Here is a 72,089-nt window from a genome sequence, read left to right on the forward strand (position 1 = left end):
AAATAAAATATAATAAAAAAAGATGAATAGAAAAAGTTAATGTGGAAAATAAGTGAAAGAAATAATATAAAAAGTTGGTGGAAAAATTAGGTGAAATAAAATATAGTGAATAGTAAAAGTTAATGTGGAAAATAAGTGAAAGAAATAATATAAAAAGTTGGTGGAGAAAGTAGGTAAAATAAAATATAGTGAATAGTAAAAGTTAATATGGAAAATAAGTGAAAGAAATAATATAAAAAGTTGGTGGAGAAATTAGGTGTGGAAATTAAGTGGAAGAAATAATATAAAAAGTTGGTGGAAAAATTAGGTGAAATAAAATATAGTGAATAGTAAAAGTTAATGTGGAAAATAAGTGAAAGAAATAATATAAAAAGTGGGTGGAAAAATAAGGTGGAGAAAAATGGATAATAAAAAATGTTGATGGAGAAGATATAATTAAAAAATGTAAGTTGAATAATTAGAAAAGTTGATATATAAAATTAATATGGAAATGATGTGGAAAAAGTAAATGAAAAAGGTAGATGATGTGGAATGAGATGTGGAGGGTGATGTGGATGGTGACGTGGAGAGTGGGGTGTGATAAGAGAAAAGAGGTGATGAGAAAGTAAAAAAGTAAGAGATTATTTTGGGCCATTGGATTAAGTGTTTAAAAGAAAATTTGGGGGTGCAAAAAGTAAAATAAATAGTATTTTTCATTTTGTTTTTTTTTTGTTTTTTTTTATTTATTTTTGTGATGAATTATATTTACCCGGGCGAAATTGGGTATTGACACCCTAACTTCAAGGTCAGTTTTACATAAGCATAAATCTTTTTCTATTTATTTGGGTTTTCATGAAGGAGTGTGTGTTCTTGTTGAACAGGGTGGGAGTGAAGAATTGGTTGGCTGCAACTTCTTTTAGTGGTGCATTGAAGAAGGAAATGAAGGAAATGGGCTGAATGTAGAAGAAAGGAGTAGTAGTGTAAGAAATGAAGAAGTGGGTGTGATGAGCATGGAACACAGTGTGCTGCAGATGGAAGAAATATATGGTGAAAAGATTAGAATTTTAACTGAGAAAAGTTTAGTTAAGTTGGAAAAGTGGTTGAAATTCTTAGTGGGGTTGATCTTTGTGATATTTGTTTTGAATGTAATTGTATTAGCAATGTTGCTGAAACTTGGTTGATACTGTCTCATTTGATTTCATTGATGAAACTTGGCTTTTATGTAATGTGTCTTTTATTTATGAAGGCGAGTGATTACAGTGATAATGTGTCTGATTTAATTTCTTTTAATTATATTGGTAATTTAAGTGGAAAACAAACATCATAAAGCAATGAGCAATAAAGATCATGACTGATAACGAAATTGGACAATAATCACTTTGTCATAACCAAAATCATTGTCTTACATCATAACAAAATGTGTTCAAAATGATAAGATCATTGTCTTACATATCCAAAATACATCAACTTTCATATCCAAAATACATGAAGATTACATCATAACAAAGTGTGTTCAAAATGATAGAGCAAACATTTGCTACAAAATATAAATAAGTCAATACATTAGATCATTCATCAGATCATTCATCAGATACATGCGTAGTTGTTTCGTGAGTAATAGAAACTTGTGTTGCTGAAGGTTGGCTGGGTTCTGGTTGTTCAGGACATTGGTCAGTACCAAGCATAGTAGATTCTTGAGTTATTGGAACATCTGTTGGTGGAGGTTGGGTGACTTCTGTTTGTTCAGCAGATTGGGCAGTATGAACCTCTACTGTTGGAGGTCTTTATGGACAACCTTTTTTGTTGTCCAAGTTCTTTGCAGATGTCATATTTTTTTTTTGTGCCCACCCTTTCTTAATTCACTGTCATTCTTCTTCAACTCTCAATCCTCTAGTCTTCATTTCTTCTTGGGCCTTCCTGGCATTGTCCTCTTCTTTGGTGGTAATATATCTGAATAGGGTGTAACCTCCCAGACATGTTGACCATTGATAGGGTTAATAATTGTGTTGTAAGTCTCTTCATAGGTAGACTTCCTAAACCAGTGCCCAATGTATTCTTCTGCATTTATATTCAAAAATTTCATTGCATTTATGGCATGACTACAAGGAATGCCAGTAATTGCCCATTTTCTACATGTGCAGTCCATGTTGTCAACATTCACAACAAATTGCTGCCTAAATTGTGAAATATGTTTCACTTCAAATAATTTTTCTCTTTACCACCTGTATTTAATACATAATTGACAACACAGTTAGCTGGATCAATACAAATGCCTAAAATGAATGGAAACAGACTTAACATGAATGGAAACAGACTTTATAAAAGTTACCTTGGTAACCAATATCTACTTAACCATGACTTATTCTGAAATATGTTCAAAACCTTAGGGCAGATTGAACCTTGATATGATGTCATCTTTGTCCTGTTGGCAACCCATCTCTTCATAATGTAAACCCTAATGTCTTCTAACATGCTAATAATAGGCTTAGACCTACTATCAACTAGCACACTATTAAAGGCCTCACACATGTTGTTCACAAGAGTGTCACATTGTGATCTAGAGGTGAATCTAGATCTTGACAAAAACTTGGGATAAGTAAATATAACTTGTCAAGTATTTAAATGTCAACTGTGAGTATATCAAATAATTATAAGACTTAATACATACATAGGTGGAATGACAAGCAAGTATTTAAATGCGTCTAAATTTATGTCTTTAATATTCCTCATTTCAGCCTCCCATTGTTGTGGATGTGTGGTTGTTGCTGCCCTCCACATGAGACATTTAAGGTTTTTTCCAGGAAATTTTTTTTAGAAGTTTGAATATAAATGCCTAACACAAAATATTTGTTCTATCACAGGTAGAAGATCTTGAATAGTTGGCAAAAGACCCTGACATATTCAAGATATTGAGTTACATATACAATATATTGTAATTAACATTTGTGTAATGAAGATATTCAGTTATATGTAGAAGATATTGAACATTGACTGGTCTTTTGTTGGTCTGAAATAAATGTGCATCCTGCACAGACAGCTTTCCCACCAAGGTCCTCAATTAGATGCTCCAAGAACCAAGTCCACGACTCTTTGTTTTCTACCTCAACAACAACATATGCTATGGGCAACATTTGGTCGTTTCCATCTCTTCCCATTGTTGTTAGTAACTCCCCTCCATACTTGCCTTTCAAAAAACATCCATCCAACCAAATAATAGGTCTACAACAAATGAAGCTATCCTTGCATGCCTTCAAGAATGCATAAAATCTTTGGAATATTACTTCACCATTACTGTTATCAACTTTTATTTGTACTATTGTACCTGGATTTGTTTTCAGCAGCTCATGACCATAATCATAAAGTCTTCTAAATTGTTCCTTAAATGACCCTTCAACACTATCTTTTGCCATGGCTCTTGCCCTAAAAGTCATATTTCTTGAAATTCCTACATTCCATTTCCTAGTGACTTTCTCCCTAATGTCCATGACCTTCATAGTAGGGTTTTCTCTCACAATTTTCTCCATCCTTTGACTCAACCACTTTGAAGTTATCAACTTTACATTGAAATCTCTATTACAGCTGTGAGCATCAAACACTTTTCTTAGTTGTCATGCACTGACATCACTCCTAAAGGAACAATAGGCATACCATTTACAATTTCCTTTTCCACCCAAGCACTTCACAGAAATCCTTTTCTTGTCATTCTTAATAAATTTTAAACTTCTCCCATTACTTAGTGCATAAGTCCTAATGGCATATGTGAATTCCTTTTTCTCAGTGAAATAGGTTCCTACTTCTCATTTATAAGCCTCCAAACTTTTAGGCATACTAAAAGTGGAAACCTTATCTTAGTGGACCCATCATTATCCTCACTATCTGATCCACTAATTAACTCCTCTGATAGCCACTCATTGTCAGACAACCCACGGACATCATGAATACAAACATTATTTGTTGACCGTGAAGACTCAAGTACTAGACTGCAAGGTTCTTGTCTCACATTTCCTTTAGAAGTCCCAATGTCACACTGGATGCTGACATCAATTAGACTTTCTTCACTAACATCAACTTCTTCATCATCTAAATCTTCGTCCTCAGTCTCTGCCTCATGTACATCCTCACCCTCACTGTCCTCTACGTCATCATCCTCTCCTAAATCCTCTAGCTCAAAATCATGTACCTCAGCTTCCTCTACATGATGGACCTTACCATCCTCAACCTGATGGACCTCAGCATCCTCACCATCACCCTCATGGGCACCTTCCACCATTTCTATTCCAACTTCAGTATGGCACTCAACATCACCCTCACCCTCCACCATCTTTGTTCCAAGTTCAGTATGGACCTCACCATCAGCCTCATGGGCATCCCCCTCACCCTCCACCATTTCTGTTCCAAGTTCACCATTACCAACAACCTCAGCCTCCTCCACTTGTGTTGCAACATCACCTTCATCATCAAGATAACCACCAACCCAATCAATCATTTCTATTATTTCTGGTTCCATCATATTATGAACCACATACAGATGAACTTCGTCATTTAACCTAGCAATGTTCAACATATGCATGACACCCCTATCATCAGTTAATAATTCTAACCTATCTAGGTCCACAAACTGACTTCCTAAACTGTACCATAATTCTTTGATGTCCATATGACCTAATTCTTTGACTGAAGCTAATATGCCAAAATAGCTCCACAGGTCTGGATCACAAGACCATTATGCTATCTCTCCATCAAATTTTAACTGCCCATTATCATCACTGACAAAATCTCCACAATGGTGGACCACAACTTTAATACGTTCCTCATCCATATCAACAAGTTGCTTTTATAACTTGTACATTATGGGGGTTAAAAAATCTTTGGAATATTACAGTCCTACCACTACGGGAACACTCACTCATTAACTAAACTCTCACACCGACACAGACAGGGGGACAGGGAACAAAGTAACATCCCCACTAATGAAACACTCACAGACAGGGGACCACTACAATTGATAAACAATTCAACAAATAAAATTTGGGACCATAATGTCTAAACTACAATGTAACAATTGAACATGCAAAATGGGGACCACAAATCATTATAAATAGTTACAGAGCAAAACAAAAACCCAATTATCGAAGACGCACATGTTCGTAAAAGCAAAAAAACATTTATACGTTCAAACAGAAAACCAAACACGAAACTAAATACCTTACCTTAGTTCGCGTCAATTATCGGCTAAATTCTCTTTGTCTTGTCCAAGATTGCAGTTGGTGATCGTCTTCCGCTTCGTCTCGCAACAAGGAAATGAAATCTCCAATTCCAAATTCAAATTCCTAATTCTGATATCCCTAAAGTGAATAAAGGGAAGTAAATAATGCCACATCACCACTGTTTATTTTATCAAAACACTCAACGTAAATGAGGAACACACATCAGCACATTCTCTCTGCACCACGTGGCCTTAATTTAACGCCAACTGAGACCAGTTAACGGTTAGGGTAAAATGTGTTCATTTTTACAAAAAATATGACTCAATTGAGACAGATGAATAAATGAGGAACGAATTGAGATTTCCATACAAAAATTAGGACCAAGGGAGGGTTTAAACCTAATCTTTTTGTTTGAATTTCAAGTGAATACTTTTCACATGTGATAAGAATTTTTGTAATTTCAAGTGAATACTTTTCATGAGTTAGTTCTCGTTTTGTTAGTATTTTAATCTTATGAATTTCTTTATATAAAATTTTTGGTTCTATGAACTATTAGTGCTGAAAAAGAAAAAGAAAGTGTAAATGTAAAATTTATATCATGCACTACAAAAATTTCCAATTTTTCCGGGCATTATTTTTCTCATTTTCGGCGGTTTTAACCCCCGTAAAATGCATTACCTACGGTTAGAAAAATCGTTGGGAAAAGTTGCGTCGTTAAGTAATTACCGGCAGTTTTTTGAAAAACTGCCGGTATTAGCGGGGGTTTTGGAAAACCGCCAGTATTAGCGGGGGTTTTGGAAAACCGCCGGTGTTAGCGGGGGTTTTGGAAAACCGCCGGTATTAGCGGGGGTTTTGGAAAACCGCCGGTATTAGCGGGGGTTTTGGGAAAACCGCAGGTATTAGCAGGGGTTTTGAGAAAACCGTCAGTCTTAGCGGGAGTTTGAAAAAATCGTCGGTATTAGCGAAAGTTTTGGGAAAATCGCCGGTATCAGCGGAGGTTTTTAAAATACCGCCGGAAATGTGTACAATTTTTTTTTTGTTTTTTATTGTAATAAAATGATATTATGATAAAATTATTTTATTAACCAAATAGATAATGAAATAATATACACTAAAACTGAATATCATATATAAAATAAACTATATTGTTCAATATATTAATATGTTCATACAACTAATTGTTCATACATTAAATAGAAAGATGTTCAATACTAAATTAAAATACTAAAAATATGACTAAGATGTTCGTTACATTACTAAAAATGAAACAATATCTAATTGATCTTCGTTACTTTCATTCTTTGACATGCTCGCTTGATCATATACCTATAATATAACATTATAGTTAGTCAATAATATATTTAATAAAAAGAATCATACAAATAAATTTAAAAGAGTGTCTAGATATTATGTTATTAAGTTAAAAGAGTGTGCAGTTTAGAAACCCAGGTTTATTTATATTAACAGAACAGGAATCAAAAAAATAAATAAAGGAGATTTCATATTCTCTAATGACAAAAATATGTTGTGGGAATAAATAAAAATGTTCCTAATATAATATATAGGTTCAGCTTCTTTTTTCTATAATTATAACAATAATACATATCCATGCACTTTTCCCTTTTATTTGGTTATCAAAATTCAAGTAATAATGGATTAACCATAATTTGAAAGAGAGATAGACCATTTGCCAAAAAATAACTAATTGCCAAAAAATAAACCAATTAAGTGCAAATTGTATAGAACAACACACAAGTATGAAGAAAAGCTACCTTCCACACCACATCTCTTTTTGCACTACCAATTACACATGGATGATGTGAGCAAAGTAATATTTTGACAAATGAATCTGGAGCATGTTTCAGAGTGGTGACATCATAAGCAGAGCCTTAACCAACACCTCAACAGATGGAACAGACGAAACTTGAGGGTTCAAAGAAATATCAGTATCACTGCAAAATCAAATATTAAGAGTTTAAAAGCAGAGTGGCAAATATGGAGATTGACGGGGGCATAAATACAAGACTATGATTGAAATGCTATACAACACTAGGACTATGTTTGATATCTTCTATAATACTATGCTTCCCTAAATACTATGTTGAGGTCAAATGCATTATCGTTAATGCTATTTAAGAAACTTTACTGATCAGGGTAGGGAAAGCCTTATATGGATGGGTAATGATATCATTTTAAAAAAATTGGCGTAAACATTGAGAAATAGTCAATAAGCATCATCATATCTATTTGAAAAAAACCAGATATCTTGGAAGATGCTAATCATGAATGAATATGCATAAGCTCCCAGCTCCAATGATCTCATTGTTAATATGAAGACATGTTGCGACAAGATAGAAAACCAAAGAGTAAGTGTAACTGTTGTAGCAGTTGAGTCTTCCAAAACATGTAACTGAAATCCTACCTGGATTCCTTCAACTAGAATGTTGAGGCCATACAGTTCTGCTGCCCTTGAACTTGCCATAGTTCCCATGTCCCTTCTTCCGTCTAAGGCCACAACCTATTCACAAAGTCCAAATCCTTATTAGGACATAAAACTCTACAACCTAATCAATGCTTGTTTTCAGTGGAATAGAGAAGATATGTAAAATACCCTAGCAGTTGTTAATGAAAGACTTTTTAAAGAGACATAAAATAAACAAAGATTTAGTTGGCATAATAGTTTAAAATAAAAACAATAAAGAAAATACCTTCTATTTATTTGCCAAATGACAAGTAGCTTGAAGAAAGACTATTGGAATAAAAAACCTTAAAATAATAAAAAATCTAGACAGAGAAAACTGCAATAAAATAATTATTAACCAAACCCAAGATTCCAATACTAAACTAAATTTGATATCTCCTATATTTGAACTGCAACAGAACTAAATTATAAATATAGTAGAAAAGTTACAGTTGTTCTTTTATTTTAAGAAGAGAAATGACATCAAATCCTGTTTGAACATAAATGACAACAAGGGTCATCTCAAGCTCAACTAAAGAACATGCAACATCATATATAAATATTTCTATATGAAAGAAAGAAATTAATAGTTTTATAAATCAAAATGACTTTATGTGTATTTTTTTTAATTTACAAATCTTTTTTACATATTGAAACATCTGAAATATACTTAACTGAAACATGAGTGAGTCAAGTTCATGCACAAGATAAATTGAGAAGCAATTATAACAAATCAAAGGAGGCAGAGAATGATAAATGTAATTAATACTTGTACATTCTTGGACTGCAGAGGAGGAAGAGAATGATATCATGGACTTTGAAGCCAATTCCAAAATGGACCACTGAATGAACAATTGAAAACATAACACAATTCATTTTGAGGTAAATTTGTTTCAATAAGATATACAAATTGGACCTATACAACAAGTTCATTTGGGAACTAGTCTTATACTCATGCGGTTCAAGACATCTATCATTATGATTTATGATTAACGTAAAATTATTTTATGCCCTGTTTATACATTAAAAGTGACATGATACATATCTTTTAAAATATAAACACATTTAAATCATTTTACTATCATCTTATTTTTGTCCTTATTTCTTCTGTGTATCTTTCAATACTATTATTATTCCTAATTTGCTAAACTTAAACTAAACGAATCCACCATTTCATTTTCCTGAATATAGTGTTGCTTACTAGCATTTTAATTAGCTGGCTTGTGGTAGATAGATTTGAGTCATTGGAATATAATAAAGAGGTAAACATTTGATTATACTTTATTATCACATGATGCATTACTTCACAACAAATGCTTGACAGGATATATTCGCTTATGCAGATTTTCTGCAAGTGGCAAAACATTTGAAAGGAAAACTTTACCTCTGTTTGGAACTTTGATTTCTCTCTTCTCAACATGGTACCAAAAACTTTGATTTTAGAAGTATACCATTATTTTGGAAAAGGTATAAAATCAACGAAATGTTGCTGAAAGAGGAATGCTAGCAACAAACATATAATTGACTAAAACTTATTTAAAATCACAAAATTGTGTGCATATCACATTGTATTTTACGAAACCCCACTTATAGTTTTATAGTTTCTAATAAATTTTCAACCAATACTAGTGAGTTAGAATGTACTGCTAACATTTCTATTGTTGAAATCCTAAGATATAATCTTTTGAATTTTGGACTAATATGTTTGATATTTCATTCTTAAATACTTATTTAACATGACAGTATAATACAAGTTTTTTAAAAACATTTTGTGATATGAAAAATGCATGTTCTTCTATGATCTCAGGTTTATATTATTGTCACTGCTCGTTCAAAGATTAAAACTGTTGGCACAAGCTTATATATCTATTTTAGAAAAAAGGATAATGATATTGAAAAAGATGAGAAACCTCTTATGAAGCGGATGAAGGTTTGAAACACTTATTGAGAGGAGCATGCACTTCTTACTACGGTTCCTCCACCTCCAACTTCAACGACACCGTTTCAAGGCAAGTCATGAAACTCGTTGGTAGAACCATGAAAAACTGAGTGAAGCAAGAAAAGGTGAGTCGCAAAAACCCTTAAAAAAGAAAAAGAAAACCCTTCCAACCTCTTTTCTTCAAGACAGAATTGCGTTTTCACAATTTGTGTGGCGCGATGCTACTCGTGATGAGGCTGTGAACAAACATGGTGGCGCGATTTTTGGGTTTTTGCAAGTCATGATTTGTGATTTGTGGTTGATTGGTTCGTAGATTGTGGTGACGATTTAGGGCTTTGCGTTTTGATTACGAGGGAATAAAAATGGCGTTGTTGTAGATTATGATGACTGACTACGTGGTTGACAGAAACTGGTGGAGGCTCACAATAATTGATACGGGCACGAGGTGGTGACTGAAGGTGAGAAGATGGAGATTGAACATGGCACGGTGACTGGAAGTGTGAAGGAGATGGTGGCCGAGAAAGATGAAAGATCGAAGTAGGGATGAAGAGATGAACTCAAAATGACAGTGAAGGAAAATAAAAACGTGGTCTTAAATTAGGTTAACCAAAATATGGAAATAGTTTTTTTTTTAAATATTTATAATTTAACTAGGGAAGAAAACCACCAAAACTACCAGAGGTTTCCCACTACAAGAAAATAGCTAGTTACCCGCGGATCATTATATACGGATTAGATCGGTATGTAATAAATATATTATATACGGATCTTATATACGGATATTGGGAAATCCATTATATACGGATTTATCCGTATATAATGATAAAAATATTTATATACGGAGGATCCGTATATAATTACCGTACGTAACGTTGGCGCCTTTGAACTTGAAGCTTTGTAGGGATAGTTCGTATTAATATTTGTGTATAAGCTGATTTTAGAAAAAAAACAAATAAAAATTAAACTGAAAGCTCCAAAATTTCCCCCCTCTATCACTCTCGAAAAAAACACATCTTCTCCCTCTTCTCGAACCTTCAGTCCACTTCTTCACTGCACTCTCTTCTCCGCTGTCAGTCCACCTCGTCGGCAGTGAGCCTCTGGTTTAGTGAAACCCGCACTCTACGTCACCGCTCGCGATTTGTGTGGATTCAGATTTGATTTGTCGAACACGGTGAGTAATCGAAGCCTTGAGGATTATTTTTGATTTCGTTTTCTCTTTTTGTTGTTTGGAGGTTTGAAATTGTGACTTTGGAAACCCTAGGTTGGTTTCTTCGAAGTGGTAGAGATAAGCTCGAGTTGTAGTTGCGTTTTGCTCCTGGTAAGTTTGAATCGTTTAGATTTGAGGTTTGTTTGAGTTATCTTTTCTCTGGGTGTTGTTACATTGTCCTATTTTTGGTCTTTGTTTTTTCAAGGTTTGAAATCGCGAATTTGAATACCCTAGGTTGGTTTCTTCGAAGTGGAAGAGATAAGATCGAGCTGCTATTGCCTTCTACATTTGGTAAGTTTGAATTGCTTATATTTTGGTTTCTTTTTATTGGCTGTTATTGAAAATGGGTCTTGACCAAAACTAGTCACTGAAAATGGTTTGCTTCGTTTTGGGTGCTTTTATTGCTTTCAGATATTAGTCATCATGGTTTTGACAATCATGTTAGTGGATCCTATGTTTTCAAAAAAGTGGTAACATGGTTTGAAGTTGTTTCCTGGTTTGAAGTTGTTTCCATTTGAAATGTATATATAACTATATATGGGGCATAATATGGCACGGGAAGGGCATAACAAAGAGTACATATATATTTGCAATAAGTTCAATAATAGTTGCAACATGCAGCTGGCTAGGTAGTTCCTCTAATCTGAAAACAGAGAACAATGTTGGAGGTAGTTCTTCTAATCCTTCCTTACCCCCTTCCAAAGATGGTGGAATATGTTGGAGGCAGTTCCTCCAATCCTAAACATAGTGGCATTAAGGAACAAGACCATTTATTGACAATAGCCAAAATTGGGAGGATCATGAAGCAGATTTTGCCTCCTAATGCAAAAAATACCTTTTTCTACACTCCTAGTTTATTTGCTAAAGCTCTTTGAACACACTGTGTTTTTTTAACACTGTCACAAAAACAATAATTGTTGCACACCAACCAATTCCATCCCAAAATCTACTTTTGTCTTCAAACATCTTAGTTGTCTCCCTCTTGCTGTCATAAAAGAACAACCATGCCTGTGAAATCAACAACCATACCAAAGAAACAAGATAGTTGGCTAAAACTCAATGAACCATGTTTAATGAGTCAAAACAAATGTTAACTTCAGTTTCCTGACTTTGGAACTGATCAATGCTCTCAAAGTGGTGCTCTTACGCTGATTAAAGATGGAACAATGATAAATTCTAGCAAAAGGAGAAATTTGTCAGTTAATTTCATTCATTTTGTTCCAGCTTTTAGAGTTTTCAAACTTAAGGGTGGTCTAATGTGTGTGTAGGGAAATTGACATATATGGGTGGCGTTTTGAGCCTAATGATAATGGAAATGCATATCTAACATACAACTTTGAAAAACCTGCAATGTTTGGAATCCTTACCGTAACCCCATATGGCACATTAAAATTGGTAGAGTTTTTTTTTAAAAGAACCAAGTTTCTGGAACTTGAGGTGGATCAAAATAAATGTGAATTTTATGGGAAGTGTGAACCCTTTGGAAGTTGTGATAACTCCACATCAACAAATTCCAACTGTTTGGATTTAAGGACTTGGTTATGACTTAATTAGCATCCAACATATATTGCAATAATATTCATTTATTTAACAATATGATTAGTCTAGGCAGAGGACAATACATGAAGCAATGAAGTCATTGGTTACTCAGTAAAATAATTACATATGCATTTTAGTACAGTAGTAGATATGTTACAAAGTTAATGCCCCTCTTTTTTTGTCCATGTACCTTTATGTTGTCCTTGTACTATAAAACTAGTTTTTTTAATTGATACAATGCATGTTGTGACTTGAAATCATCAGGTAAAAAGTTTCCCCATTTTCTGGTCAAACAGTGACATCAAAACTCAAGTAAGTGGTTCTAACCTTTTATTTGTATTTAGTGTGGGGAGGTAAATTAGCCTTGTGATTGTTTGATGTTCAATTGCATTGTGTCATTCTCGTTAGTCACTGAAATTTGGTTATGGATGTAGTAAAGTACTGAAATGTGGTTATGAATGTAGTAAAGTATGTTAGTTTTAACATGTGTTGTTTCTATTTTAGTTATGGATGTAGTAAAAATTCAAATAAAAATAGAATAGGAAATTATTTTCCTCATCCAAAACTGTAACCTTCCCATATCCATCTCAACCTTATTTTTTTAGCATGAAAAGTAAATAGATTTTGCTATCTACCTAAGCCATCAACGTGCCCTTTCACTCATGGGAGCCGTGCCACTTCTTCATACTTCCATTCTTCACATGAAAGAAAAAAAAAACAATAAAATATTCAAAGTGGTCTTCAACTTCACGTAACCACTCCACATTCTTTAATTAAAGAATTCTCAAATTCTCATCCAAAAGGTGTTCCCTTCTATTCCAAACCGATTCCGAGCACACCAACCAGCACCTACTACAAGCCTAATCACCTCTTCATTCTAATGCATACTGCTGCCAACACCCCATCATTCTATCCTCTCACCTAATCTACTTCTCATTCCATTAAAGCAAAAGAAATGCAGCACCGTTTCCAGCCTCACATTCCCGAGAACACCAATTCCAATCTAATCTCCACTTTCATTTTTTATTCATCATGGCATGTGTCATACTTCTAAACAATCCTCTTTCTAATTTTACCACTCCCTGCACCGTACTACACTTCATCATTTCAGCAAAACCACAGAGTTATTTCTACCTAAAAGCAATTAAACAATTGTCATACTCTCTTCACCCAGCAAATGTTGATTGTGGTCGTGCAATGACAAAGCTCATGGAATAAAGTAAAAGTGCAACAAGTAAACTAAGCATTTAAACACAATTCATGATGGAAATGGTATTGAATAAAAACGTTAACAGTGAAGGAACAAAGCTTCTTCCGTTAATGCTTTTCAATGTGTGGAATATTAAATTGATTCTTGGTTCAAACATTGAGATACAAGCAAAACCTATTCAAGCTAAGCTCCATTCCCTTCTGGACACCATTGCATGTTATTTCGATACCCTTTGTGTTTGACTACTTATATTGCTAATTTTAATTTTTGCTCCAATGGTTTTGTGTAGATTAAAGTTTTGCATTCTTATCTTTTGCTTCGATGTGTAATATTGGCAAACAAGAACATCATCATCATGTTCTTTTCTTACTTTTCCTTTCCATTCAATTGTAAAAATATATTGACCCAACAATTTTGTTTTTTGTTCAAGAATATGGCATCAGATGGTTGTGACCCTCCTATTCCACCTTTAGCAAAATCAGATAAGGAGAAGGGCAAGAAGAAATCTTATATGGTGAAGTTGTTAAATCGTTTCAATAATGTAAATGCTTCAAGTAGTCAGCCATATACACCTACCTCTACCTCCATTGCTAGATTTGTTCCACCACCATTACAAGTTACTGGTTTGACACCTACTGCACCATCAATTCCACCTTCGTTGGAAGTTCCTGCCTTCACACCTAGTCCACAACAATTTGCTGCTGATCAATGGACATTACCCTCCCCCCATGTTGGTTCTAACCCAACAACTCCCACAAATATGCCATCACCACCTCCTATAGGGGATAACCCTCCACATTCAAGTTCAGCAGCCAATGACTTTGAAGATGTTTCCAACAATCGTCCAATCATTACACCTATTGGAGGAGGGTAAGAAAACATCAATTTAATGTTCCAAGCATATACTGTATTATTCTAATATTTGACTTTTATTTTGGTATAGGTTTTATCCAACAAAAACAGCATCCAAAGCAATCACAGCCACCATCAAGCAACAGTTTGATGAGCCATGGGTGACATGGGGAAATATACCTCAGACACAAAGAGATGTTTTCTTTGAGCGTTTTAGGGTACACTTGTGTTTATTTACATTATGTACTACAATTAATTTTAAATGTTAAGGTCCTCATTTATCTTATCCAATATTAATCTTTGTTGTCAACAGAGGAAGGTTTCATGGAGGTCTAACCATGAAGAAAAGGTGAAAAAAAATTTCCACACCAAAGCATCTCATAGATTATCTGAGATGTTTAAAAAGGCTCGAACAGAAGGAAAAAAACCTAATTGGATGGGGGATATTGTTTGGAACATGCCACTTTATAGACAAAAATGTGAAACGGCCAAAAAGAACAGGACATCTGACAAGGGTGGTTGTTTGCACACTGGGGATCCATTAGCGTGCATGAGCATGCAATTCGTCTGGTACATATAAATTTATTTTTACATTTCTACTCATAAACTTTACAAATATTTGATGTTAAAAACTTACATCTTCTTTGCTTTCAGTCACAGGAGCTTGGTCGGTCAGTGCATGTTGATGAAATATTTCAGCAGACACATATTCGAGCATCAACAGGACAATTTGTCGATGAAAGGTCTAGGCGGACACATGTTAGTTTCTACTAACTCCATTATATTCTTTATTAGGTTGTAATTCTTAGGTCTATCTATTTAACGATAATCATGTATTCATTTAACAGGAAGAGTTTGAAGCAAAATTTTCTCAAATAAGATCTGAGACAGCATCTGATGGTGCTTCAGCATGTTCTCCCCTAGACCCTGCAGATGAGGAAAGATTGAGGAACCAATGTTGGTTGGACGTTGCTGGTGGAAGGTACAAGGGACGCGTATACGGCATCGGAAATGTCAGTGCTCAAGATGACTGTGTTGATAGTTACATACAACAGACACAGGCATCTTCTTCTCAGCAACCGATGGCAGACGACATTTCTAACCTCCACACACGAGTATCAACCCATGATGACCAACTTCGACAAATGAACTCTCAATTGCAAGGCTTTATTGGCGTCATAATGCAGTACCTTCCGCCTCCTGCAGTCGCAATTGCACAACAATTCTTTCAATCCCAAAATCAGTCATAAACTAATGTTCAACCACAACAACCACAGCAACCACAACAACCACAGCAACCACAGCAACCAACAGATCAACCACAAGATGATAATGTTTATGGAGATTACTAGTTATGTTTTTAGAAGTAGGGCATCTATGACTCAAACTTATTTCCTCAATAACTTATTTCATCTTATTTGAACTTATTATAATTAACAATTATGTAACTTTTCTTATTATGATTAATGTCAAATGCTTGTTTGTAGGTTTTAAGACTTATTTTATTTGTCAAATTTGTGAATGGATATAATGTGCAGCTCTTGTGAATTGTCTGTGTGGTATGGGCAGGTCTTGTAAATTGTCTGTTTGAATGAGCAATATGCTATTCAAGTGAATTAATCTGTTTAACCGTATATAAGTTATATACAGATTATCCGTATATAGGTTATATACGGATAATCCGTATGTAACTTATATACGGATTATCCGTATGTAACTTATATACGGATTATCCGTATGTAACTTATATACAGATTATCCGTATGTAACTTATATACGGATTATCCGTATATAATGTTATCTACAGCCTTTTTATATACGAATTTTTGACCGTATGTAATCCGTATATAATATGATTTTTTATACGGATTTTGGACGTTATATACAGATTTTGACCGTATATAATCGCGATTTTTCTTGTAGTGTCCGAAACCGCCGGAAATAAACCTCTGGTAGAATCTCACATTTTTGTAGTGATGTATGGTGTCAAAATTTCTACATTTCAACCCATCCATTTGCAGGCCCCTTACTGACAAACTCAAATCACTGTACGTATAGAAACTACCTAATTTTTTTAAGACACGTGGTGAATATAATTTATGCTTTGTTTTAAGGAAATAAAAAAATATTTAAATTAAAAAATGTAAAAATAATTATAAAAAATTTAATAAAATATAACTTATATGATTAATATAATATAACGTATGTAAGTTTTACGCAGAAATTTTCTTATATTTGCAATATTTGTGTATATGTAAGATTATTTTTTATGTTTCATATTTATTAAAAATGTTATGTGTCTTTATTTTAAAATTTTTTTATTTCTTTTTATTTCTACAATAAAGTAATTGAAGCAAGTACAGATTAAAAGTATTTTTTTCATATATAAATACTAGTCGTTGTATTTATTTTGTGTGTTTTTAGGTTAGTGAATATATATCATATTAAAAAAGGTTTAAATGTTAAGAAAATAAATAATGGATATTTTTAAGAATATAAAGGTTGGAATTTTTTTTTAAAAAAGGTAAAGAATACACAATTTAAAAATACAAAGGTTACATAATTCAAAAAAATATAAAGATTAGATTATCTTAGACAATTCAGAAAAATGTAAGAAGTATACTCTATATATACAAAGGATAAATAATGTAGAAAAATGTAAAGTAAACACTATAAAAATACTAATGATAGATGATGTAAAAAAATACAGAACAAACTCTTTAAAAATACTAATGATAGATGATATAAAAAAAAATATATAGAATACATGTCTACAATTACAAAAGTTAGATAATGCAACAAAATGGGAAGAATAGATTATATAATAATAGAAATGTTAGATGATTCAGAAAAACGATATAAAAATACAAAGATTAGACGATTCTAAAAAAATCAGGATCTATAAAAATAAATAGTTATAAGGAGTAGATCTTACAAAAATAACAAGATTAGATGATATAAAAAAAAAGTAAATAGTAAATTCTCTATAATATAAAAGTTGGATGATGAAAAAAAACAAAACACATTGTCGATGATTTAAAAATATAAAGGTTAAAATAATACCAAAAAATATAAAAAAAAATAAACGATTTAAAAATACAAAAATAATCAATATAGAAAATTATAAAAGATAAACTATCTAAATATACAAAGTTTATAGATTATGAAAGAAAAATACATTTACACATGTTGATATATTTCCTTGTGATTTTTTATAAAATAAATCTATTTATAAACAATAAACACTATAACTTATAATCATCGTAACTTTTATCAAGAACCACCTTTACACTTTGCATTTCATACCTTATATAAAATCACAGTTTCTCATTGTTAAGAAATATACTTACAATCAACAAAAATGTAGGACAAAATTATACATTTAGAGAAAATATTCTGGGAAGATTATAGTCATATATTATGCAGATTGCATCTTAGAAAAGAGTGAATAATATCAATACTTTTGTTAAAGGTTAGTTTGGAGCATTGAAGATTTGGAGTGTTGATATTGTATAAGGAATCGAAATAATTATTTTCATATCTTTTATTTTATTTTGAAATTTTACAAATTTTCTATTTCGCTATATATGAAAATTTTGAATATTTTATTTAAAAGATAGTTTAAATTTATAAAATTTGAATATTTTTTATAAAATATTTAAGTTATTATCATATGTAAAAAAACACAAAAATTGTCTTAAAAAAACACAGTGATGTCTAGTGAAAAATATCTATAAGCATCGTTAAAAAAATTATATTACATACTTTAAATTGAAAGATCTTATAGATATATACTAAAGAATAATTCCATTAATAGTGGTAAAAAATAATCATGACAATCAATCTTTATTTATTATAGTTAACACCAATTAAAAAATAATTGTTAAGAAATAACTTTAAGTGACATTAAGTGAAAAATAATCTTAATCAATGTCAATAAAAAAATTAGTCATATAGACACAAGTCTTAAATCTTAATCCATTGTCCTGCATTAGTGTCTATTTATAAGGGAAAAAGTAACTGAATTATGACACTAATCACTCCAATCGAATGAAATTTTATACAGATTTTTCCACTGAGACAAATCAAAACCAAACGACTTTTGAACCAAACAGTACACTAAGTACACACTTGTACCTAATAATACACTAAGTAGAAACTAGACAACCTTTGATAGACTTATTCAGTGAAGTATGAAATCCGTATCAAAGAGAAAGTTATACTCATCAAGTGATAATATTACTTGTACAAAAATGCAGAAAGACTAATGCAAACACGGATGACATGCAAATGGTGGATAGGGGAATTCCGTATTTTCCTCTGATAAACAACCCTTTCAAATATGGCCAGTAGCACACTACCAGATATGTACTACAAATCAACTCCCCCACTCCACACCCATTTCCAATAGGAGTTGGTTGCAACCCCAAAAACATTATCAACATGGCTGTCAAATGCACCAACAAAATGGTGCTGCCTACCACAAAAACTGGGGACTCGTCGAACGTGAACCTTCCAGCATCTGCATTGTTACCATCAGCACCAGAAGCAGTGTGTTCCTTCTCTGTTATTTCAAACACAGTATCTGAAATCCTTGATAGCTTAAGCATAGCACTCAAAAATCCAATAAACCATGCAGTTGTGGTTCTCATCACGCACATTCTTTGATTGTTCCACCAATGTGTTATAGATAACCCAATTGTGAGGTACTCTGATAGAGTATGTATATTGTAAATCACAAAAACAGAAATTGCAATCCAGAGGACAAGTCCCTGAAACAAAAAGAAAATTAAGAATCCTTTGTATTGTCTAGCATAGCATATAATAAAACCTTGCCGTTTAAACTGCATTGGAATTTGAATCAAACCTGAGGAAAGATACTGGTGTTGGCAATCATGCAATATGCAATTAGAGCAACATAACAAACCAGGAATGCACCACGTAAGCCCCAGTTGGTAAGCCAGAAATAAGACAAGCCTGCTCTGAATTGAACCTTACCAAAGAGCATGCACACAAGAGGAGAATGCTTCCCAAAAAAGACTACAGTAAGGCCTGAACCCCATCTCTTTTGTTGTATAACTGTAGAGAGTAATCCTCTGGGAGCACATCCTTGAAAGGCAATTGGATCTGGGGTGCAACACTCCGATCTCCAACCTTTTCTTTGAATATTCAACCCTGTTGGTACATCTTCTGAGATTGATCCATACAACCAGCCCAACTAGAGTTTCCAAAATTGTCAAAGCTAATTAACAAAACTGCACTTTTGCAAGAAATGGTTTACTATAGTCTAAAAAGTATATTTTTGTTTCTGTTGAGTACCTTTTTACCCCAGAAAGTGCCACATTCATAGTCACAATTCGCAACTTGGGTTGCTGCCTCAATAAAGTTGGAAGGAGTAATATCATTAGCTGAATATACACTCCCTCCCGAAGCATGGGCTGCTGAATTGATGAACTCCTTTGAGCTTCCAAATTGTTGTATTAGTATATCTTCTTCTAATTTTCCTGCTGAAGATAGAAAATAATAAACACGTGGTGGTCCAGTATTTAAGAATAAGAAATTTCGTGCATTTGGGTAAGACCTTTTATCTCGGTTTCAATTTCATGAGGATAGAGACCGTAAATAGTGTTTCTTCTATGGAAGGTGTTTGTTCCTCCATAGAAAGGTCCTTGAAGTCCAGCCATGCCTCGTATTATGTACTGCATGAGACAAAAACAAGAAAATATTAGTTTAAAAAGTTCTTTGGTTCATAAATTTCACTGGTGAAGTGTAAACTTAGAACTTCATTTAAGGCTGAAAAACACCTCAAATGCAGCCACCCATTGATTTCCAAAAGGGTCATCTTTTATTCCATCGTAGAATTGTTGGAAACATTGAACGAAAGCAACGTCTTTCCCTTTTTGTGAATCCATAAAAATGCACAGAGCGTGTAGAACAATCTTGGGATTGTTCACAACCATGTCACAGTCTACGTTCAACATAAAGGGAGCATTGCTCATCAATCCAGACACTCTTGTCTGCACATATGAGTTATTGATTCAAATTAAATCAATGGTTAAATAGAAAGAATGAGACTCGAAATTCCAAGAACCATACATCAGTTAACAAACTTACCAAGACATTCATAGCTCCCGCTTTGTAATTATGATGGTACTGTGGTCTCTTCTCTCTTGATACATAGATTAAGTGAGGCAATCCATCAAAAAGACCTTCCTTGTTTTCTAATATAACCTGTTCATATGTCATGTAAATAAGTGCTTTCTTGTTCTTTAGACGTGTAAGCACCATAACTTCGATTGGAACAGATATTGGAAAGATGTATGTAAACTTTGCTGTTTCAACGAACGAAGTGACATGTTCGTACAATGGAAGATTTACTTTTTCATCTTCTAATTTGACTGTCTAGAAATTTGGCAAGAAATAAATAGAAAATAAGTAAAATGGATAGTGTAAAGGAAAGAAAAGAAACGGTGAGGTGCATATATTTATGGGAAGATAACACTTCTGACATGTTCGTACTCTAGAATTTAGAAATTAAGGTAGCCAAAATCATTTGTGTTTAATTTCTATGTAGCCAGAATCATGATATTTCTGTTACCTTAACTATGCTTGGATGATTTCTTTGTTCTGTATTCGAGAAAATCGCAAATTCTCCATCAAGTTGGAATGGAGTTGTTTTGTGTGTCACCTCTTCAATTGTTCGGCTTAGATTGTCGTACATCTCCTGCAAAATACAAAAAGACAAATAACTCTACAGTTCATCGTCAGAGTATTTGGAAAGTTCAAACATATTATAGATCTCCAAATTTCATATTTATCCTTATATTCGGTGTTTATCTCATTATTATGAATGTGTTGAGGAGTTAGAAGACTAGTTTGGAATTTTAATAATGCAGGGCGAGGTTGTTGTACTCACCTTCACTTGTAACCATTCTTGTTTGAATTCAAGCGAGTCTTCGTTATTGTTTATTGTAACATCAGAGAAGTATCTAAAGGGTGCTCTCACTTGTACGTTATGCTTCTTACAGAAAGGAACCCAAAACTTAGCAAATTTGGAGGCTTCCAGAAGGGCATAGAAAGTAAGAGGGGAGCAGCCATCATCAGAAACATAGCAAGCTAGCTTGTTAGCTGGATAATCAAGAGCTAGAAGAGATAAAACAGTGTTGACTGTGATGATAGGGGATTCAAGTACAGGGTCTGCTGTTGTAACAAACAAGTCCACCGGTGGAAGCTCTTGAACCCTATTGAGATTTAAAACATTAAATTACAAGCACATAAATAGTAATCACATGAATAGCACTAAAAACCAAGAATAAGCATTTACCAACTTGCAACTTTTGGAAGTAGTTGAAGAAGGGAAAAAGTCCATCAGAATAGGAAACTGGATTGTAAACAGAAATCACCAATTGCTGTATGTTATTATATACCTTTGCAAGAGACGATCTGGGTGGGTTATGGTCACTGCAGGACTCCACTTGGTGTTGAGAATGACAATCCAAGTGAAGGTGAACCAGGATTCGCATATGAAAGCAAGTAACCATGGGAAAGTGAAGTTGTGGGATGAGAAAACTCGATTATTAAGAAGTAAGAGGAGGAGGAACAAAATCAAGGTGTCTATCACTCTTTGAAATGTTCGTTTGAGCCAAACTTTTTCATAGAGAGGGAGATCATGGTCTTGGTTGGCCATTTAGCAAACTTTAAGAAACTAGAACAAGGTTTAAGATTCCTTAGTGGTCGATTATCTGCAGAATGGGAAAGTTCTGTAACATGTGGTGTTAGGGTATCTGAAATTTATTATCTAACATATAATACAATGTTTTACTAAGAAATAGTTTATTATGGAATTTTGTCCTGTATAAATCATGGACTGACTGTCATTTTCCTTAAAATAATAATACTAGTTGAGGTCTTTGGCTGCTGTCATCGAGGTACTTGTCTCTTATATCATCTGATTACGTACATGAAGTGTGTTGCATAGCTTCTCTATGGTTTGGAAAATCAGTCATCAGGTAAGTTACTGTCACGTATAAAAAACTTAGAATAGCCGTGACAGACAAAATGACCTTTACTTATAAATATTTAACTCTAGAATTCATGTTGTCATATAAGTACAGTATCATCATTATTGTGTTAAGACAATTTACTGAACTATAAGATTTGTTCCTTTTCTTAATGCTGTTTCACAAAATTTCTGTAAGATTTAAAAAAAGGAAAAATAAAATTATTTAAAATTTATAAATTAATTTATTGAAATTATTTTATACTTTAAAAGCTTAATTTATATAGTCTAATTTTAATCTATAGATTTTTTTAGTTCCTAGAAATTTATTATGGAAAAGTTTGTGAATGTTGAAATATTATGTAAAAGAACAAAAGCTAATTTTAGATACTCAAAATCATGGAGAGAGAATCTTTAATAGTTTAGTGCACTAGGCACAAAAATAGCATTTTCCTTTCTTTGTCACAATAAAAAGTTGTTCTTTGAGGTTTGCACGAACAATTATGATTGAATAGACTCTTTTCTTTGATTCATTTTTTCTTTCGGTCTTAATATCATGTTTCGTTAAGAATTTATCTTATTATTATTTAATTATTTTAATCAGTCTATGTGTAGAAGTACATTAATTTAATTTCTTTTGTATCTATTCTTTCGAATAAATTCACTGGAAGAATAAAATGATAGAAAAATCAACTTAAGAACTTCAGAATAGATGGATGAAATAAGTAGTTGCATTTTTCAACCATTTTTCTCGTATTATTTGTATTGATATAATATTCATAAAGAACAAATATTAATAAATATCTCTAAATAATAGGACATTTTCGACAAACCAGAAAGATTTTCTGAACAAAAATTCTCATGTTAGCTTTCCTACTTTCTCTGCATCTAAAATTCCTTCACGCCATGACCACAGCTTGACAGATGATGAACAAAATTCAAATTTATTGATGACAACATCCTTAAATCCTAAGATAAACACTCCTGGTTTGCTGTCTTGAAGCACAGTAAAAGCCTCGTTTTTTATTGGTTGAAGCACAAAGTTTTTTCCTAGATTGCAACCATCACATGGATCAATGATGTCAAAGAGAAATCGAAAGATTCTTTACAAGGTGTATGCAATGTTCACATCATCCTGCACTATAATTCTCCTAATACATGTTATTGAAAGACTGTCATAATTTTTCAGCAGTGACCATCATGATAGTCTGCTGTGTTTCCTTCAAGGCCTCAATGATGACCAAGAAGCTCTACAATCTAAGATATGTTAATTGAGCATTGAACATTGATATCTTCACTGCTCACTCTTGCAATTTAAAGACAAATCTATGCATCAAAATTCTAAAGTCAGGCCTGTTCAAATAATGATCAAACCATGTGCTTTATCAAACATGACTTAAGAGATAATTCATCACAAAATTTGCTGCATCCCTGGTCTTCAAAGTAACAATTGGGTACATAAGGAGGGGAAGGCAGATTTGCAACGCATTTGAACTTTTGCTGCTTGTACTTATCCCGGACAGCTTTGAAGGATGCTGCTTTTCGTAACAAGTACAGGTCATGCAAAATTAAGACACATTCTTTCAATTCGGCTGATTTGTAACCAGAACATTCACTCAAAGAAGGAGTCCATGGATGCACTTCAGGCGAAATAAGAAATCTAGAAAGAAATACAGCAGATGCGGCCACAACCGAAGGCAAAAATTTCAAACAATCATAATCCAACAAACTTAACTCAGCAAGATAGCGGCCCAGAAATTCAATCTGTGAATTTGGAGTCATTTCGTTATCAGCAAACCTTCTGAGAAAAGTGTTCACAGTAGGATTTCCCATTTCAAACTTTAGTGACTGCAGTATGTCAGCTTCCATCTTCACAACCTCTGCCTTGTCATATGTGTAATCAGTGATGCTGCAAAAATCATTCACACAAGGTGGGTCAATTTCCTCGTATTTGGATGCAATAAGCATGGAGGAAACACCCAACAACTGAAGTCTGGATTTATTCACCGGATTAACCGATAAAAACCTATCAATGTACGAAACTGAGAGATGAAGAGTGTCTGGAAGAAGCTTGTACTCCTCACCCACTTCTACTAACCAATCCACCAAGATTGCTCTCATGGTTGGTGTAAACAATTTCTGAACTTTCTCAATGTAGTCAACAGTTGGTCTCCTCTTTTTCTGCATCTCCATTTCATGAAGATACTCATAGACATGGGAAAAGAGGGATTCATCAGTACGGGGAGAAGAAGAGTGGTGGATTGTGGAAGATTGCTTCTTTGTATTGGGATTCTTCACACCTTGCAATTTCTCTTTGGGAGGATCTTGAACCAAAGAAACCCTATGCCTTTTGGGGTGTTGTTTTTGGACCAAGACCATAGCGTTTGCCTTTCTCTTTGAGGCGGCACGAGTCTCCATCTTTTGTTCCTTCTGTGATGTGAATTTGGAAGAGAGGGAAAGAACGCACAGATGAAAGAAGATGGGATTGAAGTCTTGGGTGCAGAAGAAAGATGGTTGCCATGTTTATGTATAATGGATAGAGAAGACAAGGAGGGTCCGAAAAATAAAACGAAAATGAATCAGTGTGTCTGAAAATTTAGAGATTTGGCGTTACTGAAAATTTAGAGATTTGGCGTTACTGAAAATTTAGAGATTTCTTTTTGGTTCCAAATTCAAAGGTACAGTGTGATTTAGGGTTTGTCTAGGAATTGAAGAGAATTTTCACATGGCGGGCTTCTTTTCCGCCTTCTGCTGGTAAAGTGACCTGGAATGACATTAATAGGAAATATTCTAGGAAGATTACATAATATCAATATTTTTTTATTTAAATGTTGGTTTGTACTGTAACATTGAAAATTTTGAGTGTGAAAATTGGAAACAAGAAATTGAAATAATTACTTTAATATCTTGTACTGATCTTAGGAAATTTTACAAATTTTCTATTCAACTATGTACGATTTTTTTTTAAAATTATTGAGTTTTTGAATATTTTATTAAAATATAATTTAAATTTGTTAATTTTTTTTTCATATATAAAAGTACATAAAATAACATTAGGGATGTCTAGTGAAAAAATTTCTATAAATTTTACTAAAAAAAAATTACATAAGATTTCACTGTTCTAAAACATTTTTTCATCACTTTTTTATATTATTTGTGTCGGTAATATTCATTGTAACATCCCAAAATATAGTATAAACTATAGAAGAGACTCATTACATGATAAGGTAGAACAGTTGTCTATCTAGAATATAAAGTAATCTCTTTACAATTATCCAAAAACAACTATAAATTTAAAACTTTATATATGTACATTAAGATACTCAAAACTATCTACAAGATTCAACTAAACTAACTACTCCGCAGCATATCACCTCCATCCAATGCCTGCTCTAGGAATACCTTATCTCCCTCTGCTCACATCCATAAGATGATCATTGCAGAAGAAATAACACAAATACATACAAAACACAAACACACAACAGGGTAAGCTAGTTTAAACAAGATTAATCATATATTCAGTTACTAAGTTTCATACATATTCATTCACATCACATAAACTTTTCATACATGACACTACACTGACTTTTATTGTCCGGACTTCGAATGATTGCCGAGTTATGGCGGGTCGTGCACTCATGGTGGCTTCTACTGCTTTGTGAAGCCATTACCATACCACACTCACGAGGTTAGTCTGTTCCACGCCTTGGAGCATACTGGAAGCCCCCAAGACTAAGACCTCCTACTACTCCTCACGACATGAATCAATCCTCTCTACTTGAGAATGAAAGACCATTGGAGTTTCAGGATAACCCCCAGGACTGAGCTCCTACATTCATTCTAAACATACTTGAATCTCTATAAGAGAGTTCACTTTGGATCACAACATAGGGCACCACCATGTAACATCTCCGTGAGGTTCATGGAATTACGTCCATCAACCATACTTTGAAATCACCAACTTTCACTTTGGGACATAACTCAACAATAATCAATGATGTAATGTAAGACAACTCAAACATACTTCATAGTGCACTCAAATATTCATTTAAACCAACTTAGAACTAAAAGAAAACAGTGAACTAAACCTGGACCATTCGCACAGCGCACACATTCGCAGAGCGAATCGAGAGGTATCTCGCACAACGACCTAACTCGCTGTGTGAATCCTCAAACAGAGACTCACCCTTCAGAACCATTCGCACAGCGGTTAAACTCGCCATGCGAATAAACTTGTAATTGTATCAGACCCAAACCCCTCGCATAGCGCCCCAAATAGCTATGCGAGAGCCCCAGGCAGTGGCTCAGACTCCCTAAACACTCGCAAAGCGCACCTATTCGCTATTCGAATAAAATTTGGCAATAGTTCCAGAACCCAACCAGTCGCACCGATTTGTCATGTGGATCATCAAACAGAGAGCAACCCTCTCAAACCATTCGCACAGCGCGCCCATTCGTTGTACGAATGCCCTGGCAGAGAGCATCTCGCCAGGGTAACTCGCTATGCGAATCCTTTCACACAACGAGTCTGCATAATTTGCAGAACGAAATTCTACAGAATTATGCAACTCAACCACCAATTATCAATTCTAACTATTTTTCCCAACTTCAAACACCTCTAGATTGTTTTATAAACCTAATTTGACTTGACTAAGTGATTCTAAACCTTCCTAACATCAATCTAAGGTGTTTATGAACCAATTCCTACTCTAAAACATCAAATTCATCAACTTAGGGACCCAAATTCTAATCTACCACTTTGAACCTGTTTTTGACCCTTTTGATGACTCAAACAATTCACATATAACTTACTAAAGCTATCCCAACAGACCAAAACAACTTCTAACATCAAATTCTCATTTTCACTACTCCACTTCCTCATAATGACTTAAACAAAGACAACCTACTATCATTTAAAATCAATCAACCTCAGTACAACTTTCCTTTCATAGAGATTCCCAACCTTTATACCACCAAAACATATGAATTCATAATTCAAGTTAGTCTAGAATCTCAATTCATGCAATTACATTCAAATTCATCATTTCACATATTGTTCATATACCACAAAACATCATTTCAGTTCAAATAACTCAAGGATCATCTTTTCCATAAACATACACAAGAAATTACACAAATTAAAGAAATTTCCTAACTCCCCTTACCTCATAGATAAACTGCCCAGCTCACAGAATCACTCCATGATACCTTATACCGCAAGGAAACTCAACAGAAACCTACAACTCGTCAATTGGTGATAGAGAACAACTCTTAGAGCTTGAATTGAACTAGGAACTTAAGAAGAAAAGTACAAAACACATGCAACAGAAGAATTCGCATGATCTTGACTCAAGAACATACGGTGAAAAGGGGAAAACAACTTACCAGCTAGAATCGAGAAATTGATCGGTCAGTTGTGTAGCCCTCTATGCCGTGAACGTTTGGACACCTCATAATCGTCAATCAGACATCTCAAATGAGAGAAACTCTAGAAAGATATCAGAGAACTTTGAGAAATAGTGTTTTAGAGAGATGAATTGTATTTAGCTAATGAACCGAGCTTTGGAAAGTTCTATTTATATTATAAGATTATTTTAAATTAAAATTGTTCGTCTCATTATTTTAATACACTCGTCTACTCTAATATCCTATTTTGTAGTTTCTTACATTTCATAAAAAATTATCATGTTAAAAAATGTAATTGCTTTTGTTTCGATAAACATTAATAAGATGAGTGTTTCAAATAATTATTAATCAAATTTATGAAGTCTTTAATTTCGTAAAATACGTCTACAGAAGTAAAACAAGTTAAATCCAAGTTATCAGAGAAGGTAAAACTTTTGTCAATAATTTCACTATCACACCTCGATAAAACGTCTGACAGAATAAAGTATCTTCTTTTCAATTTACTTTAGAGCTAAAAAAAACAGTTCTACTCTTTTTTTTATTCTCTTAACTAGTTATATATATATATATATATATATATATATATATATATATATATATATATATATATATATATATATATATATATATATATATATGTATGTATATATATGTATGTATATATCATTACAATTACGTTCTTAATCAATTAATTATGTTGATTTTTGTAAACACTTTAACATTTCAATAAAAAAATTATTCGTCCAATTTATCACTATTAAATTTACAATATTTTTATTTTTATTTGATTTTCAATATGATTTAAACAAAAAATTTTACTAGTTTTGAGTTTCGTTGGTAATTTTATTGCAAAATTCATTCTTAATAAGATTCCTAAATTTTTTTCAAATAAAAAAAATCAAGATCACAACCAATAGTCTATAAAAATAATTGTTATAATGTATTAAGAATAATTTGCAGTATATAAAAAAGTTTATTAAACCCATTTCTCTCCCGAAATTTCTTGGAGGGTCCTTCTTTATGTACCCCATATTTTCTTCTCGCACCCATAGTCATGTGAAAATGACCTAACTATCTTAGATTAAAATTCTCCCATTTTCAGCGGCGCCGTACCTACATTGCTGGAAGCCTGCACCTCCATTGCTGGAAATAGAAACCAGACCAGCAAGTTTGATTATTAACAATATTATTATTCTCTTTCCGCCATGTACGAAACTAAAACAAGTTGTTTCATTATACAATGCAACAAAAATAATTTTTATTAAAGATGATAAAAATATTTTTATTTACATATATCTGCAAATAAAATCACATCAGTATTCACGTATATTTATTATATAGCAATTTTATTATATAACAATTAGTAAATATTTTAATATTCGTTTACAATGGTTGAGTGGAAGTATTATATTACTGTATTACCTTATTCACAATTATCTCAATAAATTAAATTAAAATTTAATTTATATTTTATTAAGTTAAACTTAATTAAGATTAAAATTAATTTATAATTTATAATGTTAAATTTAATTAAACTTAAATTTCAATTTATATTTAATTAATATTATATTTTAACTTTTTTATAATTTTATTTAAATTTTATTTTAAAAATTTATAAAATATTTTTTATTAAACATTCACAAAATATATACGGATTTTAAAGTATTTGTGGATATATTTTAAACATGTATCTAATAGGTAAAAGAACGAATAATAAATAATTTATTAATTACGAATCCAATAATGAATAAAAATTATTTGTATTTGACCTAACTCGCTGTGATATTTAACATTTACCCAACTTATAAAACATACGAATCTAGAGAATGAATTACACACCTAATTCCAAAATGTATTAATATTAAATGAGAAGTTGATGACCCAACACCTGGTAAGGGAATTACAAATTATGAATTATTTATTACATGGCCTTATTAAAATTTTCAAATAGATCATCCAACCTAACCTGTCTCGATCTACCATGGGTTAGTCCCTTAATGAGTCAATCTAATCTGACTCACTTAATAGTGAGTCGAAGAAATTTGAACTCAACCTAGTCTATCAGAGGTTGATGAGTTAAAGAGACTGACTCAATGTCTTACTTAATTATAAGTTTCTTCTTTTTCTATTAATAAAAAAATAAAATTTTCTAATTCAAATCTAAATAAAGAGAAGGGTCTTAAATTATATTTAAGATTTATGATCAATAAAACATAAGATTTCATTCACACAGAGATATATAAAATCTCCTCAACAAAATTTTGTTTCTACATAAAAATTGAGTTGTTAAGTATATATTTGTTGATTTTTTATCTTGTTTAACTATTTCATACAAAAATAATTCACTCGAGTCTCTATTTTAATATTTTGTAAAATGACTAACCTAGGGATGACAACGGGTCAGGTCGAGCACGGATAGTGCCTACCTGCAACCCGATCCGACAAAAAAAAATTTCACCCGCTACCTGTACGGATACCTGTTTAAAAAATACCCGTGGATATTTTAAAACACATGGATATTCATGGATACCCGCGAATACCTACAAATATTTAAAAAATACATTTTTATAAATTATTAAAATAAAATTTAAATAAAATTATAAAAAATATATAAAATATAATACAAATTAAATTAAATATAAATATAAATTTAATTTTAATTAAATTTATCCTTATAAATTACTAATTAATTTTAATTTTAATTAAATTTAACTTAATAAAATATAAAGTAAATTTTTATTTTTATTTTTTTGGGTAGCTGATATCCGTGGGTACGGATAGTATAATACCCGCACTCGACCCGTTTATAAGGGGGTATTAAAATATCCGCTACCCGCAACCCGTGGGTAGTAACTATCCGTCGCGGGTTTATTCGCGGGCGCAAATTTTTTTGTCATCCTTAGACTAACCCAACAAAAAATAATTATTAGAAAATTGGATGGGTTAGTGAGCCAATCGCCTTACCACATATTCAATTCGAGTGAATCGAGTTCTTAGTAAGCCGAATTTTGTATCAAAATTTCAAAAACTAACTCATTTTGACGACAATAATTGAATCATATATTTTTCAAAAGCAACAAAACATAAAGGCAATAGATTTATATTAATGATGGTACAATATGCAATGGAAATTGGTATTATGAATTATATAATTCAAATCTTAAATTATCTTTTATATTTGAAAACTATACAATTCAAAATATAATTTATATTTTAAATTGTTTTTCAAATTTATATTAGAAATTATATCATCTAAAATAAAATTTTAGATTATGGATTATATAATAAGTAATGTTTTAACATTTTAAATTATATTCTAAATTTATGTTGCATATTATACCGTATAAATTTATATAATTTAGAATATAAATTTACATTTTAACTTGTACAAATAAAAATATATATTTTTAATTATAAATTATATAATTCAAAATATCCAAATCCAATACTATTAGTATAGGAGAGATATAATTAGATACCAAATCAATTTCTAACTTTTATACCAAAAAAAAGTATTAAATTTAACATTACCAAGGTATATAATATATATATATATATATATATATATATATATATATATATATATATATATATATATATATATATAAAGATGGGTTTGCTAACGCGCGTACGCCTGTTTTTTAGTTGGTACATTTTAGCAATGTATACCGGATTTTAGTAGATAAAAATACCCTTATATAAGATGGATTCTAAGTTTTAGGTTAAGGATATTTTAATAATTTTCTCAAAACTAAAAAAAAGAAAGCCCAAACCCTTGTTCACCTCTCTCATTCCTCACAACCCTTTCTCTTTCATCTCTCTCACTCCAACATTTTCTCTGTCATCCTACAATAGTCCCAACTTAAAAAAATCAGAAACACTGGTTGTTAAACAATTTTACAAAAAAATGATTTTATAATGAGTTTTCATTTTATAATTTTTGTTTTATCTAATTTTATCTAATTTTCACAAGCATAAAGGAATTGGTAATTGACCTAGAAAAAATCAGAAATACTCGCTCTTAAGCAATTTCTTACAAAAAAAATGATTTTATAATGAGTTTTCATTTTATAATTTTTGTCGTATATAATTTTATCTAATTTCCACAAGCATAATGATTGGTAATTGGTCTCGAGAGTTTTTTTAGAGATGATGATTCAACATATGCAGATGATGAAATTAGAGAGGTCAGTGAAGATGGTGAAATTGAAGAGATCTTGAATGAACCTTTGCCTGAATGTGAATATGTCAATGACTGAACCCTTTACAAAGACAAATTGTTTAACGACAAGTGTTTCTTATTTTTTAGTAAGGATGAGAGAAAAAAAGTTGGAGTGTGAGAGATGAAAGAGAAAGGGTTGAAAGGAATGAGAGAGGTGAGCAAGAGTTTGGGGTTTTTTTTTTCTTTAGTTTTGAGAATAAAAATGATTAAAATACCCTTAATCTTAAAACTTAGAATTCATAATATTTAAGGGTATTTTTGTCTATTAAAACCCGATACACATTGTTAAAATGTACCAACTGAAAAAGATACGTACGCGCGTTAACAAACTCCTATAAAGATTTAACAAATTTTGGAAATCACTTATTATTATAAGAACTTGACAGAAAGATAATAATGATCATGACAATAAATTATGTAAATTAGAATCATATTATAAGTAATTCTTATTTGACTAATAATACTATAAAATCACAACATTTAGGCACACTAACAATGTAGTTATAATATAAATGATAATTTATAATCTTGAACAATTAATGGTAAAGATATTTATTGTAGAACGTAGTTGGCGTAGAAGCTGAAGAAGTTCTCCAAATTATTTGTCACCTTTCAATTGGTAATAACTAACACATAATGATACCTAAATAGACTAAAGATAACTACAGTGGCCACTGAAGATTCATATACCGTTACTTTCTACAGAAGTGCACAAAGACAAAAGCCAAGATTGCTGACTTGCATATGGTGGACACCGGAATCCCATATTTTCCACTGCCAAACAACCCTTTCAGATATGGAAAGTAACACACTACCACATACGTGCTAGATATCAACTCCCCTATTCCACAACCATTTCCACTGTGAGATTGTTGCAACCTCAAAAACCTTATCAAAATAGCTGCCAATTGCACCAACAAAATGGTGGTGCCTACCACAAAAGCTGGAGACTCATCGAAGGTGAACCTTCCAGCATCTGTATTTTTTTCATCAGCATCAGAACTTGAGAATTCCTTCTGTGTTATTTCAAACACAGTATCAGATATCCCTGCTAGCTTAAGCATGGCACTCAAAAACCCAATAAACCATGCAGTTGTGGTTGTTATTATGGTCATTCTCTGATTATTCCACCAATGTCTAATGGACAACCCAATTTTAAGGTACTCTAAAAGAGTGTGTACGCTGTAAATCACCAAAAGAGCAATTGGAATCCACAGACCAGGTCCCTGGAATAAAACAATGAGTGTATATGAATGAGTAAGTAACTCTCTGAATGATTTGTATAGTGAATGGTATAACCTTGTCAGTGAAATTGGATCTATGATCTAACCTTTGGAAAAATATTGGTATTGGTGATTATACAATATGCTGGTAGGACTGCATAACAAACTTCAAATACACTACGCAAGCCCCAATGGGTGATCCAAAAATAAGACAAAGCTTCCCTGAATTGGATCTTACCAAAGATCATTCCCGTAAGAGGAGAATGCTTTCCAAAGAAGACTTCGGTGAGACCTGAGGCCCATCTCTTTTGTTGCACCATTGTAGAGAGTAATCCTCTTGGAGCACACCCTGTGAAGGCAATTGGATCTGGAGTGCAACACTCTGATCTCCAACCTCTTCTATGAATGTTCAACCCTGTTGCTACATCTTCTGTGATTGATCCATAAAGCCATCCAATCTACAAGTTCCCCAAATCCTCAGAGCTAGTTAACAAAGTTTATATTTTTGCAAAAATAAAAAAGTTTGGAAAGTAATTTTGTTTAGTCTGCATACCTTTTCACCCCAGCAAGTACCACATTCATACTCACATCCAGCAACTTGAATTGCTGTCTCAATACAATCTGAAGGACTGGTATCATTATGAAAGTTTGTTTTCCAATCCAAAGCACGATCTGCTGATTTTACAAACTCCTTTGAACTTCCAAATTGTTGTGCTAGTAATTTCTTTTCACCTAATTTTCCTGCTAAAGAATAACAAATGGTCATATATATGAGAATCAACTATTAATAAGCACATCTGAAAATTTGGATCATGAAAATGTAAGATGAATGAGATAATTTCATGTATTTATGAGAGGGAAACACCTTTTCTGCCAATTTCGATTTCTTCAGGATAAAGACCGTACATAACATTTCTTCTGTGGAATGCGTTAGTTCCTGAATAGTGGGGTCCTTGAAGTCCTGCCATGCCCCGTATTATGTACTACATTAGATATTAAACAAGAAAATGTCGGTTCAAAAAGATCCCTTTTTGATAAAATTTGCTTGACAAGAGAAAAGGTAGAGCTTCGTTTAAAACTGAGAAAAACACCTCAAATGCAGTCACCCACTGATTTCCAAAAGGGTCGTCTTTTATCCCATCGTAGAATTGCTGAAAACATTGAACAAAAGCAACTTCCTTTCCTCCCTTGGGATCCAACAAAATGCACATAGCATGCAGAACAATCTTGGGATTGTTTACAACCATGTCACAGTCTACGTTCAACATAAAGGGGGCATTGGTCATCAATCCAGACACTCTTGTCTGCACATAATATAGGAATTATGAGAATATGTGAGTCATTAATTCAAAATAAATTGAGTTGGGTCATTACCTTCAACTTGTTCCAGGACTAAATGTTAGTTAAAAAAACTTACCAAGACATTCATAGCTCCAGCTTTGTAATTATGCGTTTGATGTGGCTTCTTCTCTCTAGATACGTATACTAAGTGAGGCAATCCATCAGAAACGCCATCCTTATTCTCCAATATAACCTGTGCATACACATTGTAAATAAGTCCTTTTCTTGTTCCTTTTTCACCGGTATAACTGTGGCACATAGCTAAATGTTCATATATAAAAGTATATTTGAAAATAATTTGATTGTTTATAATTTTGGAAACGAAAGAAATGGAAGAGAAATAAAGGTTATTTTCTGAAAATCCAATACAACTATACCACACATACATGTATAATATAGAAACAAAGGTTATTTTCAAAACTGGAAACTGTTCTTTATAGGAATGATTTCTAGAAAGCAACGGTATATATTAAAATATTATTCTTATTTGTATATAATAGAAAATAAATTTTTTTATTTTAGTAAAGTCTACCATGTATGTTTAGCTATTTGGATTTGTAGAGTTATAATTATACATTTTACAGCATGTATCATGAGAATTTTAAAGCATATGTATCCCATCTGGTTAGATGCATGAATATGTTTTACTGCTATGAGTTAGTTACCTTAATTATAGTTGGATGGTTTCTTCGTTCTGTAATAGAGAAAACTGTGAATTCTCCATCAAGTTGTAGTGGAATTTGTTTCCTTGTGACATCTTGAATTTTGAGGATAAGATTGTCATACATATCCTGCAGTTACAGTAGGAAATGGAAGTGACATCATTGATTGATTGAAGAGGAATAACAATACTGTATAGTTACCTTCATTCGTGACCATTCTTGCTTGAATTCTGGCGAGTGTTCACTGTCGATGGTGGCAACGCTGGAGAAGTAGCTGAAGGGTGCTCTAAGTTGAATTTTGTACTTCTTACAGAAGGGTACCCAAAACTGAGCAAATTTGGAAGCTTGGACAAGAGCATAGAAGGTAAGAGGGGAACAACCATCATCAGAAACATAGCAAGCAAGTTTGTTGGTGGGATAATCAAGTGCTAGAAGAGACAACACAGTGTTGGCTGTGATGATGGGTGGTTCAAGAACAGGGTCTGCTGTTGCCACAAACAAATCTACTCGTGGAAGTTCAGGAACCCTGTGGGTGAAGTGTAAGAAATGATGCATACTTATATAATAAGCATTAAACAAGAAGAACATTTAACATTGTGACTTAGTTATTATGAAGAGATGAAGTTGATACCTTTGAAAGAGACGATTTGGGTGGGTTATGGTGACTGCAGGAGTCCACTTGGTGGTGAGAATGATAATCCAAGTGAAGGTGAACCAGGATTCGCATATGAAAGCAAGGATCCATGGGATAGTGAAGTTGTTGGATGAGAAAAGACGGTAACTAAGAAGCAAGAGAAGGAGGAGTAAAATAAAGGTGTCCATAACTCTTTGATATTTTCGTTTGAACCAAACTTTTTCATAGAGAGGCTGATCATCTTCTTGCTTGGCCATTGAGCAAATCGCAAGAAACTAGACCAACCTCTGCACTTCGTATAATTTTCTGCTAATAACAGATAAGGCTACTCTTAAAGACGCTGCTGTTCATGGAACTCGCCTATGTTAGACTTGTCAACCTTCGGAATTCTAAAATGCAATTCACTCCCTTGTATGATCTTTTATGCTTGGATAGGAATCTTTTAATTGAACTTCTAAGAATTTATACAAGTTTCAAAACGTTCAAATTTCTATATTAAATTTATACTTTTTAATATTATTTTTTTACTTGGTTTAAACAATACAAACATAATGGAGTGAGTAGGATTCAATATTGTTTTTGACGTGGGATTAAGATCAATTATCTGGTCTTTGATCTATTGCTCATTTTCGATATCAGATCATATCAATTTAGACAAATAGCAATGAATATTGTAATTAATGAGTAATCTACTTTCTTACCTTAAATCTTTATTTATAAATTTTGTGGTAGATTTATGATTTAAGATTGACTTAATTACGTCCTAAAGGTAAATAATGGTACTTTAATATTAAATTAATCGATTTTATGATTAGTTAATTTTGGTATAGTTTACACAATTCTGTTGGTAAATGGTAGGAAGTTTCTTATCTACCTGCTCAGACCATTCGGCCTGATGAGCTATCATTTGGTCTATCAAGTAACTGTCCTAACTTAACGATTTGTAATCAAAAAATTTAGTTGATAATCTAAACTCGTAATTTATTACGGACTTAATAATTACTATAATTGATCGAACGATAACGTCCCAAATTGTAGTTGATCTGACTACTATAATACAAATATCATATTATTCTAATAATTGTAGAGTACTTTCATTAAGTTAAAACTAATCATAATTATTGTTTTTGGGTGTTGCTCCCTCCACCACCCCAAGTGCTTATGCACCTCTCCACTATTTTCTTTTATTCCAAAAATACTCTATACCTCCCCACTATTTTATTTTATTCCAAAAATACCCTACACCTCCCCATTATTCTCAACAATTTTTCTCTTCCTCTCTCTGCATTAATGGAACATTCATATCACTTAGATTTAAACTTGTAATATATTGCAAAATATAAAATCCAGATGAAACTTCAATATTAATGCTTCTACCACTTCCATTTTATAAACTTAAAAGTTAGATGCAAATACAAAACAATAAACATAATAATATTAATAGTAAATAATATATTATTATTATTATATACTAACTTTATAATGACGAAAGAACTAAATAAATTCCAAATCTTTGACAAATAACTTTTCTTTTATATTTTAAGTATTTAATAATATTTTTATATTATTTATTTAATAAATTAAATACTTTATTCAAGTTATTTGAGTCAAACATGTCGGTAAATTAAAACATAATATAATGTTAAAAATTATAGATATTAAATGTAAAAAAAAACACATATATATAAACATTTTTCTAGAGATTTAGAACAAAATTTTACCATTTATTAAGTAATTTGAAGAAAAAAAAATATTGAACAGTGAAAATAAGATTGAATCAAACTTATTTAAGAGAAAATGTAAATAAAATTTTACAATATATCACAAGTTTAAATATGAGCCATGGGAATGCTCCATTAATGTGGGGAGAGAAAGAAAAAGATTGTTGAATATAGTGGGGAGGTGTAGAGTATTTTTGGAATAAAAGAAAATAGTGGAAAGTTGTAGAATATTTTTAGAATAAAAGAAAATAGTGAAAAGATGCAGGAACACTTGGATGATGAAGGGAACAACACCCATTATTTTTTATAATGATATTAGTATAGCCCATTTAAATTAAAGTCAATGATAGTTATGTTTTGGACACTATCAAAAGTTAATGTTTCGTCTTATTTTCATGCTGACATTAATACAACAAAATTGTAAACATCAATAATACTTTTTTTCTATTGATTTTTTCTATTAATATTATTATTTTTATTAGATGTCATTTAAGATTATTTTTCTACTAAATTGATCAAAAGGTACTTTTTTTGTTTACTTTCTGTGTATGTTGCTTAGAATTTTTACGACCAAAAAGTTAACATTATTTTTCTACCAATGTTAACCAGAATATTTTTATCAAAAGTATTCTTATTGATATTATGGATAAAATTTTGTAATCGTAATTTTTTTTATATGATATATTACATTTTTTTTACTGAACATTATTTGGTGGTAGTTTTGATATTTGGTTGTAATTAAAATATTTTATTTAAAAAATTAAAAGTTAATGCATTTAAATTATCTTATGAAAAGATACTTGAAAAATAAGACCATTTAAATTAAAATACTTTAAATTCAGTTTATGAACTATTCTTTATTATTTTATATTTTAAATTCTAACTTTAATTTTAAAATAAATAAGTAAGTGACCCTTTATAAAAAATAATACAAAACATACTAATAGTATATTTATTAAAATATAATAGAGGTGGGTGCTTATCTTAAATTATTAAAGTTAGGAGTGTGATAAAAGTATATAAGAGAAAAATAATTATAAATCTTTATATTGTAAAGAAGATTAGTGTTGCTTAACAATGTTTTATAGGATTAATATTCATTGATGTCACTTACACTGAAGTATTAACTATAATACGTACTCTTTTATTAAAATGTGCTTTCTAAATTATCTCTTTAATTTATTTTTACATTATTTTCACCACTTCATCAGTATTTTTTGTTTACAGCTATAATATTCAATATAAAATACCCTAGTAAATTTACCAACGTTAATTGGCACAAAATTATGTTCAGGGTTAAAAACCTTACGAGACATAAAAAAAGGAAAACACTTAATTACTAAAGTAATTTCTATATTTAAATTTTTAATTTGTTTGATTCTTATTTTTGTTTTTTATTTTTTATATTTTTTTATTTAATTAAGTTTTACTTTAAGACTGAATTCGGTCCATTATATTAAATTATCATTAATGAAATGTCACATGTGAAAATTTAATAATCTCTTCCTTTGAAACTCTTTTGGTTTTTTTATTTCTTTTCGGTTTTTTTCTTTCCTTTATTTTCCTTTACTTTCTATTTCTCATCACCTTTCTTTCTTTACCTTCCTCCTTCTCTCAACATCTTTTAAATGGAAAGTTAGTCATTGTACATATTAAACTAAAAAAAAACTCAAATAACTTGAATTTAACAAAAAAAGAGTAATGGAAGGTGAAGAAAGATGGAGAGAGAATAAAAAAAAGTAAAAAAATAAAAGAAGTTTTAAACTAAAAGATTATTTATTTTTTTTATATGACGGAAGAAAATAGATTAAATATTTTAAGAAAAAATTAAGACTCAAGTAAAATAAAATAAAAATATAAAAAATCAATTAAATAAAAGAAAAAAATAAGGATAAAATTAAGCCGAATTAGTAAGTCAATCAAAGGAAAACGACTCAAAAGCCAAATTAATAATTGGACCAAAAGAAAAAACAACAGCTAAAAGAAGGGAGTTTTCGTTAATAGAGAAATGGGGTAACAATTCCAATCACGATAGCAACATTGACCAATCGAAAGCGAACTTTCATGTTCCACATACTGTTTTGTTGTGTTTTGAAGATTCCGAAGAATGGGAAATATCCGATAACATCACCTTTTCTGCCTACATTGTTTGTATGTGTTTTTCGTAATTAAATATCATATTAAAATAATAATAACAATAAAATAACACTTATTATTTTCTATAAATTTGAAATTTTTTACTTGTTACCATTTTTTAATAGGAGTTTTTTTAATATGATCTCTTTTATTAAATTAATATTGATGTTATTTAAAAAAACTAACACATATCTTTAATTGAGTTTCGTCCTAAATAAAAATAAAAAGTAGTTTAAAAAATCTTGAATTATGACACGTGTTTAATTTTTAAACCATGTCAACATTAATTTTAAAAAAAATATCAACTCTTTTTAAATAAAATAAAATAAAACAAAAATTAAAAAAAAGTTATATAAATTCTTTTTAAATAAAATAAGAACTGAATTATTAAGAACAAAATCAATTAAAAAATGATATTGAATATACATCCAAAGTATATATTTAGTTTAATAATAAATATAAAATAATAATTTAGAGGTGTAAAATACATCATGACCCTTGGGCAATTAGGAATGACATTTGTAGGTTGATGTATTTGTGAGTTCGTTATTTATTGTTGTACTCTGATAAATATTCTGAAAAATTGAAGTTGAGTATTCTTTTGAACTCAAAACTCCAATTACCCATACACCCGTTCAATAAAAATCCTCAAAGCCAATTACAAATATTTATTATTTTTTGGAAAAATGTTGCATTTTGTTTGATAAACAATTGTTTCTACTAGTTAACTTTTTAACTTAGTGTCCACCTAAATTTTTATGTATGTTTTGCATAGTAATAACTGATTATGGTTGTTTTTTTATCATTTTTTCTATTGCAAAAATAAACAATTAAAAAATAATTTTAAAAATATAAATGAAGTTATTAATAGTAAAAAATTAGTTAACTTTAAACTTTGCAAAAAAGAGAACTTTGGTTTGGTATAAAAGATTTGGACAGGAAGTACATGTTGCTAAATTGTGAAAAAAAAAGAAAGATGAAAAGGCAGAATAATCATTGAGTACATGTAAAATAATATCTTAAAATGACTTTTAACATAGTTGAAAACATGTTCCTAATTGAATGTGGACCCTTTTTTACCTAAATATTAATTTTTTTAGGATGACTTTTTAACCTAGTTTCATAATTGATTATGGACCTGTTTTTTATTTAAATAATTTATTATGATGACTTTTTAACGTAACTGTGTAGGTGATTGTGTTGTAAATATGTTTAGAATAATAATAGGGAAAAAATACTCACAGATATTTTTCGAGACGTATAGATTTATTATTTTTTAAAATTTATGCTCGGTATGTTGTATAAATCCCTTCAGAAAAATAAGAATTTTTTGAAATTTTTTTAAAATATTAAAATTAGCAAAAAAACTCACAGAGTATAAAAATAAATCCAACATATTATAAGAGAGAAAAAAGAAAAAATGAGAGGAAAAAGAAAATGAGAGAAAAATATATTTTTTGTAGGTGAATACAAACATCTGTTTATAAAGCTGGAAAAAGATCAAAATCACAGTCCACCACAAATAAATTTCCTAACTTCCAGAACTTTGTGGATTTGATGAAACTGTTCACCTACATAGTCTTGCAATTTTGATTTGACCATATAAGAGAAAAAACCTTTTAAAAGTTAAAATTCATCCATTACTTTTTTTCTATAACTAACTTTCTCACCTATGTAGTCTTGCGGTTTTGATTTGAACACGTAAAAGAAACAACATTTTAAAAAATAAAGTTTATCTATTATTTTCTCTTTTTTGTTTACTTGGATAAGATTGAAGGAGATGATTTAGAGAAACTAAGCGAATGAATTTGAAGATAAATTTTTTGTCATTTATTTGAATTTGAAGATAAGTGAGAATGAATTTGGAAGTAAACTTTCTAAGAATTAATTTAGAATTTGATTCATGTGAAAGATAAAAAATTGTCTAATTGGTAAAAATTAAATATTATCAAAATCTTCCTAATTATTAAGTAATATAAAATGATAAAAAATTAATAAATAATTAATATAATATATTTTAAAAAATATCTAAATTTAATACAATATATTTAATAAATAATTAATACAATATATTTAAATAAAAATTTCAAATTTTTATAAAAAGGTAATAAATCTTTTGAATAAAATTAAGTTTAATATTATTATTATTATTATTATAATTATTATTATTATAAAAATATGAAAATTATCTATCAAAGACTAAAAATGAGATTCACTTACCATTCCTTTCAAATCTTCGCACTGCTGTGGTGATTAAGTAAAAGCATAATCTCGCAAATCCTTCTATTTCTTTCATCGCTTATTTCTGAAAGTAAACAAATTTTTTCTAATCCATCATCGTCATTGTGTGTGAACAGGACAATTCCTTCAAACGAATACCCTAAATGACTTTTACAATATTAGATTTTACAACCTAATATAAACCGGGTTTTTATTTAATATAAAACTAAAAGTTTATCCATTATTTTTTCTTTCTCATATAATATTGTTTGTTATAATGGTTTAATTAGTGTATGGACAAACTCATCTAATGTTTATTTTGATAGGAAAACTTGGATTGAGATTTTGTATCCATAGGGCTTGAGCCAAAAATCCCAAACATCACACAAAATCAAGTTTTAAAAGAGAAAGTATTCAGTTGTGTAACCTATTGACAAGTGTGTCAAGTTATTTGTAATATAGTTGAATAAGGGTTTCGAGTCCATAAAAATGTAGAAAGTACAATAGTTTGTTTTTAGGTTTGTGGATTTGGAAAATATTGATAATAATATATATTATATAGATTGGGTGGAGTAGAGGCGGAATAAATATCATCTCATCCTCTTCCATACGACATCACGGACGGCTGATCTTGTCTATGTACTTATGCAAATCATTCATTGTTGTGGGAGTGCTATTTAAATGCAACTTTATATCTATTCTTGACAGCTAGAATCTAAGATCATCAAAGTTTATTATGATAGTGACTACTTGAATTAATCACTTGCATTAAGATCATGATTCTATAGTCAACTAAAGTCTTAAATTTATTCCTAACATCTAAAGCAGGAGGAAAATTAGTTAACCATAACTTGAAACTAGTTCTCACTAAGATCCAAACTGTAAGATCCCAATTCTATGAGTGACATTGTTTTATTTTTCCATAACATACATGTGGATAAAACTTTAGCCTCTATGGAAAATATTACATAATTCATTACAAACTAATTATTTTTTGAAAATAAAATATTAACATTACATGTCCCAATTTTATATCACATATCTCTCATCCTTTATGCATGATCAGAAGCAGCGACCAAATCATCTGTAATAAAACATGCTCCTGTATAACATCACACATTATACGATCATCGCATTCACATGCACAAACAAGCAAGGGTGAGCTAACAAAAACAAACAACATACATATCATAAACATTTATATATATATATATATATATATATATATATATATATATATATATATATATATATATATCACACCATGCTGCATACACCACTATACAACATATATATCACATTATGTTGCATACACAATTATACAACATATAAAACATATTCATGTTGCATACACCACCATAAAACATATAAATCATGTCATGATGCATACACTGCTATACAAGATATAAAACAGATCCATGTTGCATACACCGCTATACAACATATAAAACATATCCAAGCTACATATACCGCTATACAACATACAAAAACACATCTATGTTGCATACACTGCTATACAATAAAAACACATTCAGGCCAATGCTCAACGTCACTCCCATAACTCTATATAAGAGCTTATTAGGTATGTTACACATCTCACCAATGTGTAGTGATTGCTTCCCACCACTCATCTAGTGAGCTTATCAGGGCCATCAACCACAACGTCATCCCAATCGTAACGAGCTTATCAAGACAAGCACTTTGCGTCACTCCAATCACTCTAAGAGCTTATCAGGGCTGATACACACCACTATCGATGTGCAGGGTTGCCTCTCACCACTCGTCTAGTGAGCTTATCAGTGTAATTACCCACCACTCAAAGAGCTTATCAAGGCAACTCCGATCGCTCATCTATGGAGCTTATCAGAACCGACAACCACAACGCTACTGTCCACCACTCATACAACGAGACCATTCCAAGCCAACATGCATATCACATTTTCCATACCAAAATCATATTATATTCACGGTGCACTCACATAGCACAATTCAACCATGTTCAAGATGCATATAACAACATCACAACACCAAAACATACACATCATAGTTCCTCATATCTCATAACAGTTTCAGACTATACATCAAAACAACATATCCATACACCGTAGTCTCAGACTATACACCATATTCACCTATATCAGATGCATCAACAACAAGAACCATGCCTCACAGAAAACATTCTGGACTTTCCAAAACATCTAAATTTATCAACCATCATCACATATACCATAATTCATCACATACATCAAGGATTCATGTCCCAACTCCACAAATTATCATTTATAGAGTCCAAATCACAAACAAATATCATTTTCATCTTCAGATTTACTCCTAACATCATACACAGATTCTATCCATGGCATACCAACAGTCCAGGCTTATCTAAATCCTAAAACATCGAAAATCAGAGTCACTAACTTCATACATTTGAAATCCTCCGGTTAAATAGTACATACATACTCAATTTCACATATTCACCGAACATCGATTCAATATTCCCGTTCATAATCACAGAATCAACAATACCATAATCATAACATACTCACAATATCATCAAACATGAATTATACTGAAACCAATACGTAACAGAATCAAAATCACATTTTAAAACCGTCAATAGACTTGCATATTTCATCACAGGACCATATTCATAAAAACCAATGTTTTCAAGGATCAAAAACACGTAGAAACGAAAAGACTCAAGGTTAGCTCCCTTACAATTTTATCCTTAGCTTGTTTGCCAACAGTCGTTCCATGGACCCAAACTCTTCCTTCGTACAAAGCTCAGCTCAGCCCCTCTCCTCCAAGTGTTTTGGGTTTTCTAACCCTTCTTAGGACCTGAGGGGCGCCTTATATAGGCTCAGGCTCACCAAAAACGTATTCAGAACTTGAGTCACTCGCCCAACCAGCAATAAAATTTGCCCAGTGAGCTCTTTCACTCGCCCAGCGAGTTGTTTTACTCGCCCAGCGTGCCAAACAGTGTCCCAACATCATCCGGGGACATTCTAGAAGGAATCTTGACTTTTCGGAAAAAAAAATTCACTCGCCCAACGAGCGCCACTCGCCCAGCGAGTGGTTTTGTTCGCCCAACGAGTAGAGAATTCTGACACAACTTTGACAACTCGGTTGAACCCTTTCCCGAAGTCCAAAATATGCGTATGAGTACTCGAATCGAAGCTCTTCGAGTCTACTTTTCATTGTAACAAGAATCAACTCAATATATTAACTGCACAAAAAGTTATAATTAAAATAGTGAACCATGTCAACATTTGACAACATTTTATTTTATTTATAACTTGAACTTTTGTACCACTTGCTAAATTTTGAGTTTCTTAGTCTTATTATGATCCAATACTTACTCTTACCCTTGAATTTCAAGGGTCTTACACAAACCAGTGAAGTAAGACAAGTGATTAATTCATCAAACAACAAGCACAAATTAAATCATAAACAGATTGAATGAAAAGATAGATGAATATCCAAGAAGTAAAAATACAGAGAATTAGAATTGATTACATTCAACCTTAACACAAGAAAGTTCAACTACTCATAGAATATTGTAATGCAAATGCAACAACATTTAGTCATAATATTTAGAGTGAAAGCAACTTTTGAGCCTCTAATATTGTATTCCTACTCCACTACTGGATATTTAATCTTCGCTTAATGCCTAAAATGAGGATATAAGGTATGTATTTATAAATTGTTCAAGAAAATGCCCTACTCTAGCTTTGGTGTTTCAACCGTAGACATTTGATTCAAGATCTTTCCAAACCGCCTTTCTTAGGGCTTAAGTCACACATTTTAGGCTTGAGTTATAAAAGTTACATTTCAAATCTTTTCCAATATGAGTACTTAAGGTTTCCTCTTCACGAGGGTTTCCTTAAAATCCTATTCAAAGTTTTATATACATATAATTAATGTCTTTTCTATTAAATATTATCAGTTTAACTTTTACATGCTAAAAATACAAAGAATATTCAATAATAAGAATAATAATATTATAATGTAATATAAAAATGATAATGTAATTTTTATAGATAATTTTTTGTAAGAGAAAAAACATTACATATAGACTTGTTTATTTAATGTTGGAATGACTCGTATTTTTTTGTTTGTTATACTCGTCTAATTAGTGTATAACAGACTCGTTTAATATGTATTTTTAGATTAGTCTAATATTTTTTGTTGTAGTCATCTAATTTATGTATGAAGAACTTGTCTCATGTATACTAATATATTCGTCTAATTTCTTTCCTATAGTGTGTATAGCTAAATTCGTCTAATCAATGTATGTCTAATGTATATTTCAATACTCATTTAATGAAAATATTTATACATTAGAGATATGTTTGAAGACAATTAATTTGTTAGTTTTTATCTTTTATTTTGATTTTAATAAAGTTATAAATTGTTTCATTTTGAAATTGAAAATAATAAAAATTAAATTAAAAGAATATAAAACAAAAATTATAATATTAAAAGTTATGATTTTTTTATCTCAAATATATATTTTAAACATTTGAAATAAATTATTAGACACAATATTTCAATTTATTCTATTAAAAATATAATTACCTAAAACCATTGTTGAATATAGTGAAAAACTATATTTAGATTAATCTCCCTTGTGTAAAATACACATATAGGGTTCTCTATTTATAACAGAAGAAATATGGGCTAAGCCCAAAATACAAATGAGAAATAATAATAAATTAACTAAAAGATAAAAGATATAATATATCTAACACTCCCCCTCAAACTGGAGCATACAAATTGTATGAACTAAGCTTGAAATAGATGAACACAGTGTTGAACTAGATTATTTGTCTTCAAGAGTGTGAGGCAAACATAGATAGACTAACAGCAACTTGTGAAACTTCAACTTCAAAAGTGGATGAAGGAGAGCCGTGTGGACAATGATAAATTGCAAGGACTGATTCGCAATCAATGATGGAAGAGTGACAGGATCAACAGTGGTAGCTGAAAGCTAAGAGCTACAAAACTGCAGGGACTACACTAAATCCTCATCAATGATGGATGGGTGACGGGATCAACAGTAGTAGCTGAAATCTACAAAACTGCAGGGACTACACCCATATATATGTGACTTGCAGTGTCTTGGAAACGTACTCCCCCTTAGTGTGAAGGGTGGAAATGTGGAATATCACAGTTGTTGGACCACTAAAACAAAACCAAATATTAAGCTACAATGCTGAAACAAAGGCATCAAAGATCCAAAGATATGTTGGAGGTCCAAGATTCTTTGCTGGACAACTCCCAAGTGGTGATACTTAGCCGTGTATCACAAGAAGATCGGGCTAAACTCTAGCCCAAGAAGAACTGGCGCAGTTGCGTCTGTCTGAGGCGGTAGCGACTGCAGCGGTGGTTGACTGCTATAAAATTGTAGGGACTAAATTGCCATCACTGACTGATGGGGCCTGTAGTGGCTGGAAGCGACAAAACTACAGGGACTGCCATGACTAACTGACTAGGTGATGGGGGCCTACAGTGGTTGGAAGCATAAGGTGCCTGGACAACGACAAACGGCGCGGGACAGCGGCAAACGGCGCCGGACAGCGGCAAACGGCGCCGGACAGCGACAGACGACGCCGGACAGTGACAGACGACGCCGGACAGCGGCAGACGGCGCGGACAGCGGCAAAACAATGGCTGGACAGCGACAAACAATGCCTGTACAACGGAAAACGGTGCCTAGACAATCAACGGCGGAGACGAAGACAGACGAAGATGACAACAATGGCTTCTCTAGAAGGTCTGAACAGAGAGAGGGAGGTCCGGCGAGAGCTATGGAGGTGTCGCGGTGAAACTCTGACACCGGGAAGGCGGCACGTGCAGGCGCGTTGAGCGGAGTCTGTGCTTGTCTCCGGCGGGGTTGGCCGTCGCTCGAGGAGACGCTTCAGATCTGCTGGTCACTGGTCGAAACTGTGACGGCGGCCGGCGACGGACTGGCCGGAAAGAAGCGTTGCGTGGCGGCGTGTGACTGAGAACTGGCTCTCGAAACCGGCGTGGTTGGCCGTCGCTCGAAGAGACGGTCCAGATCCGCAGGTCACCCGTCGAAACTGTGACGGTGGCGACAGCGGAAAGTGGCGGCGATCACGATAGCAGCGACGGCAGCGGAAAGCGGCGATGGTCGGCGATTGACTGCACTGAGAAGAAGAGAAAATGGACTACCGACTGAAATTTTAGGGGCTGCCGACGACCATGACGGTCGGCCGCCGGCAGACAGCAGAGACTCGGAAGAAGATCAGAGAACCTGCTCTGATACCATGTTGAATATAGTGAAAAACTATATTTAGATTAATCTCCCTTGTGTAAAATACACACATATGGTTCTCTATTTATAATAGAAAAAATATGGGCTAAGCCCAAAATACAAATGAGAAATAATAATAAACTAACTAAAAGATAAAAGATATAATATATCTAACAACCTTATAGAGAGTTATCTATACATAGGATTAATACTAAATTTTTATTAAATAATATCAATAAAATAAATATGACTAAAAAAAGATAAATTAATAATGTCAAATAAATAAAAAACCAAAATATTTATCAACAAATTAAATATAGATATTAATATAATTTTTCTAATATATTTTATAATATATCTTTATTTTTTATATTATAATAGATTCATGTTGAAGAACCAAGTGATTAACAATTATTTTAACTTCAAATAATTTTATGCATATGTATTATTCAAAAAATTATATACAGACTGTAAAAAATGAACTACAAAGAATTGTATTGCTAACTATTATTTAAAAAGCCAAAAATATATTACTTCATTATGTTTAACGAAATCAATGACATATTCTATTTTGGGAAAGACAAACATAACTTAATAGATTTGGTAGAAAGGTGGTTCAAATTTTCCTAAAATAGATAATGATATTTTGACAACATTTTAATATCATTTACGTGTTATTATATGATTGGTCCAAAACTATTCCTGAATCAATAATAATAATCATAAACACCAACATGGATCAATCATAGAATGACATGTAAATGATCTTAAAATGTTGTAAAAAAATGTTGTCAAAGTATCATTATCCATGTAAAATAAAAAAACTTTGAACTTTGATTTCTATTATTGCCTTAAGTTTGAAACCATTCTTAACTTTGTAGAAGAAATAGATTTTGATACGTGGTAACCCATTTTATTTACTTTCCTCTCTATTTTTACAATTTTCATAAAAAAAAATCCTTTTTAAGGTCTTTCATTTTAACTCAGTCTTCTTTCACTGTTTGGTAAGTTGATCCTTTTAGTTGTTGTTTTTTATCTATTTAAATAAAATTAGGTACTTTTTTTGTAAAAAAAAGTTTTAATCCTCATTTTTTAACAAATGTTTAAGCTTAGTTAGTTAAGAAAATTTATTTTTTCCATTAGTTTAAGTATTGAATGAAGTTTGGTTATTTTTTGTTATATTATTTTTAGAAGTTGGTTATTCAAATATTCTCAAGTTGTTCTTTAGAATTCAAGTATATTTTTAGTTTAGAAAAGTTATTTTTAATGATTTTTTAAAATTATATTAAATATTTTTATTTGAAAGGACAGTTGCATGGTTTCATATATATATATATATATATATGTATGTATATATATATATGTATGTATATATATATATATATGTATGTATATATATATATATATGATTGGAGAGGATTGTGAGGGTACCAAGAGAAAATGTAAGGAGTGGCGATATGAAAACTGGCCTTATAGCAAATAGCCTAAAATATAAAAGGTTGAAAATAAAACAGCGTGTAACTATTAAACCAATCGGATTGGGTCTATATAGCCCATAAGAAAAAGTGGTTTAAAAATAAAATGGGTAGTGTAGGTGGAAAAAACATGTTGGGCTACTCGACCCATAAAATAGAGAAGCTATAAGTAGAAAGAAATGAAATAGCCTTGAAGCAAGGTGTAAAAAGAAAATATGAATTTTCTAATTGTCCAATTTTTCGTTTTTTCTAATTTTTAATCTAAAATTAATTATATTTTTTTATAAAAAATATTTTGTTATATTTTGAAAATCTTTTATTCACTTATTTTTATTTACTATTTAAAAAAAATTAAAATAAATTTTATTCGCCTAAACGAAATTAGGTGTTGTTAATCTTGTTTGTGAATTTGAGTAGATTAATATATTTGCATAAATTGTGATATATTTAATATATATTCTTTTTATATAACATTGATTTTGATTTGAGTTAACTAAATTTGAACACGAATTTTAACTATAAATGAATTTGTTTAAGTATTTTGAATTTGTTGGATTTATTAAAAATGTTGGAATAGAATTTTGGTAAGTTTTTCTTGTTAGGATTGAAAATTTACTTCACAATTATTTTTTGTTTATTGATATTTTCACTAAATCGAAATCTTTTAAGCGAAGACATTAATAAACCAAATATCTCATTTTTAGAAGATTTTCACTCACACATAAGTATCTTTTTTATAGATTATATGTATGAATCAATTATAATATGCTAACTTGTTTATAATAAGATTAGCAACAAAGATACTAACTAAAAATAAGGCTAGTAGTAACTAATTTATAATAATATTTATGTTAACTAAAAAAAAATAAGATTGATACTTATTAAAAATAAGATTAATAATATCTCATTTATAATAAGATTTATTTTAAAAGATAAGGTTATTATCACCCCTTATTACCCTTAGGCCTTGTTTATTTGAATGGATTTCGGTGAGAGTAATTGAGGGGATTTGAGAAGATTTGAAGATAAATTTTGTTGTTGTTTATTTGAGTGAATTTGAAGGTAAATGAAAGTGGATTTGGAAGTAAATTTTTTTAATCTGTCACGTCAATCAAATCCTACACTAATTCTCACAAACTTTACTTCCAAATTCATTCTCACTTACCTCCAAATTCACTCAAATAAACAACAAAAAAATTTATCTTCAAATCCTCTCAAATCCCCTCAATTACTCTCCCCCGAATCCATTCAAGTGAACAAGGCCTTAAAAATAGGGAATGAATATCATTCATGTCCAGTTGAGGACAAGAAAAATAAAAAACATCTAAGAGTTAAGGCTTTTATAAAGAAGTTGTTGTGTTGAATTAATGTTTAGAAACTTAACTGAGTTAAGAAGCAACTTGTCACAGATCAAGTGATAGTCAATTTCAATATTTTTTGTTCTCTCACAAAAGACACGACTTGCAATAATATAAATAACATATTTAATCTAAGGTGAGTTTAGGAGAACACAAAATTCGTGAAGCAAATATGTGAGCTAATGAATCTAATAAGTGACATTAGCAAGAGCACAATACCCAACGAATTTCACAATAACGTGACTTGTTTTTTAAATTTGAAAATAACTAAGTTAAACTTCTTGTGAGACTTGAACCCTAAAAAGAGCACAGGATAAAACTTTAGGATCCATCTACTTCTTGCTAGTACTAAGAGTACTAGTGTAACAAAGACATCCAAAAAAGAGTAACATCATATAATTTAGAATATAATTCTTGACATAAGGACATATTTTGAGAAAATGTGTAAGAACAAGGTTTATTAAGGAAACAACATAATGTAAAATATAAAACAAAAAATAAGAAAGTTTGAGTCACATTTAATAAATGTTAATTTTTTTCTTTTAATAATGTGATTATGTTAAGGATTTTAATATATGTGGTTTGATGTATAATATTAATAGATTGAAAGAAATAATCCATGATAAATTAATGTCAATATATGATTGAATAATTTTTTCTTTTTAATTTTGTATCAAATTTTCTTTCAATAAAATTAACAAATCCTTGTAAAATATATTATGTTTTAGATTTAAAAGACATTGGAAAAATTCAAACAAATCTATTATGATTATCAATAATAGTAAGAAAATATTTATGTTCATGAATAGATATATTCAACCAAAGACCCTAAATATTAACATATATTAAGATAAGAGGAGAAAGATATTAAGAAGGAGAAAATCGATTCCTTTTTTTTAACCTTGTGACAAATATTATAAACAATATCTCTAACAAAATTTAAAATGGGATAATTTTATTTAATGAGAAACATTCTTTCAATAGATTAATGTCCTAATATTTAGTGTCATATATAAATGACAACTTTATTACAACAATTGACATAATTGGAGAGATTCATGACAAGATAGGCATTATTGGGAAGACTAGAGATTGACTTGAATTTGTACATACCAACTTCAACACTAACGGTAACAAATGTTCTTTTGGCGGAGATGTCCAACATCAAACACTTATTAGTCATTACCAACAATTGATAATGGATGAAAGTAGTTAATTTAGAAATAGATATCAAATTGAATTTAAATTTAGTTAAATATAACATATCAATCAAAACGACAAACTTTGAAATGTTTATAGTACTAGAATATTTAGCAATCAATTATTCTCTTTTGGGTAAGTTAATAATGATAGCTAAAATTTGTCTATATTCACTACCTAAGTTAAGAGAATATGCTATATGGTCAATAGCTCCCAAGTGAAGAAGCTTAGTGTTGGAATTAACATCATTGTTTAAGAACAAAGAACGTGTAAAGTACTTCTTAAAATAGAATCAATACCAAGTTGATTAATATGAACATTTTGTGCAGAGGAAGAAGATTTTGTAGTTAAGAAGATAAACAAAAGAGATTAGTGGATTCTCATGTTGATGTACATATAATATGGACTGTGGGGATTGAGTGATTTATCTAGGATCGAAGAATTAATGATAAGTATCCAATTTACTTGATTTAATGTATGTTTTTTACAATTAAAATACATGAATTCAGTATTGAATAAATCATATCTCTTAGCTTAGAAACACAAAATGTATATAGAATTAAGAAAGTATATATACAATTCTTCTTAAATATTTCTTTTTGTTAAATAAATTTATGTATTTATTTATGCTTAATAAATGTTTGAGATTAATAGATTATGTTACACGATTAAATTTGAAAATATATATAAATATATAAGTATCATTATTTTATTTTTATTGTTTACTCGTGTTTGTTATGTAAATGTAGTAAGATTGGACTCATTTTATAAATATATAATATATGTTTACATAAATTTAGTTAAGGAGTTGATGATAAAAGAATATAACTTTATATCCAAATTTAAGATTATATTTTGGGATGAATATGAATATTTTTGCATGGTAAGTTTATATATTTTGTTTTGAAAAATTTTAAGGATGGTAAATGTTTTATCGAATAAACACCAGTTTATACATGTAGCTGATAATAAGAATGTTTCATCAATCCTTATAAAATAGTTTTCAATTTGCATCTTTTCAAAACTTGAAATACCTAATTTTGCTTCTTAATATTATTTTAACTTTAAATACCACTTATGATAGAATTTTGAAAGGTTATAAAGGTCTTAATTACCGATACATATATTATATACATAAGAAAGTCTCATCACAAGTTTTGTTACAATGTCAAATCATGTTAAAAAGTCAACACTAATCTTTCAAATATTAAAGTTGCAACTTTCAAAATACAATGTTCTGGATTCGATGCTTAATCAGTTATTATTAAATAAATTGATTTTTCAAATAATTCTCTGTCCAAACATGAAGAAAATATTTTCCCCTTCAATTATGGCCGCTATCTTCGGAAGAGCATGGCCTGCTTCCGGCACGTTAACCTTTAATACAGATTAATTTTGATGGGTTAAGCTTAAAAAATTAATTTCATTGATATTACACAATAATTAATTTCTTAATTTCATTAGAATATCTTCCTCCTAAAATAAAAGGCATATTGTAATTATAATGATATAACATACATTACCTACAGTTACAAATTTTTTTAATATCATTCAACGTAATTAAAAGTAACTGCAATCTATTTACATTTAAGAAGAAAAAAGACATCCCTTTATAAATAAAAGAGAAATAGTAGATTATTGTCAATTGAGATTTTTTAGAGTATTCAATATGGTATAGTGTTCTGTAGAATTTTATAAAAGCTATAATTTTGATAAATAATTAAAAATAAAAAATAATTTAATGATAAAATTTGGTTTAATATGATTTTATATTTATGAGAGTTATGATATTTTTATATTGGACAGTTCTTTTATACTCAGATGTGAAATGTATATAAAAAATTATTAGATGTCAAAATATCATAATTTCTATTTACAATAATTTACTTACTTTCAAAAACATATAAAAAAATATATCTTAAATTTATATTTATTTTACACTTTAATTATATTTATATCTATATATAAAAATAATTTTTTTTCCACATTTATTTTTAATTTTATTTTCTTAATAATTTTTTAAATTAAAAAATATTTTATCAATTTTAGTTGTGATTTTTTGAATTTATTTAATTTTGACCATTTTTTTAAATTTAGCCATTTTCTAAATATAAAACTACTTACAAAAATAAATAAAAAGCATTTATGATAAAATTATAAAAATATTTATATTTAATTTTATAATAACAATAATAGTAATTTTATTATTTTTAGTTATCATTAAAAAATAAACTCACGTACATATTTTCACTATTATAATATTAATATTAATATATTATTTTGAATTTTTATTGAAATGGAATTGATTAAAATAAATGACTAAATTAAATTTTTAGATACAGTAGAAATAAATTGTATATTCAGGAAGTTATCCCTTCTTCATCCCTGTTGAAATCATTATTATGTTTGTGACACTGTTAGATATTGAATATAGAAACTTTTATAAGGATACAAAATTTGGTTAATCGTATTATTAATCAAATTTTAATTTAATTTAACTTAGAACATTAAATCAAAAGAAACGACATCGTTTGTAGGTCGTTGGGTACTCTCACTTATAAGGCCACTTTGATCAGTGATGCTGCAAAATTCTCCGATCTGCTTTTCATTGAGCTCCATTTCTGTTCCATTCCATCATTCCATGGCTACCACTGCTTCATCCCCTTTCAAGAAAATTCAGATTCAAAGAGATGACACTGTGAGTCTAATCTCTTTCATTCCCATTACATTTGTTTTTCTTTCTTTATGAACTACATGCACTGCTAAATTCACTCATTTTATGGTTTCCATTCGTTTATGAAACATAATCTTCCTTTTGTTTGGAATTTCTAAAGCTAAATTCATCGTTAACTTGTTTATTTCCCTGTTGATTGGATTCCATGAACATCTTTAGTGAATATTTTTTGTTTACTGCATACCCAAAAATAAAAGTGACAAGCTTTTCTTATCCATGTGTTGTGATGATAAATTTACATCATAGATGTTATCTTGGGTCTTCTTCAATATCATCTTTTGTAACGAAATGCTACCTTCACTGCACTTAACCTAGTGGACAATGCTATACATGCCCAATAATCTGCGCTTGACAAGTAAATTGTAGTTAGATCTGATTATTTCATGCTATGCTAGTAGTGACCTACCATGCCCAATAAGTTTGATGTAGCATGAAGTTGAGTTTTAAATTTTAGATTCGAATTGTTTAAACAAGATACTGTTCCCAGTCATGGTGTTGGACCTAATTTTTTTCTATTCCCTTTACCTTTTCTCCGACATACTATAACTATTCCGTGTTAGCTGTCTAAGCTGGAACTCACAGTTTTTATTTGTTATGCAAATTATGTTTCCAATGTTCAGACATTTGACGCATATGTGGTTGGAAGAGAAGATGCTCCTGGAATTGTTGTGATTCAGGAGTGGTGGGGTGTGGATTACGAAATTAAGAACCATGCTGTGAAGATTTCTCAGCTTGGTACTGGGTTTAAAGCTCTTATCCCAGAGTAAGATAAGATAACGGACTTTTAAGGCTTGTTTGCTTTGAGAGATCTTTTGTTTTCACTTTTAATTAAAAAAAATGTCACCTTGCTTTCAAGTTCGTATAGAACACAATGAAAACAACTTTTTTTTTTCTTTTTTTCCCTATTTCCTATACAGGCTTAAAATAGAAATTAAAACAGAGCATTTTCCCAAAACAAACGGCCCCTAGTTTTTTCTAACTCCTTTTATAGGCGGCACTGTTTCCCATGGTATATACATTTGGATGACCAATGAGTTTTACTTTCTTTTATCCAGTCTGTACAGAGGAAAGGTTGGTCTGGATGTAGCTGAGGCTCAACATTTGATGGATGGTCTTGATTGGCAAGCTGCTGTCAAGGATATTTCTGCTTCTGTTAACTGGCTTAAAGCGAATGGTTCGAAGAAGGTTTGATATTGTTTGTATTTAGAGTACTTTGTTAAGATAAATATTTTATTCTTTAACCTGTGTTTTTAGAGTTCATTGTGCTTTCATCACAAGGTTCTTCTACTTTTTATCTACTCATAATAACCTCAGTGTGAGGTTTGAAATGGGATACTTTAAGTCTTATATGTAAACAGCTTTGAATGAAAAGGAAGTTTCTGGTTTTGAGTTTTAGTTTGGAGTTCTATTGTAAAACTAGATTTATACTTTTGAGTTTTGATCCAGTAACTGGTGAAAATAGTGAATGTGAAATTCTTAATCCACAAGCAGCAATGCATAATCCCCATTGGATCCCTTTTTCTTTCATTTGCGATTTAGAGGAATATTTTGTATGATCATATTTATAGACTGACCCAATTAGGTTAGAATTACTTTACATAATCCCCTGAGCTTTTGTGTTTTACTATAAATATAGGTCCCTCTCAATAGGGTTTTTCTTAGAAGCGTTTGTTGGGCTTAGATAATTATTATGGATAGCAAGCGAGTGTCTTTATAATGTTTGATATGGTTGATTGTGTACTTCGATTGAAGGCCTAATAACATTGGTTTATATGTTGTTCAATGAAGTTTTTTTTTTTGTTGAACTGTCTATATATTAGGAGTAAACATTTTGCTTTAATAATTAAAATTATTTGATCATCATTTATTGCAACAGGTTGGTGTAACTGGATTTTGTATGGGAGGTGCTCTCTCTATTGCTGGTTCTGTCTTGGTTTCAGAGGTTGACGCTGCTGTAGCATTCTATGGAGTTCCTTCTTCTCAGCTTGCAGACCCTGCCCAAGCCAAGGCTCCTGTTCAGGCTCACTTTGGAGAGCTGGATAGTTTTGTTGGCTTTTCAGATATCACAGTATGATAATTTCCTTGCAATTCTATCTTAATTTCATTACTAAGATATACGCAGTAATTATCGTGCATGAGTTTTTCACCTTCCTGACAATCATTGGGCAAAACACAGAAATTTTATCTTCGTAACTTTTTTTTTTTGTTAACTCCCCACTCTATTTTTTATCTCCCCATTATCAACCACTTATACCAACGAGCATACCCAGATACCCTGAGTAAAATTGAGAACATTTTGAAGTTTATATGATATATTTTTCAATTTCCCCAAGTGGGTGTCTTTTAAGAGAGACAAGTGCAAGATTTAGGGAAACAGAAAAGGAAGGAGAGAGAGCACAATGAAAAGGTTCAAATTTAATGAACTAAAGTGTATTGATGTTGATGTCTCAGGCTGCGAAGGCCTTGGAAGAAAAGCTGAAGGCATCTGGAGTTCCACATGAGGTGCATATCTATCCTGGCAATGCACATGCATTCATGAACAGGTCTAGTGATGGAATCCAGAGGAGGAAGAGCATGGGAATGCCTGATGAAGATGAAGCTGCAGTTCAGCTTGCATGGTCTCGCTTTGAGACATGGATGACTCGTTACTTGTCTAGTTAGATAACTCCACACTTCAATTCTGATATCAGATGCTTCTTGTTAAGTAGTTGTTTCCTCTAGTTTCGGATTCTCATTTGTGAAATTTGACTTGAGAATTATACTTTTCTGGCTTTTCTTTGAACAGTGCTGAAAAGCATTGCTATTGTTAATATTGGCTTGTTGTGATGCCTGCTTATTTGTGTCTGGTAAGTCTGCTATGAGTGACTCAGTGAAAAAGAGACAAACAAGCATCATTTGGTTCAAATTTCTTCTTTCCAAGTTTCTAAAAGCTTCAATGGAACTTTTATCTTTTATTCAAAACAATGTTTCTTTAGCTTAAAATTTGCTTAAGCGAAATAAATTACCTTAGTGGACATTCTCTATCAATAATTAAGCAAGAAGAAACAAGAATAACAATAATTAACTAAATTTACAAAGGCAACAAACACACGAAAATAGGTTCAATTACACTAAATCCCGATTAAAGAAAAACTTCTAATTCATTGCTATACGTATTAGTTTCTCAACTTCTAAAAGTCGACTTATTTTCTAATGCTCCAGGTTTCAAACCAAATGGTCCTTAACGCTTTAATTCGAACTGAGGAACATTCTTGTTTCTTATTTAAGCTTAAACAACCTCAAAGATTAAGTATAAAAAATTTAGTTACCCTATTAGAATTTTCTCAAAACCAATTTAACATTAGAAAAAAAGTGTTTAACATAAATATAAGTAGCACCCCAATGATTGAGAGATATTATAGACTTTCCAACAACTCTTTCATAGAATGTTTATCAAAAGAAGTTGACCTATTAAAATAGACAATTTATGAACCCGGATCACAAACTCTAATCTCATACCAAATTAAGTTTTAAAACCAATCAACAATAAATAAATTTATAATATATGTTCATATTATAAAATCTCAACAATTAAAACGTGGGCTCTTTCCATCTATATTAAAAAAGTCCTATGTAAATAATATTTTAGTTGAAAGATCAACTAAAATGAATAGAATCCAGTTTTTTAAAAAAGAATCAGAGAAATGATTTGGTATCAATAAATTATGAATTAATTCGTATAAAGAATTATAATATCATTTTTAATTCAAAATCTTAATTAATATGATTTATAAGTTTTTTTTTTCATATTGTTTCAGTAGGGATGTGGAGACCAAGACTCGAACCAAACAACTCGGGACCACTTCTCTTTGTACTGCTCTCACTGTGCTATTTCTCTATGTCTTCTCTGTTTCTCTGAGTAAAGATGGGCTGGGTACCTGCAAAGGCACTCCGACGCTCAAGTCAGAAAGGGAGGTGATTAATTAGATCAAGAGCAAAATATTTCTTCTTAGGGGAAAAACGTACCTTTTCTCTGATGTGTTTCGTATATTTAAAACAGTAAAATAAACTGTTACCTGAAAATCCGGGCAGTTATCGAGTTGGACTATGTAGAAGTTGTAACTGCTAGGTTGTGTATTGACACTGAGTCAATTACTTCCGTGATTCACGGCGATGGTTAGCTAATATGCGTAACCGCTTATCTGTAACCGCTAAACCGTATGCTACGATATCGCGCGCTGTATGTCGATCGTTCTGTGTGTCGACCCGGATAGGCGACTTGTCGTATGAACGTCACATGTCGCGACATTACTGTTTGGTTGTCGAGCACCAAGTGGTCGACGACAATGTGCGAGCATACGATATTATGACGTCTGTCGTCAGGTCGCCCGGGTTACCGGTCGACTGTTGGAGAATCAGGTATCTTATAGTACACATATGAATAATTTAACTTTCTCATTTTAATATACTCACATTTAAATATAAACAAAACTGAATAACTTTTGAAAAAATTATACAATAATCTCAAAGGTAGTACAAAATGTAGCCATACAAGACAAGTATGACTTGGTCTGGACATGACACAACATCGTGGTTTATAAAATAAACTAGAAGTTAAGGAAATGCTGCTTGTTCTCATTGGTTTGGTTTTTCTGAAGTTTGTTGCATGTTCCATGAACTTGACAAGGGAATAATAGAAGAAAAAAATATTTAATTAAAAGAAAAACAATTGTAGGACTGAAATGAAACTTTTATATTTTAAAAAGAAAAAGAATAAAAGATAATATCAAATAAATATAAAAAGGTTTTTTAACTCTTAATATAAAAAGAATAAATATCACTATCCATAATATAACTCCATACTTTTACGTCTCTTAAAAAAAATTTACGTATTGAATTTGATGCCTCTTAAAGAAGTTTCATCCAATTTATAATGTTAACAAATGTTACTTTTTTACTCTAAATAGTAATATAAATTATTCTTCATTTCTAGATAATTTTTAATAAAGGATATACTCTCAAATGGTATCTGTTGTCATTACTGTTTTTATCTTTTCCCGTTGTAAATCTATAACTTTTTTTAAGAGATATGAAAGCATCCTTAGTCGTCGTAATAAATCTTCTTTTTAGTTGTAAATTACTTTTTGTAGTCTTGTTACTATTTCTTGCTTCATGTCTTGTCTGTGACCGTCTTTATTAGCTCATTTTTTGCACTTTGACTTCTGTGCACGTTAACGACTTTTCTTCTCAAACTGCAAATTATATTTCACTCAACAGTCATTAATCCGTGGTTAATATATATATTTTAATTCTATTCATAATTACCATAACATTCCACTATGTAAAAACATTAAATGTAAGTTTTTATTTTGATGTCTTAGTGAGTGATTAAGTGAATTTGAGAGGATTTGAAGATAAAATTTTTTGTTGCTTATTTGAGTAAATTTGGAAGCAACATTTGTGAAAATTAGTGTAGGATTTCATTGATGTGATAGATTAAAAAAATTTACTTCCAAATCCATTCTCATTTACCTCCAAATTCACTCAAATAAACAAAAAAAAAAATTATCTTCAAATCCTCTCAAATCCACTTAATCACTCTCCTCCAAATCCATTCAAGTGAACAAAGCCTTAGTGAGTTAACTCAACCCGACTCACTTATTAACGAGCTGAAAAAAATTCAAACCCGACTCTTTATCACGGGTTGGTGGGTTAAAAATATATTTGAAACTCCAAAGAAAATTCAAAATAAAAATATATCATACAATCCAAGCGTAGTCCTAAAATAAGCACAGAGGCGAACAAATAAATTTTTAATATTGATAATTTTTGTATCACTTGTCCATTTATAAAATATTAGAGTCTTGAATAGATAAATCTATAATATTTTTCTCTCTTAAAACATCTTTTTTTATCTCCATCTACAATATAATAAAAAATACTAACTAATAATATTGAAACACAAAATAATAAATAATCAAATTAAATTAGTTGGATTGATGAGCCAACTCAACTCACCACGGGTTCAACCCGGCCGGATGAGCCGGGTTGAAAACTAATCCACATAAAAAAATTACAATTTTTCAAACCCAATCCGACTGAAACCCGCGGTTAATAATTTAATATACGTTAATAATTTAATTTTAAAAGATATAGAAATTTTAATATATTTTTTCATATCAAAAAATATATATTTCGAACATAAAATTAAACACTAAAGAGATTGATTAGATAACGTTTTAAAACGGATAGTATGGTAACAAACAATAGTTATAATTTATGAGTTTTATTTTTTAAGTGTAGGTTAATTTTATAAAATAAATTTGTAAGATAAAATTTATAATCATATGTATTATAAACTGACGTACTCAATGTACAACTTTCAAGTGTATATATATATATATATATATATATATATATATATATATATATATATGTATAGTTTACGTCAGTCTCAAAACAAATAACAATAACTTCAGAACTTCTTTATCTAGACATGATAAATTTATCTCACCATTGACGTGACGAAATTCCAAACACACATCCTAAGACGGAATTACGTTATAAGGTTTGCTTCCTTTTAAAACTGGACCTCTATTTTGATAGATATTTTGTTGTGTTAAAGAAAAAGTCTTGATAATTTTGCAGAAAGTAACAGAATTGGTTGATATTGGCTGTGTCCATAAAAGGACAACCGAGTCGAAGGAAAAAACGAAGCAGCGATGACAGCAGTTAAGCGCAAAGTCGAAATCAGAAACACCCGTTTCTTCTTGGATAAGGTTGTTGAAGTTGAAACCAAAGTAACGTTGCAGAGAATATGTTAGTGTTCACATTGGAGCATGAGTTTGAAAAACATAGGAAGGCAGAATCTCAGCCAAATTTGACCATGTTAAAGGATGGTAGACTCTGGCGTTGCCATCTTGAGCTGGTATGATGGCTACATTTGTTCACGGGGCAAGACTGAACGCACTGCCACAGTGTGAACAACTCTAACACGAAGAAAAGAATCATGTGACGATTTTGGAAAATAAAAAAGACTTGTTGTTAGAATGCTGCTGCTACGCTCTCAACAATCTCTCTCCAACCATTTATTTTTCCATACCAACCAACCATAAATTCAATTATTGGACCCGACATTTCCATAGTTTTATCAGTTTAAGATTCAGATTTGTCACGTTTCATTGTTTAATAATGTCTTCATCTCCAACACAGATATCAGACTGCATAACTCAAGAGATGTTCTTCCATTCCAAGATCAGCATATATATAATTTGAAATTTACATATTAATTAGTTATTAATTATGATTAATAAATAGCGGCGAATGAATAAATTATACTATCTGTAGGTTAAAACACTAATTGACTGTAATTAATTTATATCTTAAATGATGAAAAGAGAAGGTATAAAGGACAAAAAATGAGGACCGTAGGGTCTTGTATTGACTAGAGAGATAAAAGAACTGAATGTGAATTGAATCACGTTTTTTCTTCTAAAACTTTCCAGGCAAAAATCATGTTCACATGGAACATCATTCATCACCTACTCTTCCTTTTTCTTTGCAAAATATATTGTTATCCAATGTGAAGACGCAACTTAATTCATTTTTAAATCATCATTTCTTATTACGTCATTAATATAAATTACTTTAATTCACGTAGAATAACTCTTGCATGGTTTTTTCACCTTCCAAAATCATAAAATTCTTTTCTATATTTTCAGAAGAGTTTTAAGAGTTGATTTTGCAATATACAGCTTTTTTTTTTAAAGCAACGGACCAGGCCCAGATAAAAAAAGTTATTTCTTTTTATTATTTTATAGTCTTTTTGAAATAGACGAATGATTAGTGCGTGTTTAAATCCGTTTATCGTAAAAACAATCATTCCTTTAAAGTTATATATAATTTTGAAAATCGTTTATTTCTTAAAATAACTATAAATACGTTGAAATGCTGAGAGTATTAATCTTGCATATAATTTCTATCATACTTAACTTAATAATTTTACTTTAACAAGAGCACTAAATATGTAGATTTATTAAGTATTTAATACAACTTCTTTCGAGAAATTGGGAATTCAATTACTTAAATAATTTGAAAATTTTAACACTTACTCAAATATTACCATATTGCATATATGTATTATTTTATATATAATTTTAAAATACATTATAAAAATTATAATATCCCATTTTAATAGTATAAAACTATTAAAATAAAATATTACACATATGATGATAGGATCACTAGATGAAAATAAACCTACAAAAGAAACTATCTATCCCTATAGAATCATCTGACTCTACATCTGTTTCATCCTCATTTCTGACATAAATAACTGAAAAGAAATGTCTCTCTAAACTCACACCATTTAGGTGATCATACAAAAGAAAGAAAATAACACATAGACAAACAACACACAAGTAAGGGTAAACTAGAATACAAACAATTAAATGATATATATATATATATATATAAATATTATACATGTGATACACATATCACACCAACCAACTAAATACTTTATGCATGATCATACTTTGACTAAACTATCTGGACTTAGAATGAATGTCAAACTATGACGGGTTATGCACTTGTAGTGGTCACTATAGCTTTGCAAAACCCTTATCAATTGGGTTTCACCCTACCACACATCACAAGGTTAGTTTGTACTGTGTCATAGCCATACTAAAAGCACTTAGACTAAGACCTCATGCTACTTTCACCACATGCGTCAAACCTCTCTATATGAAAATGTATGACCATTAGAGCATCAAAAAAACCTCCAAGACTGAGCTACCTGCATTTATTCTAACATACTTGAACCACACCAAGAAGTTTCCCCTTGTAACCAACTTTTCAAACCTTGAAACCATAACCATATGTCACACACTTTCACATTTGAATACCAATATATATAATCACTAATCATGCATTAAAGTACCATAAACCACCAAAGAAGTCATCACAAAGAACTTAAAACACAAGCATAGAAGTACTTAGGGTGGCACTCAAGCGCCTAGAAGTTGGCGCTTAGCGCCTTATTTGGGCGCTCAAGCGCTATCAACAGAAATCAACTCTTTTTAGATTGTTTCTCTCACTTATCCCACAACTTCTAAAGACCCCTAGAACCCTCCAAACCTTGAGAAAAATTTGAAAACACTGTTGTAACTCAATTTGACCCCTTGAAACCCAAATTCACTGCTATAAGCTACCTAAACTCAAAATTTTCACTTTCTAACACTTATAATGTTTACCAACTGCCTAACCAAGTCCAATTACACTTGTTATCACACCCCAACATCTCATAATACTTGCAGTCCTTTGTTTCGAGTTTTTTCACCATGCAAAGTCTCTAAGTTGTACTAAAATACCTAATAACTCACCCTAAGATGACCCTAACCATTCTAAACCAGATTTTAATCATTTAACAAGACAAGTCCTAATAGCACTGAAAACAAACCTCCAACCATCCAAAATAGTTTACACTCAATGTTTCAAAATCTCGTATTAAGTAGTTAAGGTCTATCATATTGAGGTTGGATGTAGCATTCTAATTCTCTACACTACTATTTATTAATGTTAGTATATGTGTGTGTATACATAATTATGTTTTTAGTGTTAATGGTTTGATTTATGTTTGAATGTTGGGTGAACTGATTATTCATATTAATTTAATTAGTTTAGATTGAGTTGAGAAACTAATATTAAATATAAAGTCCTATTAAATCATCTAATGCATTTGAATGCTATAAATAGATTTGAATGTTTTAGTTAAGTCAAGTTTTTCATTTAAAGCAAAGTTTCATTCATTAGTATTTGTGGATAACCTTGTCATTGAAGTCCTTAGATTTCTAAACTCAATGGATTGATTTAGAATGAGTCATGCACATTTAGTGACACTTGATAAGTGCATTTTTATACATTAAATCAGTGGTAGTATATGTGAAGAAGATAAGTGTTCAATCTCAATACATTTATATATATTGGCTATTTCAATCTTGCTTAGTTATTGTTTTAATTCTTCATTATATTTTACCAAACATTATTTTATTGTCAGTAAGTGACAAAATTAAAACTGTTTGAGATTTTGATTAAGTCTATGTACACATGTCACTTGCTTTTGTGTTAGAATTGGTTCAATAAAATTGTTAAAAGGAAAAGAAAGACAACTATAATTATTTGAAGCTATAAAAGAATGGAAATTATGCTAGAATTAGACCGTCTAACATAATACTTCAAAACTTCAACTATAAACTACCTTTACATTACACATTAGATTTTAATCACAATAGACCTGCAACAAGTCTCAAATTATCTCATGACAACACCAAAACAATTGTTTTCTCACCATCCCCTCTCTTTCTCAAACTCACCATCAAAACCTCCCTTTTTAGCCTTAAATTCATGAATTTAACCACCACTCACCCAAAACACTTTTATTCAATATTGCAAACACCAAACAACTTCATCACACCCACATCATGACAATAAAAACATTGCTAGCACACCATATCAATCATACAAACTAGATACAATCGCTTATCTTCATTTAATCACAAATGGTCTTAGCAACAACTTAACAATTCTTCTCAAATCACCTATCAATCATAAAATATTCTAAATTCAAGCTCCAAAATATATAATTAAGACAAGATCTAACTTTCCTTACCTCACAATAACCTTCTCGACTCTAAAGACGTCTCACCGATTGCTTGCACTGCAAGGAATTTCTAAAGGAACCTATGAAACACCAAATTGATAGCGCACAAGATCCTTATAGAACTCTAGATTAACCAAGAATGAGTAGGAGAAACATGATCACACATGCAACGACCCTTATTTCTTCTAAAAACATATTAGGAATGAGAGAGGAAAAATGAGTGGAAACTTACTTGCTCTATGACAAAAATTGCTTCTATGACAGATTGCTTGTACGGCAAGGAATTTCTAGAGGAACCTATGAAACACCAAATTGATAATGCACAGGGTCCTTATAGAACTCTAGATTAATCAAGAATGAGTAGGAGAAACATGATCACACATGCAACCACCCTTATTTCTTCTAAAAACATATTAGGAACGAAAGAGGAAAAATGAGTCGAAACTTACTTGCTCTATGACAAAAATTGATCGGCTAGTAGACCTTGTCGCTGTGATCAATTAGACACCTCATAATCGTCAAAGAGATGACTCAAGAGTCGGAACTCTTAGAGAGAAGGTAAAGAACTCTAGAAAATTAGTTTAGAGAGAGATTATACGTTTTAAAACAATGAAATTTGTTTATAACAAAACTATTTCTAAATAAACCATTTAATATTAAAATAACCGAATCTCACTATTTTAAACTACAACCACTTCTAAAATACCATTCTCTAGAATTTTACATGCATCATATACTATCTTATTTTATTAATGAGAGGTATAAAAATACGTTATTAATACTTATTATTATTATTATTATTATATGATCAATAAGTTATTCTTCTATACATTGTTGCATGGAATCATTTCGTTAAATTAATTCATCGTTTTATATACGTTTATTTCAATAATTAATTTAGTTTTACCTGAAAATAATATAGCTCATGTTCAACTAATTTTAAAAATTATTCGTAATTTAAAAAAAATTATAATAAAAATCGAATAAAACGTTTATAACTTAAATTTTTTATATAAAAATAAAGAAAATAAAAATAAATGCCAAAAATATGGTACTACCATTAATGGGGGTGTGAAATCCTAAAATTGTTTGAAAAAAAGTATTGTTTTTCAGTTTAGTTTTAACTAAAATGATCATTTCTTAAATTTTAGCTAAACAGTAACACATGATATTAAAAAGTATAAAATATTTTTTTAAAATTATTTTGAGTAAGTTGGATAACTCAAGTAATTGAAATAGCTCACAACAAAAGTCAGTTAAAATTTATTCAGTTGACTCAATTTGTTATACAATTGAATGTAGTTTGTCTAATTCAGTTCCAACACATAACAATTCAGTTCTAAAAATTAGCACTTAAAACATTTTGTTCATATCTATCTTTAACATATGAAAATCAAGAAAGCTCTATGTTATGATTAAGTTTTATATTTTTTTATCACTCAATTTTTTTTATCTAAACAACCATCATCTTATTTTTCTTCTTCTTTTCTTTTCTTAAAGGAGTAATGAAAATACTTTTGTAAGGCTTAATAGTTAAAATTTATTATAATAATAAATCATATATAAATTAAAATTAAAAAATGATATTATAATCATATTTTTTAAGTATGTTTTGCAGTCTTACGTTTGGAAGTTGATATTAATATTTTTTTTTATTCAGGCATTTTTTAAAAGAAAAAGCAAAAGTAAAAATGTGATGAAATTATTAAACTTTGATAGAGATAATATTTGAAATGTAATGATTAACTTCAATACCGGCAATTAAGGTCCAAATTGAAAAAAACATATCACTTCTTTCTCTTCAATAACTTTTTCATATATTCAAACTTGTTTCAAAACATTCTACAACGTTAAAACTATATATAAAAAAGGTATATATAGCTATAACTTCTTATTTGTAATAATATAAAAATTAAAATAAAAAATATTATCATACTTGAAATTTCAACGACATCTATTAATAATACAATAACTTTACATGTAAATAAAAAATAACAATATTAACTAAGAAAAAAGTCTACGGTTAAATAACACAAATTCCAAGTGATAGTCTGGGGCAACAGCTTGACCAAGTAATCAGTACTTTTCAAATAAAAATCTAATAACTTTTATTTTTTAAAATATCGTTTTTTTAATTACTATAACGTCAAAGTTTTCATATTATTAGCGAATAAATTTTAAATCAAACAATCACAAAGACTTACTTTTTAATTTGAATTTGGTAGCATTTTCTTAAAAAATTAAATATAAAAATATTTTCATGTCATTATTTATTTAATAACTCAATAATAAAATAAAAATAATTATCAGTTATACTCTCTGTTTATACACCCTATCTCTCTATAACAAAAATACATAAAATATAAATATAAATAACATTGACCATTTATTCTATAAAATAACTGCATATGTTTCGTGGTTCAAAATTTGTTCGGTTTGTTGGAAAATTAAAAGAAAAAAGAAAATGGAAACAAAAAAAAGAAAGAGATCCACTTGAGCAGGGTCGACTGGGTCAACCCGTTCCTCTCGATCCGATTTTAACTCGGTACGTGTTCAAAAGATCCCACCAATTAGTTCCAACAACTCAGTCAAATGCGTTGACTCATATACACTTTTTCACCACCTCAACTCACTCCCCAATTATAACATTTTTTTGGGATCATAATATATTTTATTTATTCCCATAAAAAATTCTTAATCATCAGACATTAAATTTAGGTTCCGGACTACTGTTATATTTTTTTTAACGAAGAGCTGTATATATTACTAGTATGTAATTATATATTACTAATTAAATTTATAAATTGTTTCGTCTGATAAGTTCCATAAAAAAAAAAAAACTTTTGAGTGACGCTGTACGCGCTTTCTGAGCGGCGCACGAAAGACTTTGCCCGTTTGACATGTTAAACAAAACATAGAATTTACCTTAAACATGTCTACAGATCTAAGTTTATGAAGTAACGTGAATAACGTAAATAGTAAACCATGAATCGATTCTGCAGAAAGCACTTTTCAAAAGCTTCTTAAATGACAAAAGAAAACAAAAATAAAATAAAATTGTGAATTTATAAAAATTGTGGGTCGTGTGGTAGAGTTTTTGGAATGTTTTCCACGAAATAACAGCTTCATTCTCATGTTTGGTATATAACACAGAAAAAAAGCATTTGACAAACACGAAGGACTTATTCATTCCTAGTCAGTATATGAGAAAGTGTTGGAATTTATTTTTTCTTTTTAGAGTCCTATTCTTGTATTTTCAGCATTTTAGTAAAAGAAAAATGAAATAATTAAGAACGTGCATAGTGCAACCCCGGCACGAGTCAGAAGCCAACGAAGACGAAACTCACTCTGTCATTAATAATAGCATAGCATCCTGATTTTGAAAGGCATGAAGTGTATAAAATGAAGAAAGATATGGTATTTATTATGATGGTGAGATTGTATAGTATAGTATTTATTTATGTATGTATCTACATTAAAAAAAGAAAAAGAAAAAGGGAAATCCAATGGAATGGTAGAATATTGAAAGAAAATATAAAGGACACTTGTATTTCACTTTTGGTGTTGTTATGAAGGCTCAACTCCCCTCTTTTATTGCCGAGTCCAATTGCATCATTTACTATGACTTGTATCTCTCTCTTTCTCTTCTCTACTCTCTCTCTCTCTCTCTCACTCCCTAGTCTCCATCTCTTTCTCTTTCTCTCTCTCTCATTCCATTGAAATTTATGGCAAGAGGGGGTGGACTCTCCATTGATTCAGATCCAATTGGGAGCCTCTTCCCCCACAACCCAGTAGTTCTCAACTCTTTTCCCGAAGACAGTAACAATAACAACAACAACACCATCAGTGGCCAACAAAAGTGGAAACTTGGTCCCAACATGGATGCCACAGTTAGCAGAAACAGGTCTCCATCATCTTCTCCAAACACCAACCCCACCTCCACCTCCACCTCCACCTCCACCTCCACCATCCCCTTCCAAGTCAACCTTACCTCTGATAACAAAAGGCCCCACATCGACGAGATGGACTTCTTCCCTAACAAGACCGATGATGATGATCGTATAAACGCATTAAAAAACTTTGCCTCTGCCTCCACCTCTGCACCTCCCTCACTAGACCACCTTCTTCACACACATGATCATTCATCCACTCCTGCTATCTTGGAATTGAAAGTAAACGTGAGTCATCCTTTATCCTACAACATATGTCTTGTCTTATCTTCCATCGCTATATATATTCCTTCTTTCTTTATTTATCTTATGATCATGATCTTCATCGTCTGCTCATGAATCTGATATTCTCTCGATAGACTGGTTTGAATCTTCTTACCACCAACACTGCTAGTGATCATTCCATGGTGGACGATGAGACGTCGACGAATTCCGAAGAAAAAAGAGCCAAGAGTGAGGTAAATATATTTATATAACACACTAATTAACCACAAAAGCATTTATTTTTATTTTGTTTTGTTTTCTCGGAATAATTGGGGATGAATTCAGAAGTTATGTGTTTGACATTTGGCATCTAATTTTTCAGATGGTTGTTCTCCAAGCTGAGCTTGAGAGAATGAAGGTGGAGAATCATAGGCTGAGGAACATGCTTGATCAGGTTAACACCAATTACAATGCCTTGCACATGCATTTGGTAAGTATTATGCAAGAACAGAAGGAGGAGGAGGGTGAACAACAAGTGTTTGATGGAAAATTAGATGAGGAAAAACAAAGTGGGAATGGGGTCTTGGTGCCAAGACAATTTATGGATCTTGGGTTGGCTAGTAATGTTGATACTAATGAACCTTCTCATTCTTCCTCAGTGGGAAGAAGTCAGGATCTGTCAAAGTCGCCAATAAACAATGAGGTAGCATCCAAGGAATTTGACACCAAGAAGAATGGGAGTGCTAGTGATGAAGGATTTGATCAAGACAAGAAGGAATTTGGAAGGGGAATTGAAAGGGAAGACAGTCCCTCAGAAGGGGTTGCCCCTAATAGCAATGTTCCAAAGTTTAGTCCTCCACGAAACGTTGATCAAGCTGAGGCTACCATGAGAAAGGCACGGGTTTCTGTCAGAGCTCGATCAGAGGCACCCATGGTCAGTTTCCTGTAGATAACAATTTAGATACAAATTTTTTAGTATTATTTTTAAGTCACTCTAGAATAAGGATTGGAATTCATTTTGGTAATCTGCATAATCCTTTCATTATATAAAGTACTGAAATTCTAGTTCTGATGGGAAAGCACCACAGTTAAGGAACTGTATACAAGTTTTGTCTTTTTTTTTCAATTTGCAAAGGCGGATTGTATTTATGTATCTTCTTTATTTGTATTTTCACTTTCAACTGATAAAAAAATGTTTATTGTTTCAGATCACTGATGGGTGCCAATGGAGAAAGTATGGGCAGAAGATGGCCAAAGGAAACCCATGTCCTCGAGCATATTATAGATGTACCATGGCAGCAGGTTGCCCAGTGAGAAAACAGGTAGGTCAAGTCCATTCTCAATCTCAATCTCTTACAAATTAAGTTGCAAATCTCATATACTTCAACAAGAAATGAAGATTAGTTTGATACTGGTTTAGCAACAGTGATAACTATAAATAGTGTGCAATAAAATTGAAGTATGGGACTTGGATCATTCTTCAACACAGTTCAACAGTAGAATAAAGTTAGGTAGTGGTACTGTATGAAATTGGTAACTAAATATCTGTTTCACTATTTGCGTAAACAGGTGCAAAGGTGTGCTGATGACCGATCAATACTGATCACAACATATGAAGGGAATCACAACCACCCTTTGCCTCCAGCAGCTATTGCAATGGCACAAACAACTTCTGCAGCAGCTAGAATGCTGCTATCAGGATCTATGTCAAGTGCCGATGGCCTAATGAATGGAAACTTCCTCACAAGGACACTCCTCCCTTGCTCTTCTAGCATGGCCACTATCTCTGCATCAGCACCCTTCCCAACTGTTACATTGGATTTGACTCAGTCTCCAAACCCACTACAGTTCCCAAAGCCACCAAACCAATTCCAAATCCCTTTCCCTGGTGTCCCTCAGAACTTTGCCAATTCCTCAGCCTCATTGCTGCCTCAGATATTTGGGCAGGCACTGTATAACCAGTCCAAGTTTTCTGGCCTCCAAATGTCTCAAGATGCAGACACTTCCCAGTTGAGTAACCAATCTCAACGGCCACCGCCGCACCTTGCTGACACGGTCAGTGCTGCCACTGCTGCCATTGCAGCTGACCCCAACTTCACGGCAGCTTTGGCAGCAGCCATCACTTCTATCATTGGGGGTGCACAGCCAAACAACAACACCAGTATTAATAACAATGGCGCCACATCCAACAACACCAGCAATGCCAATATTACATCAAACAACAACAAATAAAATCAGCAATTCCAATTTCTCAGGGAATTGAACAGTTGAACTAGTTATAGTTTTATAGTTCA

General features: G+C 31.2%; 6 protein-coding genes across 9 annotated transcripts in view; 3 read left to right on the plus strand and 3 right to left on the minus strand.

Annotated features, from left to right (window-relative positions):
- The first annotated feature begins 13,975 nt into the window (after nt 1-13,975).
- On the plus strand, nt 13,976-14,904 carry LOC128194761 (protodermal factor 1-like). The gene is made up of 4 exons (XM_052870813.1): nt 13,976-14,412; nt 14,486-14,612; nt 14,708-14,842; nt 14,896-14,904. The coding sequence occupies exons 1-4, from the start codon at nt 13,976-13,978 to the stop codon at nt 14,902-14,904; spliced, it is 708 nt and encodes a 235-aa protein (XP_052726773.1).
- Nucleotides 14,905-18,442: 3,538 nt separating this feature from the next.
- On the minus strand, nt 18,443-22,192 carry LOC108332492 (cellulose synthase-like protein H1). 3 transcript variants are annotated; one of them, XM_017567783.2, is made up of 9 exons: nt 21,822-22,191; nt 21,311-21,635; nt 20,993-21,118; nt 20,509-20,625; nt 20,199-20,411; nt 19,976-20,093; nt 19,714-19,898; nt 19,262-19,612; nt 18,443-19,166 (listed from the first exon to the last, which is right to left on the minus strand). In XM_017567783.2, the coding sequence occupies exons 1-9, from the start codon at nt 22,079-22,081 to the stop codon at nt 18,621-18,623; spliced, it is 2,241 nt and encodes a 746-aa protein (XP_017423272.1). In that variant the 5' UTR covers nt 22,082-22,191; the 3' UTR covers nt 18,443-18,620. The 3 variants fall into 3 exon arrangements, with proteins under 3 accessions (XP_017423272.1, XP_052727116.1, XP_052727117.1); XM_052871156.1 differs by having other exon boundaries at nt 19,714-19,901; XM_052871157.1 differs by having other exon boundaries at nt 18,847-19,166; nt 19,393-19,612; nt 19,714-19,901; nt 21,822-22,192.
- A 1,283-nt stretch (nt 22,193-23,475) lies between these two features.
- Nucleotides 23,476-25,136, minus strand: LOC108333376 (putative cyclin-A3-1). The gene has a single exon (XM_017568800.2). It carries the CDS (start codon nt 24,809-24,811, stop codon nt 23,762-23,764), a length of 1,050 nt encoding a protein of 349 aa, XP_017424289.1. The 5' UTR covers nt 24,812-25,136; the 3' UTR covers nt 23,476-23,761.
- Nucleotides 25,137-32,549: 7,413 nt separating this feature from the next.
- On the minus strand, nt 32,550-36,290 carry LOC108333318 (cellulose synthase-like protein H1). 2 transcript variants are annotated; one of them, XM_017568727.2, is made up of 9 exons: nt 35,879-36,290; nt 35,449-35,773; nt 35,251-35,376; nt 34,662-34,778; nt 34,336-34,548; nt 34,110-34,227; nt 33,798-33,988; nt 33,352-33,702; nt 32,550-33,247 (listed from the first exon to the last, which is right to left on the minus strand). In XM_017568727.2, the coding sequence occupies exons 1-9, from the start codon at nt 36,136-36,138 to the stop codon at nt 32,714-32,716; spliced, it is 2,235 nt and encodes a 744-aa protein (XP_017424216.1). In that variant the 5' UTR covers nt 36,139-36,290; the 3' UTR covers nt 32,550-32,713. The 2 variants fall into 2 exon arrangements, with proteins under 2 accessions (XP_017424216.1, XP_017424217.1); XM_017568728.2 differs by having other exon boundaries at nt 33,798-33,985; nt 35,879-36,289.
- Nucleotides 36,291-54,822: 18,532 nt separating this feature from the next.
- Nucleotides 54,823-57,907, plus strand: LOC108333089 (uncharacterized). Its single transcript, XM_017568421.2, has 5 exons — nt 54,823-54,966; nt 55,623-55,765; nt 56,058-56,187; nt 56,879-57,070; nt 57,454-57,907. Exons 1-5 carry the CDS (start codon nt 54,847-54,849, stop codon nt 57,661-57,663), a joined length of 795 nt encoding a protein of 264 aa, XP_017423910.1. The 5' UTR covers nt 54,823-54,846; the 3' UTR covers nt 57,664-57,907.
- Nucleotides 57,908-69,199: 11,292 nt separating this feature from the next.
- The window catches only part of LOC108332491 (probable WRKY transcription factor 31), a 3,136-nt gene continuing 246 nt past the window's right edge, over nt 69,200-72,089 (plus strand). Inside the window, exons 1-5 of the mRNA XM_017567780.2 lie at nt 69,200-69,819; nt 69,951-70,049; nt 70,178-70,729; nt 71,004-71,117; nt 71,365-72,089. The exon at nt 71,365-72,089 is cut by the window's right edge and continues 246 nt beyond it. Of these exons, the coding sequence (XP_017423269.1) occupies nt 69,367-69,819; nt 69,951-70,049; nt 70,178-70,729; nt 71,004-71,117; nt 71,365-72,027 (1,881 nt within the window). The 5' untranslated portion in view covers nt 69,200-69,366 and the 3' untranslated portion in view covers nt 72,028-72,089. The remainder of the gene's footprint in view (nt 69,820-69,950; nt 70,050-70,177; nt 70,730-71,003; nt 71,118-71,364) is intronic.

The sequence above is a fragment of the Vigna angularis genome, chromosome 11 (genome assembly GCF_016808095.1).
Source record: "Vigna angularis cultivar LongXiaoDou No.4 chromosome 11, ASM1680809v1, whole genome shotgun sequence".
Lineage (NCBI taxonomy): Eukaryota > Viridiplantae > Streptophyta > Magnoliopsida > Fabales > Fabaceae > Vigna > Vigna angularis.

What these genes read in the sequence shown, in the direction of transcription:
- LOC128194761 (XM_052870813.1), top strand. Translation starts at nt 13,976, where the DNA reads ATGGCATCAGATGGTTGTGACCCTCCTATTCCACCTTTAGCAAAATCA. An exon ending in ATTACACCTATTGGAGGAGG is followed by an intron (nt 14,413 to 14,485) that starts GTAAGAAAACAT and finishes ATTTTGGTATAG; the next exon opens with GTTTTATCCAACAAAAACAG. An exon ending in TTTTCTTTGAGCGTTTTAGG is followed by an intron (nt 14,613 to 14,707) that starts GTACACTTGTGT and finishes TGTTGTCAACAG; the next exon opens with AGGAAGGTTTCATGGAGGTC.
- LOC108333089 (XM_017568421.2), top strand. Translation starts at nt 54,847, where the DNA reads ATGCTGCAAAATTCTCCGATCTGCTTTTCATTGAGCTCCATTTCTGTT. An exon ending in TTTAAAGCTCTTATCCCAGA is followed by an intron (nt 55,766 to 56,057) that starts GTAAGATAAGAT and finishes TCTTTTATCCAG; the next exon opens with TCTGTACAGAGGAAAGGTTG. An exon ending in AAGCGAATGGTTCGAAGAAG is followed by an intron (nt 56,188 to 56,878) that starts GTTTGATATTGT and finishes TTATTGCAACAG; the next exon opens with GTTGGTGTAACTGGATTTTG.
- LOC108333318 (XM_017568727.2), bottom strand. Translation starts at nt 36,138, where the DNA reads ATGGCCAAGCAAGAAGATGATCAGCCTCTCTATGAAAAAGTTTGGTTC. An exon ending in CTGGAGCTATGAATGTCTTG is followed by an intron (nt 34,549 to 34,661) that starts GTAAGTTTTTTT and finishes TATTATGTGCAG; the next exon opens with ACAAGAGTGTCTGGATTGAT. An exon ending in ATACCAATATTTTTCCAAAG is followed by an intron (nt 33,248 to 33,351) that starts GTTAGATCATAG and finishes GTTTTATTCCAG; the next exon opens with GGACCTGGTCTGTGGATTCC.
- LOC108333376 (XM_017568800.2), bottom strand. Translation starts at nt 24,811, where the DNA reads ATGGAGACTCGTGCCGCCTCAAAGAGAAAGGCAAACGCTATGGTCTTG.
- LOC108332492 (XM_052871156.1), bottom strand. Translation starts at nt 22,081, where the DNA reads ATGGCCAACCAAGACCATGATCTCCCTCTCTATGAAAAAGTTTGGCTC. An exon ending in AATGGGTGGCTGCATTTGAG is followed by an intron (nt 20,094 to 20,198) that starts GTGTTTTTCAGC and finishes TGTCTCATGCAG; the next exon opens with TACATAATACGAGGCATGGC. An exon ending in AATTGAAACCGAGATAAAAG is followed by an intron (nt 19,902 to 19,975) that starts GTCTTACCCAAA and finishes TTCTATCTTCAG; the next exon opens with CAGGAAAATTAGAAGAAGAT.